This window comes from Chamaea fasciata, unplaced genomic scaffold, assembly GCF_029207755.1.
Source record: "Chamaea fasciata isolate MVZ Bird 193981 ecotype frontalis unplaced genomic scaffold, bChaFas1.0.hap1 SCAF_11, whole genome shotgun sequence".
Lineage (NCBI taxonomy): Eukaryota > Metazoa > Chordata > Aves > Passeriformes > Sylviidae > Chamaea > Chamaea fasciata.
Window position 1 is genome coordinate 751,905 of NW_027094096.1, and position 72,089 is coordinate 823,993.

General features: G+C 39.7%; 1 long non-coding RNA gene across 1 annotated transcript; it reads right to left on the reverse strand.

Moving 5' to 3' along the window:
- Window positions 1–50,765: 50,765 nt before the first annotated feature.
- On the reverse strand, window positions 50,766–52,483 carry LOC136295236 (uncharacterized). Its single transcript, XR_010722608.1, has 3 exons — window positions 52,440–52,483; window positions 51,372–51,437; window positions 50,766–51,103 (listed from the first exon to the last, which is right to left on the reverse strand). It is a non-coding gene; the product is annotated as an uncharacterized lncRNA (long non-coding RNA).
- Window positions 52,484–72,089: the final 19,606 nt, after the last annotated feature.

A 72,089-nucleotide genomic window follows, 5' to 3' on the forward strand; every position in this document is an offset into this window, starting at 1 on the left:
AGCTGACTTGATCCCCCGTCTCCTTCAGTGGCTTCTGCAACCTGTCGTGTGGGGCTCCATACGGCTGCTTTCCACTTACGGTTCATTCCCACGATGCGACAGGAACCGTCAGTGAAGAGAGCGTAGTGTGTTTCTTCTGCTGGCAGTTGGTTGTATGGAGGAGCTTCTTCAGCTCGTGTCACTTGCTCCTCTTCGTCCGTGAAACCGAAGTTTTCTCCTTCCGGCCAGTTTGTAATTATCTCCAAAATCCCAGGGCGATTTGGGTTTCCAATACGGGCACGCTGTGTGATGAGGGCAGTCCATTTGCTCCATGTGGCATCGGTGGCATGGTGCGTGGAGGGAGCCTTTCCTTTAAACATCCACCCCAGCACTGGTAGTCGGGGTGCCAAGAGGAGTTGTGCTTCTGTGCCAATCACTTCTGAGAAGGCTTGAACTCCTTCATAGGCGGCCAAGATCTCCTTCTCTGTGGGAGTGTAGTTGGCTTCAGATCCTCTGTAACTTCGACTCCAGAATCCCAGTGGTCGGCCTCGGGTCTCCCCTGGCACCTTCTGCCAAAGGCTCCAGGACAAACCGTTGTTCCCGGCTGCAGAATAAAGCACATTCTTCACATCTGGTCCCGTCCTGACTGGGCCAAGGGCTACTGCATGAGCAATCTCCTGCTTGATCTGGGCAAAGGCTTGTTGCTGTTCAGGGCCCCAGTGGAAATTGTTTTTCTTGCGGGTAACCAGGTAGAGAGGGCTCACGATCTGACTGTACTCAGGAATGTGCATCCTCCAAAAACCTATGGCTCCTAGGAAAGCTTGTGTTTCCTTTTTGCTGGTCGGTGGAGACATTGCTGTGATCTTATCAATGACCTCAGTGGGGATCTGCCGCCGTCCATCTTGCCACTTTACTCCCAGGAACTGGATCTCTCTGGCAGGTCCCTTGACTTTGCTCTTCTTGATGGCAAACCCGGCTTTCAGCAAAATCTGGATGATCCTCTCTCCTTTCTCGAACACTTCAGCTGCAGTCTTTCCCCACACAATGATGTTATCAATGTACTGTAGATGTTCCGGAGCCTCACCTTTCTCCAGTGCAGCCTGGATCAGCCCATGGCAGATGGTGGGGCTGTGTTTCCACCCCTGGGGCAGCCGGTTCCAGGTGTACTGCACGCCCCTCCAGGTGAAAGCAAACTGAGGCCTGCATTCTGCAGCCAGAGGAATGGAGAAAAATGCATTGGCAATGTCAATAGTGGCATACCACCTCGCTGCCTTGGACTCCAGCTCGTACTGAAGTTCCAGCATGTCCGGCACAGCAGCGCTCAGCGGTGGAGTCACTTCATTCAATGCACGATAGTCCACAGTCAGTCTCCATTCTCCATCAGACTTGCGCACAGGCCAGATGGGGCTGTTGAAGGGTGAGTGGGTTTTGCTGACCACCCCTTGGCTCTCCAGCTCACGGATCATCTTGTGGATGGGGATCACGGCGTCCCGATTTGTCCAATACTGCCGACGGTGCACTGTCGAGGTGGCAACAGGTACTTGTTGTTCTTCTACCTTCAGGAGTCCCACTGCAGATGGGTTCTCTGATAGTCCCGGCAAGGTGTTCAACTGCTTAATGTTCTCTGTCTCCACAGCAGCTATTCCAAAAGCCCATCTGAGTCCTTTAGGGTCTTTATAATATCCATTCCTGAGGAAGTCTATGCCCAGAATACATGGAGCCTCTGGGCCGGTCACAATCGGAAGTTTCTGCCACTCCTTCCCGGTCAGGCTCACCTCGGCTTCAACCAGAGTCAGTTCCTGTGATCCCCCCGTCACCCCGGCAATGGAAATCGGTTCTGCCCCCACATGTCCTGATGGCATTAGAGTACACTGCGACCCAGTATCTACTAAAGCTTCATATTTTTGTGGCTCTGATGTGCCAGGCCATCGAATCCACACAGTCCAAAAAACCCGATTTTCCCGTGCCTCTTCCTGGCTAGAGGCAGGGCCCCTCTAGCACTGGTTATTATTCCCTTCTTGGACATACATGGTAGAGGTTCCTTCGAGGGAATCTGACACAGCATTCCCACCTCCGTAATACCTGGCAGCTTGCTCATGGGAGGCTGAGGCTACCTTCATTCTAGTGGAACTCCCTCTGTTAGCATTTCTCTCCTTGAGCTCACGTACCCGTGCTGCCAGGACAGAAGTAGGTTTCCCATGCCACGCTCCCATGTCCTCCCCATGGTCCCGCAGATAAAACCACAGGTCAGCTCGAGGGGTGTACCCTCTCTCTCTCGCTGGGGGATGTTGGGCTCTGATTCTGGGGCCTGTGACTCGCACCGGTGCTACATGGGAACTGTTCCTTCTCATCTCCTCTCTCATTTCCCTCATCTCCTCTTTGAGTTCCTTCACCACCGCAGAGACATGAGCCTGCATTGGGCCACTGATCATACTTTCATAATTTCTGAGCTTGTTGGCAACAGAACCCACTGTCTCTCGGTTATCCTCGGCATTAATTGTTGCGATGAATGTGGCGTATTGGGATGGTCCATGAGTTGCCAGATTCCACAACATGTACCCTGTGCATTTAACCTTGTCGGGGTCATTATCATGCTGTCCGGTCCTCCCAAAAAGTACTTCCAATACTGCCACTTCTCTCAACTGTTGGATTCCTTCCTCAAGGGTCTTCCATCGCATTCTATTGTTGTGCTCTTGCATTCTGTCTCTGTGGACAAATCTCTCTCTCACACTCATTAGAAGTCGTTCCCAAAGGGGAAGGGGCCTTTGCTCTCTTACAAATACCTGATTTATACCTGAGTCCTGGGTCAAGGGTCCCAAATTCCTTGCTTCAGCACTATCCAGTTGCACACCTGTACCCATAAGGTCCCAGACTCGAAGTAGCCAGGCTGTATAAGCCTCACGTCCTCGTCGTGCAATATCTTTTTGCAGATTACGTAGACTTTCATATGTCAGGGACTCAGTGATGATCTCAACCTGTGGCTCTTCTGTGGGCTGTGAGGACCCTCCTTTCTTACCCTTAATATCAGGATCTGACGATTTCACTTTACACTTCCTTGTTTCCACAGGGGCGACTGCTGCTGGCTGTGGCTGCCCTTGTGGTTCAGCTGGAACCTGGACAGTTGTAACATCTGTGGGTTCCACTGCTGCGCTATCAGTCTCTGCCTTCTCGGGGCAGGGGGAGGGTTTTTCATGAGCTGGGGAAATGTACTCTTTCAGCATTTGGCCTATCTCTTTTACCAGAACCTCAACCCAGTCCGGGTGGGTCCTTTCTGAGGCAGGCTGTGGGGCAGAGTCAGGCTCTGGGGTATCATCCCTATTCTGTGGGGTAGGTATCAGGGTGGTTATCCAGGTCAATCTTCCCTTATCTCTGAATGCTAAACAGAATATGCCTATTAGCAGCACCAGCCATTGTATGATATCATTAGCATTCAGAGAAGATTTAAACCCTTCAAAAACTGGTGGGGCAGACCCAAAGAGATGGGTAAAGGGTTGGGAAAAAGAAACTTCCCCCGGTGTCATTTCCTCACAGTAGGTACCATTGTTAAAGTAACTCCAAAAACACACAGTTAGTGTACGATAGCCCTGAATCCATGTGCCTGCCTTCCAGAGGAAATTAAAAATCCATGAGTTCTTCACCTTATTAAGCCATAAAATAAACTGGATGACAGTCACAGTAGCCTTAGTTATAGGGCCCATGTTTAGATAAGGGCCTGCAAATGGAAGGAATACAGCCACAACCACATGCCACCCAAACCAGGCTAAGTTAGACCACATGATGCAGCCTAATGAGGTTTTTATATCCAACGCACACAAAAGAAAGTACTAGGTTAGTTAAGAACTGCTATTTCTCTTCCCTTTTCTTTTCTCAGTGCCCTCAAGCCCCACACTTGAGTGCCAAAATCTGTCTTGGTTTAGGAAGACAGGTATCTGCTAGGTAAAATTACAATCAGAGGCTCTTTGGCAAAGATTTGGGAAATAGGAATAGCAGTTCTTTACTAGTATGTAATACAAAGCAAACAAACACAAAAAAAACTCCCCCCCCACCAAACAACTACAGCATTAATGAGAAACGACAACAGTACCAAGAACCTTGAGGGCTTTGTTTCACAAAACCCAGGGCAGTTTGGTTTCGGTGTCCCTGCAGGATCCTCAGAGCACCAAGCTGGAACAGTGGAAAAGTCCCGGGCTGGTAGCTGGGATGGCAGGGTGTCCCGGCAGGCAGGGGCAGGATGTCCCGGCAGCGCAGGGGGTGCAGGGTCACGCTGCAGCAAGAGGAGCAGCGCCGAAGGAGCCGAAGGCGAGGCAGAAAAGTGGCCCAGCTTCTGCTCGGCGTGCTTTGCGGCGGCTGAGATCCTCGAGGAGCGGCCGACACGCGTCTCCCGAACGCCGGAAGCAGAAAAGCACGCAGCTGCCTCAAGCTGTGTCTTTTACCTGCGTTATCTCCCCCTTCCACCTTTTGTCCATCTCTTTGTTTCAGCCAAGCACTCTCAAGTATCCAACACCCGGTCCCCTTGGCAACCCGTGGGGAAAAAATTCCCCAGAGAAAGAAGGAACAAACCCAACCCCCAACATACATTCTTACAGAGATATACATATACATACATGGATATACATAGATACAGAATGAAACCCTACACACTGTTCTCACTTAAAATTAGGTCTCCCTGTGGTACACAACGGGTTTCTCCATCTTTCCGCATTACCCACTAAATGTAACCAGGTCCTTGAGCAAAGGCAATCCCATGGATGGGTCTGCCTTTGCCTGAGGTGGGATTAATCCAAACAGTCTTTCCTAAAAATGCCTTACATGCGTACCACAGGGACTTTGTCTCCATCCGCTGTGTTTCAGGGTTCAGACTGGGCAGGACCAGTTCAATTGATGGATCCTCGAGTGTTGACAATCCAGGAGGATTTGGCTAAGTTTATTTCCCAATTCTTTAAGGTCTGCCTGCCAAGTGCCTTCATGGCAGTCTTTAGTAGTCCATTGCACCGTTCAACTTTCCTGGCAGCTGGTGCGTGATAAGGAATGTGATATATCCATTTAATACCATGTTCTCTAGCCCAGGTTTTTATAAAGCCATTCTTGAAATGAGTCCCATAGTCCGACTCAATTCTCTCAGGGGTGCCGTGTCTCCACAGGACTTGCTTTTCAAGGCCCAAGATGGTGTTTTGGGCAGTGGCATGGGGCAGAGGGTAGGTCTCTAACCATCCAGTGGTGGCTTCCACCATGGTCAGCATGTAGCGCTTTCCTTGGTGGGTTTGGGGAAGGGTGATGTAGTCAATTTGCCCGGCTTCCCCATACCTGTACTTCAGCCATCGTCCACCATACCACAGAGGCTTCACTCGCTTGGCCTGTTTGATTGCAGCACAGGTCTCACAGTTGTGGATGACCTGTGAGATGCTGTTCATAGTAAGGACCACTCCTTGGTCCTGGGCTCATCGGTATGTCACATCTCTTCCCTGATGACCAGAGGCATCATGGGCCCAACAAGCTAGGAACAATTCTCCCTTGTGCTGCCAGTCTAGATCCACCTGTGATACTTTCACCTTGGCAGCTTTGTCCACTTGCTCATTGTTGTGATGCTCTTCATTAGCCCGGCTCTTAGGTACGTGTGCATCCACGTGTCAAACTTTTATGGTCAGCCTTTCTACTTGGGTGGCGATGTCCTGCCAAATCTCAGCGGCCCAGATGGGTTTTTCTCTCCACTGCCAGTTGGCCTTTTTCCATTGATTCAGCCATCCCCACTGAGCATTAGCTACCATCCATGAGTCAGTGTAGAGATAGAGCCTCGGCCACTTCTCTCGTTCAGCAATATCCAAAGCCAGCTGGACAGCTTTAAGCTCTGTAACCTGACTCAATCCACCTTGTCCCTCGGTAGCTTGTGCAACTCGTCGTGTGGTGCTCCACACTGCAGCTTTCCATTTCCAGTTAGCGCCTACAATTTGGCAGGAGCCATCAGTGAAGAGAGCATATTATCTTTCAGTCTCTGGTAGCTCATTATATGGTGGGGCTTCCTCGGCATGTGTTACTTGCTCTTCTTCTTCTTCAGACGATAATCCAAAGTCTCACTTTCTGGCCAATTTGTTATAATTTCCAGAATCCCAGGGCGATTTGGGTTTCCAATACGGGCACGCTGTGTAATGAGGGCAGTCCATTTGCTCCATGTGGTGTCAGTGGCGTGATGCGTGGAAGGAACCTTTCCCTTGAACATCCACCCCAGCACCGGTAGTCGGGGTGCCAAAAGCAGCTGTGTTTCAGTGCCAGTCACTTCTGAGGCGGCTTGAACTCCTTCATGGGTGGCCAAGATCTCCTTCTCTGTGGGAGTGTAGTTGGCTTCGGACCCTCTGTAACTTCTGCTCCAGAATCCCAGTGGTCGGCCTCGGGTCTCCCCAGGCACCTTCTGCCAAAGGCTCCAGGACAAACCATTGTTCCTGGCTGCAGAGTAAAGCACATTCTTCACATCTGGTCCCATTCTGACGGGGCCAAGGGCTACTGCGTGAGCAATTTCCTGCTTGATCTGAACAAAGGCTTGTTGCTGTTCAGGGCCCCAGTGGAAATCGTTCTTCTTGCGGGTAACCAGGTAGAGAGGGCTCACAATCTAACTGTACTCAGGAATGTGCATCCTCCAAAAGCCAATGGCACCTAGGAAAGCTTGGGTTTCCTTCTTGTTGGTTGGTGGGGACATGGCAGTGATCTTGTTGATTATCTCTGTGGGGATTTGGTGACGTCCATCTTGCCACTTGACTCCCAGGAACCGGATTTCTTGAGCCGGTCCCTTAACCTTACTTCATTTAATGGCAAAACCCAATTCCAGCAGAATTTGGATAATCTTCTCTCCTTTCTCAAAGACCTCCCCTGGGGTGTTCCCCCATACAATGATGTCATCGATGTACTGCAGATGCTCCGGAGCCTGACCGTTCTCCAGTGCAGCCTGGATCAGCCCATGGCAGATGGTGGGGCTGTGTTTCCACCCCTGGGGCAGTCGGTTCCAGGTGTACTGCACGCCCCTCCAGATGCAAGCGAACTGAGGCCTGCACTCTGCTGCCAAAGGAATGGAGAAGAATGCATTGGCAATATCGATGGTCGCATACCACTTTGCTGCCTTGGACTCCAGCTCGTACTGAAGCTCTAACATGTCTGGCACGGCAGCGCTCAGTGGTGGGGTGACTTCATTCAGACTGCGGTAATCCACTGTCAGTCTCCATTCTCCACTGGACTTACGCACAGGCCATATAGGGCTGTTGAAAGGTGAATGAGCCTTACTGACCACCCCTTGGCTCTCCAGTTTACGAATCATCTCATGTATGGGAGTCACAGAGTCTCTGTCAGTCAGGTATTGCTGACGGTGAACTGTTGCTGTGGCAGTTGGTACCTTTTGTTCTTCGACTCTCAGCAGTCCCACAGCAGAGGGGTCATCTGAGAGACCAGGAGAAGTATTCAACTGTCTGATGTCTTCTTCTTCCACTGCGGCTATTCCAAAAGCCCAGCGATACCCTTTTGGGTCTTTGAAATACCCATTCCTGAGATAGTCTATGCTGAGGATGCATGGGGCTTTTGGGCCAGTCGCAATGGGATGTTTTTGCCACCCGTTCCCAGTTAAACTCACTTCAGCCTCTAATGCACTCAGTTGCTGGGAGCCTCCTGTCACCCCAGAAACAGAAATGGATTCTGTTCCTACATACCTTGATGGCATCGTGGTACATCGAGCCCCAGTGTCAACCAGAGCCGTATATCTTTGTGGGTCAGATGTTCCAGGCCATTGGATCCACACAGTCCAGTAGATCCGATTGTCCCTTTCCCCTACCTGGCTAGAGGCAGGGCCCCCCTATTCCTGGTCATGGCATACATTGCTCTCTTCCTGTAAATATGTTACTGAGGTTCCTTCAAGAGGATCAGTCATATCATCATTCCTGTACCGTCTGGAGTTCTGTGCACGAGAGACCAGAGCAACATTGATTCTAGATGGGCTCTTTGTGGTAGGTTTTTCTCTTCTCAGTTCACGTACCCGGGCTGCTAAGGAGGAGGTGGGTTTTCCATCCCACTTCCTCATGTCTTCTCCATGCTCCCGAAGAAAAGACCAGAGGTTTCCTTGTGGCGTGTATCCTCTCTCCCTGGCTGGGGGGCGCCTGCTCCTAATGGCAGAGACTCTCGTTGGCTCTGGTGAGATATGGTAAATTTCTTCTTTAAGTTCTTTTTTCAGTTTCTGATGGCCTTCTTCAATCAAAATGGTGATAGAATACTTTGTGCACATCCTATACTACAACCCAGGACATTTTTAAAAAATGTATCCCAGATGGTAACAAATTATAAACTCCAAAGCTGGCATCTGTTAACAGGACCAAAATACCTTCTGCTCTTTGTCTGCACTTAGAGGTGTGAAACTGCAGTTTGAGTGGTTCAGTCCTTTTGACATCTTGGTTTACAGTGGCAGTTACGTTGGGAGCCGAGAAAGGCTGAACACCAAGGACAGCACAGCAGCTGTGCCATTTCAGCTCAGGTTTCGACTTGCAGCTCACTCCAGAAGGAATTCAGAGACCTGAGCCTTCACTCCCCAGCACAGATATGACAGAATCCCACAGTTGTTTGATTAGGATGGAGTGATTCCTCCTCATTTTCATGTGTCCTTGTAGAGCTTAACAAGCTTGGACAAACATCAGGCAGGACTCTCTGTTCTACGTAATGCAAATAAACTTAAGGGAAACACTTTAGTATAAACATACGCACATGAAATCGAAATCATTAATTTCTGTTCAATGTTACCCAAGAAATAGGTCTGCAGAATAGAAGCAAAGATGGTATTAACTTGTCAGTTTAATTCCAGGTATGTTAAAAATAAAAGAATCATCCTATTTACCCATTTGTAAGTTCAATGATAATCATAGTCTGAAGTTCCTAACAGATTTATCAAGGAAAAAAGTTGATTGCAAACACTGCTTGGTGTCTGAGTTATTTCTTTAGGTGGACCTGATTGGTTTTCTGAGCATGTTAGCAAAAACTTTGCTTTCCATTTCTCAAGAGAAAACACAGCAGAAAATGAAAACAGAAAGAAAAATGTATTACAACAAAATGAAGATATGTTCATGTGATGGACTCTGGTCTGATTTTTTGTCTGCTGCTATTTAGGTAAAAGTATAATCCCTTCTGTTTCTCCTTGTAAGAATGACTCAAAGTACTTTCCACTTTTTATGTGGAAAGGCGACTGTTTTCTTCACAAAGCTCAAGATACCTTAAAAAAAATCTGGTTAGGACAATGGAAGAATTATGATAATTCCTTTCTAGAGACAAATAAACACTAATAAATGAGAATTAAGATAAAACCCTGATCTGACATCTGATAAATTAGTCAAGCTCCAGTACCACAAATTGCAACTCTGGGGCAGTAACTTGCCTTGTTCAACACCACATTTTCTCAATATCACGTGTGTATAGCAAATCAAGCACTCCCTTAGCACAGGACGAAATGTCTCCTTGACAATAGCCAGGCTTGCACTTTGCACAAAAAGAGCTCACAAATTTATCAGCTTTTAAGCCAAAACTATTCTTGTCCCACTGAACACAAGGAACACCTTTGGTGTTCCTACCACTCTGTGGAGTTTGCTGGAACTCTTTTATAACAAAAAAGGAGTTTATTTCCACAAGGTATAACAACTTTTGTTCTCTCTAAGGCAAAAGCATTGTACCTAATAAAAGTAAAGCTATGCAAGGAGAGGGAGGATTTCAATAAAACTAAACTGGCTGCAATAAATGAGGGTAAATTTTGAGTAGTAAACATGTCCAGTGCTAAGTAGTCACAGATGTCACAGACTAGGGAGGAAAGAATCCAGCCTAAAATGAAGAGGGAAGATTATCTTCTACTGGCTAGGACTAACTATGCTAGAGACAAAATATCAGAACGTGTTCTGCTATTTGTGTTCTGCTCAAAAAATCTAAATATCTAGTTTTATATCAGCTGGATTTAGTCCCAGCCCTCCCTGAGCTCAGCCATCCAATTTTTCACCCAGTGAAGAACACGCCGGTCTAAGCCATAAGCTGACAGGTTCTCCAGGAGAATGGTGTGGGGAGCAGTCTCAAATTCGTGGTAATCATTGTCATTCATCATCATGGATCAGGAAAAGCAAGATGTTTTCCTTGCTCATTGCACTCTGGAGCATCCAGGAAGTTTGTGCTGTTAATTCCCCTCTGCCTGAATTCCACTCATTCATTATTAGTTGATGGAATTTTTCAGATCAGCCCGTGAACATAAAAAGTTCAGCACCAACTACTTTGTGTAAGAACATAGATGGAGTTTCACAAGCAACACGAAACAATGAGCTTTTTTTTTTTTTTCTCTTTGAAAGAAAATTATTTATGTCAGTTTTCATAATTTGGTCCTTTGAGATTCCAGTCATCAGCCAAACTCTTTATTAGAATTGTGTGACAACAAGATAAAAAAACTTGTGGAGTTACATAGTTTGTATGACATTTCAAGAGCATGAAGTATATGAAACACTGAAGTATCATACTGAGCCACATTTCCATTTCTAATAATCAAATAATCAGCTGCAGCCTTCTTTGAGACTGCTAATTAAAAAAGAAGAACATCAACCTATCCAAGTAATATCCAAAATACATCCAGTTTATATAGAAAGAGCTAGATCTGTGACATCTTAAAGTTTCAGTCTACTGCTTCAAGCACAACACCCCACATTTCACTGTCAATATTCTATTGCTGGCTGTGTCAGTACCACAGAAACCGTTACCTCCTGTGGGGATCCCCTGGAAAACAGCAAGTGCATCTCAGGACCTGAGATCACTGCCTGACATCCTAATTAAATGGAACAGCTTCTAGAATTTACTGTTTTAAGGGAAAAAAAAGAAAAAAGTAGGATTCAGCATAAGGCAATCTCGTGACTTAATTTTCTCAAACAACCCTTTGCATATTATAGCCTTCTTAGGCAAATGAATCTTGAAGAGGTTAAAGTTTTAAAAATTAGGGCTTTCAACCCATATCCTAAAACCAGTTATGTAGCAAATCTGTAGCACAGCAAGGTTAAGTCACGTGCTGAGGGCTGGAGATCAAACTGCAGGTTTTCCCCCATAGCTCAGTTATCCGTGAGAGGATAGAGTAGTTATTGACCACTATTTAACATTTTGTTCATTTAACATTTTTGTTCATTTTACAACTCCAGTTGTATTGGAGTAAACTTTCTTCACATGCCTCAGCTATGCAATGTTATTTCTACTCCCAAAGCTTTAATGACAGCTTAGTCTCTCTCACTGTATGATACAGTTACTTCCAACCTAAACAGCATGTCATCCTGTCCTACGGTTTCCTCTGTCAGTCCTTCCACCTCAGCATAGGAATTACACTTTGGAGCAGACTGCTCTTATAGTAAAATATTGTAGACAGTATTGAAATCAAATGATATGCACACTATCGCACTGTTATAATACAATTAATAAGCCAATTCATTTAAGAAGCCGTGTCTTTTAGCATTGCTACTTCAGTGGCAACAAGGAAAACTGTGATGATGGACCTTCAAATCCAAGAATCCAGAGTCAAATGCAATTCTCCTCTACATACTGTAGCTATCATTCAGTGCAGTGTTTGTTCTTTAACTGCTATTCTAGAAATACCTCCTTGTGTATCAGAACAGATCCCTATGGAAACCAGATATGCTACTGATAACTTTCATGCTACTTACAAATTTGCAAATTCTTTTTCCTACATAGAATTTTTTATAACTCAGACACAGAAGAGAGGGGGGGAAAGAGGTGCGATTTAAGTGATTCAATACGTTCTCCCAGCAAGGAGTACCTGCTGCAAACAAACTGCTTGCAGGTAAAATATACACTGGAGTTTGCAGTACAAGCCTTTTGGCCAACTCATATTAATTAATTTGAAGAAAAGGGTGTTCATTCCATAAAGTTTCTTAAATGGAAAGCATACTACATCTATTTGCAGAAAGTACGGTATAGCTAGTAAAGTCCACTATGTCTGTGGATCAGGAATTGAGGCAGACATGGAGCACGTTAGATAATAATTACACATTCTTTTCTGCAGCCAACAATGAACAGCAAAATAAGTTAATTATAATCATCACTATCATCACCTGATTGCCAAATGATTGCAAATGCTGCATAATTTTTCACGTACAAAAGCACTGATATATTTTCGTGCCCTACAGTAGTACAGTAATGAAAATACTTTAGGGGAAAAAATTTAAATAGTTGGTATAGCAACCTAAGCCTTTAGGCAGAAGCATTCCCTCTCTAAATCCCTGTTAAGTAATTGAATGAAGAACTGTTGACAATAGAAACTTTGTTGACCCCTGTTGTGTTACATAAAGTAGGACAGAGGACATTTAAAGAGAACCCTCTGCCTTTCTAAAAGGCCAGGGGCATGTCCAAAAGTTAAATAGGGAACAGAAAAAACAGGAATAAAGAACCTCTGTTATGGTATAGAAAGTGGGATTTCCAGTGAGAAATGCTATTCATAAGACTCAAGCATTCTTTTCCTTACTACTGATGAGAAATCTGATAGAGATAAGCCGCATGCAACAACACAAATATTTCTCTGACATTCTCTTATGATAGGTGTGGCAAGGTTTCAGTGGTGGGTAGCTACAGATGGCTTCCCTGTGTCCAGTGGAGGCAGTGCCAGCAGACTCCAGGATGGACCTGCCACTGTCCAAGGCCAAGTGTTGGTGCGAGTGCCTCTGGGAGAACAGAATCAAGGAGGAGGGGAAAATCCTACTGGGGAGAGAAGTGACAACATGTGAGTGAAGAACCAGGGGCAGTAAAGAGGAATGGGGACGAGCTGCACCAGAAGTGAGAGCAGAGATTCCATGGCAGCTGGTGGTGGAGACAGGGAGGAGCAGAGATCCACCTGCAGCTGGTGCAGGACCTGGAGCAGATGGATACCTGCATTCCTGGAGAGTTCAAGGCCAGGCTAAATGGAGCTGTGAGCAACCTGTCCTAGTGGAAGGTGTCCCTGTCCATGCAAGGGGTTTTGAATGAGATGATTTTTAAGGTCCCTATCAGCCCAAGACATTCTACCGTTCTCCTCAGAGGAGTGTGTGACCTCCATGGGAAGCCTGCACTGAGGCAGGATCAGGGGACTTGTGGAGAGAGGGCCCCGCAGTGGGACAGGAGGAGAGTATGAGGAGAATGGAGTGCCAGATGTAGGATAAACTGACTTCAAACCACCTTCCCTGTCCCTCTATACCACTCAAGGGAAGAAACTGAAAGTGAAAAGAAATTGGGAGTAAGGCTGAGCCCAGGAGAAAGGGAGGGGTGAGGGGTAGTTCTTTTAACTTGAGTGATATTGTAGTGGTTTGAAAGCAAAACAAATGAGAGGCTCCAAGTCAGAGATACAATTTAATAGGAGGAAAGGAAAGAAAGTAAAATAAAATAGATGCAATTATACAAAAGACCACTGACAGAGTCAGAATACAACCTGAGCAGGGTGATGGAAGCAGTCCAGATGAGGTGGTCTTCCTGAAGCAGTGATCCTGTAGAAAGGTCTGGTAGCTCGGGTCCTCTGGGAATCCAGTGGGTAAGCGCCCCTCTGGTGTTCAGAGTCTCAGCTTATATCCCGGCTGGAATGCTTGGTTCCTCCCTCTGGGCGGAGCATCTCACAGTGGGATGGTGAGTCATGTGATAAGGCCTGATGGGCCCATTAACAGGAGGTAGTACAGGAGGGGGTTATCTGTGAGCTGTGTAGCAAAGGTGCTGATGGGCCCATTAACAGAAGATAAGCCAGAGTGGAGGAGGCAGGGAGCACTGCCTCACCTGGTTTCAACAGTTCATGAAGATGGTGATAGAATATACTTCAACCCAGGACAGATATCTCCTGTCCCTGTGTCAGCCCATGAGCCTTTCTTATTTTCTGTCCCTCTGTTCACCTGAGGAGGGGAATGATAGAGAGGTTGGTGGGCACCTTTTTTCCAGTCAGGGTGAATGCATTAGAGGTAAGTGCAGAGCAAGCACAGGGGCAGAAAGAGGAAAAAAAAACCCATACCTGCAAAACTGTAAGTAAAATTGAATGTTTACTGTTTGTGACACAGCAGTTCCAGCCATAATTCAAGTGCAAACTTCGACTCACAGCAAAAATCTTTGTTCAAAAAGCTTTTTCACCTGTGCACTGCATGCTGGCAGGTCTATTTTCCATCCTCTCCATAGGGGAGAAGCAGGTGTGGTCTTCAGATTTTAATTGCTGATGAAGTGTTTACACTTGTTGATTTCCTTGCTGGGAAGTCTTCTTTCCGTCTTCACAAGTTCTTCTAAAACCAACTAATTTTATTTTTCTTTTACATATATGATAAAACTTCTCAGCTGTCAAGAAGGAGGAACTTCTGGAGTGAAGGAAAATCCTCACTTCCCTGATCACAGGGTGCTTTTACTTACCACAGCTTTAATTCCTTGTGCTTACCACTGCTTATTCCATAAAGCCTTTACTTTTGACTCCGCCCATTTGATTTTTATTTGCCTCTCCTCCCCTAGACAGTGGAAGTGATAAAATGAGTTTCCTTTTATTTTTTTTTTTTTGTTTTAATAGGTAGAGCCAAGTTATTTGTGCATATTTCACTTCTCAACTGGGCCTCCTAATAAACTTGTTACTGCCTGGGGCCAGGCTGGTCAGGAGAGGAGTCAGGATGTCCAGCCGAGAACCAACACAAAAATGAAAACCAGACTAAAATGTGAGGCTGGAGCTTGAGCGTAGGCTTGGGAAAGCAGGTACACCAGTCTGAAGATGAGCAAGTGCCTCGTCACTGCTGACCATGACAAAGATTTGGCATTAACAAGCACCATTCTCTTAATAGCTCTTAATTGTAATAGAATTAAAAAAACAAACAAGCAAACAAACAAACCCCCAACCCCAAACAAACAAAAAACCACAAACAAACAAACAACAACAAAAAAAACCCACCAACCCCCCCCCCAAAAAACCACCCCCAAAAAACACCCCAAAAAACCAAAACAAAAAACCTCAAAGAACTTTGGTTGGTTTGTAGGCACAGACAGTTGTTTAACTTGCAGTACAGCACCTTTTAACACAGCATGGCCCTAAATTTGAAATGTATTGGTTTGCAGCTGCTAAATTTGTTCTGGCTAACACTGCTGCATGAAATATTCCCCCTGCAGCCCCCCCACTGGGGCTAGCTCTGGAGAGGCTTTGGAGGAATATCTCCGAAGGCACAGGACAAAAGATGCAAAAGAGGCTCTTACACCCAGATTATTCCAAGGCGTTTATTCCTTGAAGGGGTCCGGGGCAGCAAGAGAGAGAACAATAAAATACAGGGGTCTTATCTAGTCTCCTATTTTGGGAGGGTCCTGGCATTCAGCCAATTAGGTATGGATATGTAGGGAGGAAATTCCAGAAGGGTTAAAAGGCGAGAGACCATTCCCCTAAAGGGTTACAACAGCTGCAGTATTTGCTTTGATCAAAGAGAAGAGAAGTTTTTCCTCTGTGTTCTGAATATCAGCACAATCACACCTCACCTTGAGGAGATGAAAACACTTACTCTGGGAATAAGCAAGTTCAAAAAGAGCCCAAGGGGATCCAAAAGTGAGCCGACCCAGCAACCAAAACACATCAGGCAAAGGACATGTGTGTGACCACCAGAATAAGGACAAAGTACACAAGGGCTGGAGAGGAATCAAGGAGAGACAGATAATACACAGCCAATACTTCCAGTCATTCTTTAAAATGCGTTTATAACTTTTTTCATGACTTTTATAAGTTCCAAACAATGACAGGACTCACTTTGTAACACTGATACATAAAGCAATAGGGCTTCATACAGCAGGAGTAAGAAATAGGTTGGAAAAGCTGATGCATTCAGACACTTATAGCAGTATTAATGCAGACTGTGGTAACAGTGTGTGGTTGTAGTTGCTTAAAATCGATGAAAAATAGACTCTCTTAAGCATCTTGTAGAGATTAATTTATTGCCTTTGAGATTTCTGCAAAGGGGAGCAAAATGCTGTGATATCTCTCTCACATGAGCATTACAAAGCCCTTGTTCTGTGGGAACTGTGTCTCAACCAAAATGAGATATTTTTTTTTAGGTTTTCTTCTAAATTGTGTAATATTAAATTTCATCTAGTCCTGTGCCTTTTCCAACATTTTTCACGTGTTCTCAAAAGAGAACAAACCAGCTGTGAATAAGTATTTTTCTATATTCCTCGAGTAAATTTTATTAGACCCCAATACTTTGAAAATATTAGGTTCATTTAAATGATTTTTTAATAATTGTTCTAGATAGCTCTTATCTGTATATTTCTGGTGCTAATTGTGTTACTATATGATCTCAGTTAAGTTTGCTAATGAAGAAATACACAAAGATATTTTAAAAAATCCTTTCCTTTGGCACTGTATACTCTCAGATTTCCCTCTGGCTTAAATAATATATTCCTCAACTACAATATTTCTCATTCCCAGTCAATCATAACAGTTGTAGTTTTTGTAGTTTACAGTAGTTACAAATAGTTCTGAAGTCAAAGACAGTTTGAATGACTATAAAATGTAGATTCATATTACATGGTCAATGGAGTGACCTCATAAATGAATCAAATTACATTCCTTGTATCTATAAGTAGGAAGTTGTAGAAGGAAATTTGTGATAATTTAGCATCCATTTCTTTATCTAGGGTAAAGGCTTCTGGCGCTCAGTATGATGTATTCCTTATCCAGCTTTAGAGCAATGAACAAGACCTAAAGCCTACCAGGGGTTTGTTGTTACTACATGCTGACCTTGACAACAAATCCCCATCCCTGATCTGGTCTGGCTTCTGCCTGTAGCATCTCTCCTTAACAGCCAAAACTCCTGCTCAGTTGTGGAGATTTGAATATCACAATTTCTGCCTTTTTTCACTAGAAGGTAGCAAAATAATTCTGCCACTAGAAACGTAAGTCAAGGGTGGCCATTTCACTACAGGCAAATAGTTGAAGGATGAACTATAAGATTCATGAAAATTATAAAAAATGAGTACTGTAAATTCTACTATTTCTTAAGCCACAGGAATTATATGAGGCAGAAGACAAAGTTGCCAAGAAAAGTAGAAAACCACAATTCACACAGAATGCAAGAAAAAGCAATATGGCCTTGAAAATGATATATGCATGAGGTGCTATTAACCTCAGTATCATACGAAAATGAAAAAGAGTGTCCAAGTATCAGCATGTGGTACACAAGACACACATTTTGGTTTTTATCTTACTCTCCCGCTTTTCCTTCCTCAAAAACCTCCACATGTATTCACAAATGTGTTGCAAAGGTCAGACAAGCATCACCAGATCCATTATTTCTAATGATCAAATTCAAAAGCCTTTCAATTCCCCAAAATTAAATTGTCCTGGGTTGAAGTAGATTCTATCACCATCTTCATGAACTGTTGAAACCAGGTGAGGCAGTGCTCCCTGCCTCCTCCACTCTGGCTTATCTTCTGTTAATGGGCCCATCAGCACCTTTGCTACACAGCTCACAGATAACCCCCTCCTGGACTACCTCCTGTTAATGGGCCCATCAGGCCTTATCACATGCCTCACCATCCCACTGTGAGATGCTCCGCCCAGAGGGAGGAACCAAGCATTCCAGCCGGGGTATAAGCTGAGACTCTGAACACCAGAGGGGCACTTACCCACTGGATTCCCAGAGGTCCCGAGCTACCAGACCTTTCTACAGGATCACTGCTTCAGGAAGACCACCTCATCTGGACTGCTTCCATCACCCTGCTCAGGTTGTATTCTGACTCTGTCAGTGGTCTTTTGTATAATTGCATCTATTTTATTTTACTTTCTTTCCTTTCCTCCTATTAAATTGTATCTCTGACTTGGAGCCTCTCATTTGTTTTGCTTTCAAACCACTACATAAATATGCACAGTAAAAAAAGCATTACCATTGCTTAAGCTGGAAAGACAAAGGGAATAAATAACATCCATTAACTGTTCAGGTTATACTATGGAAAGCTATTAACAACAAAAATTTAGTACTTCTGCATGAAAAATTCAGTTGACACAAAAGCCTATAACCATTCCAAAGAACCTATTATGGCCCATCATGTAAATGGTTACACATAATGACACAGCCATTATGGCCTGTAGGGCTCTGGATCAGTGAATTAAAATTTCTCTGGGCAAAACAGACTTTGAGCAAACAGGCTCGAAGGAGTTGTTACAATAAACCTGTCTAATCAACTCCCAATTACACATTAACCCACTAACCTAAGTTGAATTCTTCAATTTTGGGAAATTCAGTGAGTTACAGTACAGAAACCAACATTAAAAGTCAGTGTTCTTGAATATGTACAATATAGATTTCACTGTCCTTTACTGTTTCAAGAAAAAGAGTAAGTTGTTTCAGATGTAAGTTGCAGATGACTCTTAGAGGCTGGATTTCCTTTTTTCCCTATCAAGTAGGGAATTTAGATGGGAATGGAAACAAGGTCACTACCAGCTCTTTTAAATTGGATGTCTGTGTCTTAACTTCAGCACAGAACAAATTAATTTGGGGAAAATCACATAATATGAATACTGGCCATGAAATCATGGACCTCCTAATACCTTCCTTAAGGCAAACAATATAATTTAGACATATTTATTAATAATAAATGATTTTTCTATTACAACTTCCATTTCTGAAACTCTACTTTAGCTTCGCTGCAAGGTAGTGATATTCTGCTCACTTTGTGGATGGCAAATGTGGCAAAACAAGATTTCAGCTTTGCTGCCCTTTTGTTTGGACTAACTCTGAGAGTACCAAGTTCTTTGTCTTGTGCTAGTCAATGAGATATTAGTGATGCTTCAGTTAATGTTCAGTTCATGCCAAGATCTCTGTGCAGCCTTTCCTTGACAACATACTTTTCTTTCAACCAAGTCTCTAGATAGGAATAAAGGCTATTAAAAGAAGTTTGCATTTTCAAACCTATTAAACAGTTACAGCATTGTCTGATGTTGAGAAGCGTATTTTGAAATATTTAGAGGGACCTGATCATCACACCTGCATTCTAAAACTTTTGCTAGATTTTTGCAGAAATCTTAATGTCAGCTTCCTATATAGTAAAGTCCAATTGTTCTTCCAATACTCATGGTTTTTAAAACCCCTTCCCCAGACAGCAACGTTTTCCACTTTTTTCAAGGACATGTGAGTTTTTGTTGGTGATCTGTAGCTCCCCAGATACTCACCATCTGGTGTCCCTTTTAGTTTATTTCTCTGTAGATGGGTAAGACTGCGATTTGGAACAGGTGGATAAAATCTCTATGCAGCCGCTGGCCATCCATGGGAATGGCAGCCTTCTGTACTCAGCAGTGCCCAAGAGATGCCATTTGTGTGCACAGCTCTGTGCAACAGCCAGACCTAGCTCCCAACTCCCACTTCACGTGAGCTGTGACTCATGACTGATATGGGGCAACATTTTATCAATATCACTGAGAGATCAGAATCACTCCAAAGCCACAAGCTTTAGCATTTTTGTTAATTATTGTGTGGCTGCTGGAAGCCTGCATTTCTTTTTGAACAAATTACATTTCAAACATCTCTATCTCGGCTCTTTGCTCTTTTTCTCCAGGGTTGCCTCTTTATTTTTGTGGGAGAATAAAAAGATGTGTTCTTTGTATGCACTAGGCAGGCACTGAACTGAGCACAGTCGAATCCCCTGGTGACTGGATGTCTACAGCCTGATTGACTGCACTCCTCCTTTCAATAAGCAGGTAAGGAAAAGAATGGAACAATTTTCCTTTTCTACTTGCTTGCTGCTCAGTTGCAGCAATGGATGGGGAGGCAGCACCATACCTCACTCCAAGCAGACCTTTCTCTGCATGCCCAGAAACTGAAAATTTGAGATGCTTATAAATAAGTAAATACCTGCCTGTATTTAATGCAATGTGATATTTGCATAATTACTTTTGAAGGTAATGAGTATAACAGAAGCCAAACCACAGAAAGTTGAATATTTTTAGAGCACCATGTGCCAGCAAATAAACACAGAACTCTTCTATCAAATTACAGAGAAGTTTAGAACCAACATAATTTATTTAGGGAACAATAAGCATCTATTTGTGCTGGGCAGGTGGCCAAGGTGCACAAATGAAAGACACATACATAATCAAATATTAGATGAGCCATCATTTCATTTCCCACCACTTGTCTCTTGGAATATCTGTAACCAACCCTACTGAACAAAACAATACAGAATAAAGGCTGTCAAACTAACTGCTTCAAAGCCAAGAAAATGGGCTGAAGTAAATAATGAAAATTTGAAAGAAAACATTCTGAGATGGTGATTCCTCTCTTTGTTAAATGATGAAATCAAGACCAACTACAACAATTGTTTTAAGTCACAGCATTTTAAGTAAATAAAGGAGAACAACAAATACATAAAACCTACCTGTTAAAACTGTTCTGTTTTAGACTGTGATGCTATAGTCTAATGCTGCTGAGAAATATATTCTAAAAACTAGGTGATTCTGCAAACATAATTAGAAGAGAGAACAAAAACGAGAAAACAAAAAATAAAGTGGTTTGAACAATGTCTCTTTTTTTAAAAATGCAAAATCACAACTTTTAGTCTCCCTAATATGTCCTAAGTTAAAAGCATTTGGATAATGTAGTTTGAAAATATAAGCAGAACTCAAATAAATAGAAAAAATGGAGTAGATATTAGCAAGAAAATTTTTAAAAAATACATGAAACGTGTCAATAAATGTAAGGTTTTGGCTATTTGCTCCTGCCATAGAAAACAGAATCAGATGTGGAACTGGAACAAAATTGAGAATGGTAAAGTCTAGATAGTAAAAGACAAATAAAATTACTGGAGATCAGGGAGGATTAATTTACACAGAGAAATTAAACATGAACTTCTCTGTTGTGTTATGGAAAACCTCAATCTCTCACTAACATTTCCAGGAAAGTTAATGTATGTAAGAGAACAAAGTTCTCAATATCCATCCAAGTGACAGCTAAGCAAGGATAAAGTAACAGCCTGCCTGAAAAGTGTAAACATCTGAGAGCAGGGAGAAAACTTCACAGGTACCATGACACGACAGTGTTCAGAAATTACTGCTTTCACTTAAACAGCTGGTCTTGTACAAAATTTAAATCCACAGTGAATATGTCGCAAATTTTTTTCAGGGGCAAAACTGGTTCCAGTGCTGTCCAATACTAGGGAGAGTGCACAGGACAACAATCACCTGTCTCATCCAGTAAAGAACATTTTGGCTTCAAGAGGAGAAGGAGAACTTTATCTTTAAAAGGACATTTACTAGCATGTGCATGTCACAGGAATGTCACCTACCAGCTCAAAAGCTCTTGTTCCAGCCTCAACAAGAAAAATGACCAGAATAGTTTGACCAGCCCAACTACCACACCAATATAGACCACCAGCTTAAATACCCAGAAAATAATTTTGCTTCTGTTTCCTGGCATGAGTTCTTTCTCATAAAATGGGAATATTTTGCTTTCTTGGCTGCACAGAATTTGTATTTCAATAATTTCATTATTTTGCTAGATACAAAGTGCTTGAAAAATTCATAGGCAAATTTGGTACCCTCCCCTGCATTTCTTTTCCATCCATAGGTTAAATAACACTTCAGAGAGAAATCTCAATTGTCAAGAGGTCTTACAGTCAGGCATCAATATTTTTAATAGAGTTCATTGCAATTTTCCCCTCTTCTTCACAATAATAACGAAGACAGACTATAAATTCTAGGAGTTTGGTCTGCAAATAAAAACCTTCTGGATGTGCCCTTGCATTTTTTAATGTGTTACTTACCATGAGATTTTTGCATTGCTTGTTTTTAGCAGGTCATGGCAGGAAACAAATCATAGTAAAACTAAGATCAAGCCATTAATTCTACTGTAACTCAAATGAAATACGAATATCTCACAAGACTCATAAGCTGAAGGGGAGAAGGTTTCATCTTTTTTTATTAATTCAAAAAAGACCCTCAAAGCTTGCGTTCTCAAAAATGTTTGGACACATCAGTTACTTCCCTAGGATTACCTCACCCCAGCAAACACTCTGAGCAGAAATGAATTTGTATTTTCTGTCAATTTCATCCTTTGAAATGATCAGCTTTTCATTAGAAAGCCTGCACAGAAAGTAATATTTCTTCATTTTAATGTTACTAAATATATACCTGGTTTGCACAGACAGCTCTGTACGGGTTAATTCTTGTTCTCCCAGCAGTTTATCTGAAGGTGAAAACTCAGAGTGAGGTGATAAGAAAACCTAACCATTCAGAAACACAACTTTTCAAAGCAATTTTTGAATGTCATGAGACAATACAAACTAACAATGCAGAACCCAGTGCTCCAAGAACTCCTCTTAGGCTAAAGAAGCACTGTAATTTTGTCATGGATTCCCAGCACTCTGGACTCAGTGCACAACTGGTGAGCTGGACGGTCACATTCAGGCAGTGTTAACACCTCCCAGTGACCTGGATGATTCCAGAATGTAACAACAGTGAGGTGGGATGAAAACTCTGCCCAGTGTCCTACCCACAGTCTTCAAAAGGGAACACCAGCAGCATGTAGGAATAGGGATATTTTCTAAGCTTTCAGAAAGTGTGGCTTAAGGGTTTTGTCATCCACAGAGAGCCTCTTGGTATCCGACAGCTCACGAGTGTTTTCTTTGAATTTGTGTGCTGCCCTTTTGAGATCCTGACAATTTTTGCCTGTATTATAAACCCTGTGCCAGGAGTTTCATCCTCTTCAGCAGTAAAATCAAACATGAACTTAGAAGTTCATTATACCCACCTGATATTTAAAATTTCTTTCTACCAGATAGAGCCTCTTTCGTTGCCTAACTTCTTTATGAATGTCTACAACCATGGAAAAAAATATTTCCAATGAGTAACCCAAATGGAACTAAAATGAGACATATGTAAAGGGACTTTCTAACAGAACTGCCAAATAAATGTAGGTGAATCTTGTTATAAACTTATCAGGATAATATTTAGAAATTTGAAATGGAAAACGAAATAATCACTGTAAGATCTAAGTTTTTCCATTATTTCCCACTGTTGATAAATATATGTTCCTGGGTGATCTTTTAAAATAATAGCTCTTGCATAACTTTCTTTTGGGCAGTTACACTTTCCTAATTTTTCCAAGATTTATTCAGAAGTAGACAAGTGGTCAAGAAAATGCTTTAGATAATTCTTTTGAAAACTCTGCAGTACAAGTTATCTCTACCTCCTACATTAAAAAAAAATCATTTTAGGGAATTATATTTATCATTTTTGTTCTAACTGGTGGAAATCTATCTGAAGAATAAATCATGGGGCAATGTCTCTGAATCAAGCTGAATCGAGTTCTGCATTGTCTGCACATCCATGAACTGACCCTAAAGGAGACTGTGGTAGGAGTTTAAAAGTTTAGAGTTTAGAAGGAGACCTTCACATTGTGGAGAAATTTGGTAAAAATGTTGGTGATTTTATCTTGTACAGATCTTTTCTCATCAAGTTAGCCAGTGAATTTCTTACTGAGGAATGAATTTCTAGTGAGCCCTCATTCAAGTCCCAGTTTTGCTATAAAACTAGAAATCAAATCATCAAAAGTTTATCCAGCCAAACATCCATTTGACTCAGTTAAACACATTAAAAGTAAATAAAACAATAAAAAAGCCCTCTCAGCTGAATTTATTCTCAATTAAACACAGCAGACCCAACTATGGTGTGCATCTCAGGAAACTTCAGGGCTGCAGAAAGCATCAGATTAGATTACTGTGTATCATCCACAAACTCACCAGGAATTTTGCTCAGCTAAAGGCATGTTTTATGTTCCACATGGAGTTTTTTTAGAGGGTAAATCAGAAAATTCTGCTCACAGTTTTGTTATTTGTTTGTCCTTTCTTAAAGCACTTCTTTTCCCTAAGAATAAATGTATTTGACAAACAGAGGCACCTGTGGTATTTAACGCAGCACTTGAAAATGCTCTTGTGAGGACATTACAGGGCTTTTGTGTCCTGAGCACCACAGGATTTAGGGCCTTTGAGACACACAGCTCTTAGAGACACCCCATTAATATGGCCTTGAAAGTGAGCTAATAAAACAGTCTATTCAATGGGTTATTTTAAACGCAGTGTGGTGTTAATGCAATAATTAACATTTTATTAACCTCAGAAATGACAGTTTTCTTGTGTCTGTCCAGACCAGAGTGCTCTGAAACCACTTGGAACCTGTTGGAGGATAGAGACAACCAACACATTAACACTGGAAAACCATGAGCTCATCTACTCAGCCAAGGGCAAGTTTACTCACTCCTTATTTCCCAAACACAGTCAGGGAGCAGGAGGGCAGAAAGACCAGAAAAAACAGACTCCTGCTATTACAGCTGGATTCCATGGTGTGTAGCCTCTGTAGTGTTGCAGTGTCCTTTTCACAGTGTGGAAGAAGATATGGATGATGACCATTCTTTCGCACATACCAGAAAGTCTCACAATTCATGATCTCAGCACTGCAGAAAGAATTAATTTTTGCCGAGCTTTACAGTCCAAATACAGACAAATAAGAAGGTTTCTGCATCGTTCATTGTCTCTATCTGCACAAAGACCAGAGCTAATCTGAGTCTCTAAAAATTGGTGAAGATACATTGCCTTTGAATATACAACTTGTATATTCAAAGTTTCACTCACACCTATTTGTCAAATTCAATACATCAGGGAAACCACCCTATCATGCATCTTTTATATTGTGATGGTATTGTTACAGAATCACATTTCCATTATTTCAATTTCCTTCCCTGGATAGATGGAGCAGTAAAGCTGAGGACACTTCCTCAGTGTTGCAGTGAAAAGCATTTTCAGGATAGACCTTGAGCAATCTTAACCACTACTTATCTGATCAAAACCTCACAAGTAAGCTTTGCACAAAAAGCAAGAGAGAACAAAAGATAAAGCGTAAAACATTCATTTCATCATCAGAAAAAAGCAAATCCTAGCCAGCTGTATTATTAGTCCATTTTCAAATGCAAACCTTGGTACACAACAAAGAACGATGATTCTTGCTTCAAAGATTTTTTTCTCACCTCCTGCCAATGTAACACTTGGCAGCATGACATTGATTAGAGAAACGGAAAGTGCCAGAGATATTAAAAGGGAATGGCTGACAATGTCATAGTAATTGAAAACTAATTATATTTATCTAGCAAATAATGACTACATGTTCAATGTTTAATTTTTAAAAAAGGAAGGGAAGGGAAAACCCACCCTTCATTTTTGTTTTCATAAAGCCTAATTATACCCTTATAAATATATATATGTGTATATATTTATATAGACAGATATAGATATATTCTCCTGTGTCTTAGTTTGAAAGACATGTGTCTGCTAGGTAAGGCAGGAGCCTCCCTTGGAATGGAGAATGTAAAACTCCTCCCTCCAAATTATAATAATTTTGAAATTTAGGGGCTATCAGGTAAATATATGGGGATAGGAATAACAGTTCTTTACTAGTATGCATAACAAGGCAAACAAACAGCAATAACTACAGCATTAATAATAAACAGAAACAGGAACCCAGTAACAGCTTCCCTGAGCGTGGCACTTTCCCCTTTGGTGCAGTCCCGGGCACAGCCAGCAGGGGCGCTGGTGGCTCCCGGTGGGCGGGGCAGGTGCGATGATCCCCCTGCGGCTGCAGGGGGCGCTGTGGGGCGGGCTCGGGGAGCACGCGGGAATGGTGGCTTTGTTCGAGACGGGGAAGGGATGGAAGGGATGGATCAGGAACTCTGGAGCTGTGGCTGAAGACTCGGGAGCTGTTAGCAGGCAGGGGGAGGAGGCCACAGAGTAGCATACAACTTACAGAACAGTGCCAAAGAAACAGTGGGGACAGGACAACAGCGACCCAGCTCCCAAAAGGGCAAAGACGGGCAGGCTTAGGATCCCTGGACGCCCGAGAAAATGGTGACAGGCCCCTCTTTTAGTGAGGTAGGCAATAGCAAGGTCTCAGTTCAGTGGCTGCTCCCAGGAGCAGAGGCTCACCCCACAGCAGAAGAAACAATAACTGAGCTGGGCTCTCGCAGCAGTGAGTTCCCTTTCCCAAGCAGCAGCTCTGCTATCCTCCAAAGGCTGAAAGTCGAGAGTGAGAGAGCTAGAGGCCCCCCTCCATGCAGTCTCAAGCGCCCAGCAATAAGTGCTTCTTAGCAACTCAGTGACAAAAAATTCCACAGGTAACAAGAAAAGAAAAGGAAAGAAAAACCCAACCCCCAACATCCTGACTACTTGATTTAGTCTTCTCTTCCTCAGGCTCCTAATTGGGGTCCTCTCCTTCAGGTTCCTCCTGAGCACAATATGAACTGACTTCTCTGGACTAGGTTCTGCACAGCACAGGGCACACGAAAAGCAGATGTTCCAATATCAGCAATGTGTTGTTCTTTTTACTGTAATTCCACTTATCATAGGGTCAGTATGTGTTACCCAGGGCAGGTATGAATTTACAAAAACCCTGTGTCTTTCTTTTCAAGAGGCAGGTATAACCTACTTTCATTTCTTTGTACTTTTAAAGGTAAGTAACTTCAGCTAGAAAATCTCCCTGAAAGCACATTGCTCGGCTCAGTTTCACTGGCTAGCCAGGCTTCATAAAGAGTATATTTTAATAGGCTACCATCTGCAACCTTCTCATTATAGCCTCTTCTCCAGGATGTGTGATATGTGACAACTTTGTTAAATGCATATAGGACTAATCTTCCATGCAACATTATTTCAGTGTGTCACACACTGGAATTCAAATTATGCTATTCCTCTCTCAAAAAAAAATTACCATGACTTCAAGAAGGAAAGTAATTCTGAGAGTTAGGATGTATTACTGTGTAACCTAAGTTTAAATTAAACCCAAAATAATTCTGTGGCATCGGGAATGCCCAGAGGAAGGAGGATATAGGAATAGAAATTTCTATGCACTTGAAACTTCTCTGACAAATCTTGCTCACCATTACAAGGGACTAGGAGGAAAATGTTTCAATTCTCTTCTTTCTCCTACAGCTACTGAGAATGGGGATGTCCATCAATATGTAACATCACAAAATGGATTGGAAGGACCTTAAAGCCCATCTCATTCAAATCCCCTGCCATCGGCAGGGACACCTTCCACTGTCCCAGGCCGCTCAGAGCTCCATCCAATCTGGCCTTGAGCACTCCCAGCAATGGGGCAGCCTCAGATTCTCTGGATGCTATGTGTCAGGCCTTTACCACCTTCACAGGCAACAATTTCTTCTTAAAATCTAATGTGAAACATCTGTCATGTTAAAGCCATCACCTTTTGTCCTGTGTCTCTAGGCTTCCTGTTAGATAACCCTGTCACAGGTATTGACCTAGGACCTTCAAATCCATTTCACAACATTTCATTCCTTGAAATTACACTTGAGTTTCTGGTAGGCTTTTCCTTTTCAGCTTATAGTATACATATTCCCCAAGAGTTTAAAAAAAAAAAATTCTTTAATAGCTCTGTCTCCTTCATTCATAGATACAAATTAAATTTGCACTGCCTTGCAAGCATGAAGGTTTCATTGCAGAAACATCACCTGGTCAATAACCAAGCACAGAGAATCTGATGAAGGTAGGTGCTATGGATGAACATGTTGAAAACAGTTTTACAGAAGGAAAAAAGGAAGAGTTAAGGTCGCTATAGCTCTTTGCACTGACATTCAATTTCCTCATTCTGTTTGGCTATGCAGCTCTCAAAGTGCAATAGGGAGATAAAAACAGGATTTATGTTGTGAGACTTGAAGTTAAAGCCAAGGACCATACTAAGCCAAAATTCTGAAGCAAATTTAAAGATCTTGTACAAAGAAAACAAAAAATATATTAAAAAAGTAAAAACTACAGCCGGCCAGAAGGGTACTTAACCAAACAAATAAGCCACTCTGGGAACACATTTTTAACATTATCTGGATGTTTCTATCTGCAATGTACTAACTGAGAGTTGGGCAAAACTCTTTCCTTTAGAAGCTCTTCCCCACTGCATGCAGTAAAGTCCATTTACAGCAGCACGGGCATGAGCTCAGTTTCCCCTGAGAAGACAACAGGTCGTAGTTTAGGAAAGTGCCTATCCTTGCAGATCAACGAATAGTAGCAATTTGATTATCCTCACAAGCTGCAATGGAAATTAACACTTAGAAACATGTGCAATAAAATTTCATTACCCTCTCCCATTATCATCAGTTCTCAAAAAAGATCTTTTACAAGGAACTGCAAAAGAATTTTCCACTCAAAGTCACATTACCACTCTCAGGGAGAAAAAGAAATGGACATAAAATTTCACCATGCCCAAATTATCTTTGCATTCTAAATTAGAACAGTTCCTTGAGAAGTTTCTAGGCAAAAGCCACAGTTGTGATTAGTCCAAAGATAAAACTTGCTCATACCACCCAAATATAGACAATGCTGCTAGCAAAGGTTAGAGCCAGGTGCATAGAAAATAAAAGGAAAACCACATATATTTATTTATTTTCTATTTTCTTATATTTCATAATTGTTTTGTCTTTCTTTCAACAGCTATTAAACTATTAGGACACCTAGGCCCTGATGGGTGCAGCTCCAAATCCTGTATCCTGGCACATGGCCTCTAGGAGCAAAGAATCCTAATACCCAAATCTTCCTTCTGGTTCTATTCATATTCAAACCTTTACCTTACTGATTTTCTTAAAACCTTAGTATAGGTTAAATTTTAACTCTCTAAGTAGATCAATTTCCTACCTGGAAAGGTATTATTTCATGTACCTGTCAAGAATAAGTCTTTTCCTCTCCAGACAAGGAACAAGACCCTGTTATCAGTTTATCTGCTCTTAATTTCCTTGTGTGAAAAAAGTGATAATCTGGTAAAAATGTTAATTTTTTCTGAAGAAGTCCAAGTTTCAGATGAAGGAATTTTTGGACGAGGAAAGTACATTGTTATTTAAACATAGAAGGGATTTTTGTGTGATGTTAAACACCAGTCGGATTGGACATGGTAACAATAAGTAAGATATTTTGTGTGAGTAAAGGAGATCTTACTTTTAGTTCAAGAGTATCATAATACTGAGTTAAGAGTTCCCGTTCAAAATCAGTCAGAATCAGTATTTGAAAATGGATACAACTAATAGAATTACATTAGTCCTCCGATTGTTTAATTAAAAAAAAAAGGTTTGTCAGAGATGCAGATATGAAAAGATTTCCTGTCCAAAAATTCTGAGTTAAGGTTCTGTCTTGAGATCAGATAAAATTCGAGAAAGAGGAAGCAATTTAAACACCTCTTTTAGCACCAAGAAAGATATTCACAAACTCTAAATCCTGAAAGACTCATAGGAGCCAGTGATTATTATAGCTGTGTCATCTGGCTAGCACTGTAACAGAGCGTACAAAATACGTTTCCACTTTTTTAGGTAGAATGAATGGGCAAGGAGACCTGCTCCTTTTTAATGCCTTTATTGAGGTCAGCTCTTGGTGGGGGCCCGAGGGGTTGCACAAACCACGGCTGCTAAAGGAGAAGGTGTTCAGCTTTGCCTCAAGGCAGAGCTGGAGCTTCCATCCTTGCCAGAGTCCCTGGGAGGACCCCAGATTGTTGGAAGGTCTAAGGTAGTCATGCAGAGACGGTGCTGTTCAACTCACAGTGACAAGACATGAAGTCCCAGCAGGTAGTCCGATGCTTTTCTCTGCTCACTGATGTATTTGGACTCCGGTCTGGGCAATGGCTCGCTTACTCTCAGAGTTTTTAGACATCAGTTTCACTTCCTCTGGGTGCTAAGGCCCATGGGAGTTCTCCTCTTTTGCATGCCAGTTGGTGTCATGGGTTGCCATGCCGGGAGCAGCAGGGGCAATACCACGGGGAGGATACAATTTCAAAGAAAGGGGTCCGAGGTAAGTAGCATTTAACAGAGAAAGCATTTAGGAAAGGCATTTGCAATTACAATAACAATAGGTATGTGGTAAACGGTATTTAACAGAGAAGGCCTTACAATAGGTACAAGGTAAATAGTATTTAACCAAGAAGGCACTTTACAGTAACAACACTCAACGGAGCTCAGGAACTTGTGTTTTATTTCTTACATTAGGCATCAGGTTTTCCTTTATAAGATTTCAGTGGGATCCTTAAATTGCCAAACATCTCAATTTAATTACACATAGTACTGATTTAAAACTTGGTAAGGTTTCAGTGCACAGCTGCAATGTCTATTTTTTATCTAGGGGGATGAAAGTGGTCTTTCTCACAACTCATGTACTAACACACCTGTCAACAAATAATTGTCATGAAAAACAGGCATGGCTTTGATGCTTAAATCATGTCATCCTTTACCTATCATGTCCTAGATTAAACTCAAAGCCTGATTACACTTGTGATCATTAAGTCCAGCCCAGCTAAAAAATTGTCACTGTCTTCTGGCTTGCATCTCCACAGGCAGCTATTTTCTTTAGGCAGAATGACTCTGAAATGATGAGGGAAAGCATTCCAGACATCACAGAGCCATCCCATCAGCTATTGCAGACAAGCACATCGCATAATTCTGAGCACAATAAAATCCATCCTAACACCGAAAGGCCCCTCTGCCCCTGTGAATAGCTGCTCTAGATCCTAATTCCATTCATAGTTCTTCATAATTTCCACCATAAATTTGTTCAGGGACACTGTAGACTCATTTTTTGTTATGCCAGCATTGTCCATCATCTGCAATAGCTCTTCCAACCTCCATGGTGTTCATCCCTCAAGTTTTTATAGAAAACAAGAAGATCTGCTCTCAACACTTGTTTTTTAGCTTGGCAAATATTAATTTTTAACACAAAGGTAACACAGATTCCTTCCCTGCCCCTTTCTGCTGTTCTTGGAGAGGGCAAGAGAAAGCAAAGTATTTTCAATGGCTACCTGTGTTTATAGGACACTTTCCTGAAATCTTTCCATCTGGGAGCAAACCTGATTCTTCAAAGGACCAAATAAAACATGCCATATGTCATGGGAACATCTATGCACACCCAAAACCTCCTCTGCAGTCATTAAGAACAGGTTGTTTGCCGAGGTGTCTCTGCTGCCCTAGATTGAAAATGTCGATTATCGCATTTGTATTTCAGTATGAGCAAGGCTATGCTTTCAGAAGAGATTATGCAAGCACAGGGAAAGTCATTAGGATGGATATTGCCATTGGTTGTTCAGACCACTTAGTCACACTTCCCTGCTTTAAGCTAGGAATTCTTTATCATAATGTCCTCGACAAACTAAATGTAATACACAGCGTTTCTCATTTTAAGAAGCAAGCTTTTTCTGCCAAGTATTTATCTTTGGTTGAACTGTTTTTGTTAATACTGAGTCTACAGATGAATCAGCTTGTATTGAGGGGGATAATATATAATTTGAAACTGAAGCTACGGTCATTTTGAGTCTTTAGAGGAATATTTTCTTCTGGAATACTAAGGCTTTCAGGATTCTACTCCTACAAGAGTCTTCCAAATTAATTGGCAGGTCATATTTTTCATTTCACTGTTTTCTAAACAGAAATGGTTTTGCATTGTGTAAATGTATGTTTTAACCCCTTTTAATTGTTTAAATCAGTATATAAAATTAATTAAACCTTGAGTCCAATTGGCTCATTTATGTAGTATAGAAATGACACTGATCTTTCTGAAGAATTATGTTGCTGGCTAACTATTACAGACGCACGAGAGTATTTGAAATTAACTCTGTTTATATGTCAAAATTAGCATTTGCTACTTATATATATACTCCTTTCGGTTTTCTTTGCCAATTCAGTTTTGTGCATTTTTCTTTCCAAACTGCCCCACTCTGTAAGATGCTATTAGTATGGTTATCTATCATAATACTTTTTTCTCTTTTGTTTGTTTGGTTTTTTGTTTTGTTTTGTTTTGTTTATTTGTTTGGAGTTTTTTTGTTTTCTCAGATTTTTCAGTGGCAAAAAAGATGTGTTAGAACTGCAACAGGCCTAATAATATTTAGATAGAAAAAATATTTAGACTTTTTTTTTTTAAATAGTGCTAAACTGAAGACACATTAGCACATGAGAAACAAGTCATAATTTACTGGATCTAATTCAAAGTCAGGTGGGAATTCCACTGAAAGGTTCCCATTGCCTTATAAATAGGCTTTCAATCAGGTCCATGGACAGCACATTATGTATTAAGACCCTTCATGACTTATTCAGTCAGTGCTACTCATGAAGATAACAGGTGTTCCTGGCTTGGTTCATTTTTTTGCTGCTGCTTTTACTCCTTTATGTGAAAACTGTAAAATTTTCCTGTATGTTTCCTGTGCAACTGCTCAGCTATATATGCTCTGCATTAATTTGAAATTTATCATTAAAAAAGTCTTTGCAGCTACTTCAAAGTGAAGAACCATCATAAACATTATCAGAAAATTTAAAAGTAAGATTAATTACTACAGTTAAGACATCACATATGACCCTACCAATATTAATTCCTGATTCTATTCAAAGACCTCACCTGCAGCAATTTCAAGGGTCACAACCCGCCATTAATTTAAAATGTCTCCCTTTCCAGAGTGATTTATCTTTCTCCCACTCAGGATTCTGATGTTCTTGTAAAATTTTTCATAATTTTTGCAGTTGTAGCTATTGTCTTTTAGTTAATTCACTAACAACTGTGTTCTCTTTTCACAGTAACAGGCTGCTCCAGCAGTCTTCAATAAACTTCATTTATTCAAATTAAGAGGTGAAGCTCTGGATAGGAAAGGTGAATTTGGGTCTCAGACAACTGCTTAGAAAGTTTTTATTAATTTGCCCAAATATTTGATTCAAATACTCTATAAAGAATGGCATAGGTCACTGACACTTATTTGTATTATGTTTGGCTTTGTTTGCATAACTCAGTAATATCCTAATTTCAACCTTAGCACTGCTGCTTTGATAATAAAATACTTTCATGTATAATTTAGGCCTGACCTTGGTTTTGCCTCAGACAAACGATGCATGTTTTATAAAAATAGGACATAATCTTGCCCTGCTATATTGATGAAGTGATCAAAATTCCTAATGGATCAAGCAGCCCATTACATAATTTTTATTGCTCAAGTCTGATTAAGTGATAATTGCAGTTGATGTAGGTTTTATACCACAAAACAAACAGTTCATCACACCAGAAAATGATGAGGCTGTGGACTGGACAATCAATCGATCCATGCAGCATTTATGTCATAGTTTATAATACCACTGATACTATTTTCCATTAGAAAACACCACTTAAGCTGTCATTTTTTTAACCCTTTCCTGCAAATTGTTGTAGATAAGAGTATTTACAGAGTCAGTCATGCTGCATTACTTTCTTCTTTCCAAATACCATTGAAACCCAGCAGTTCATAAGGCCACTGAATGCCCAGGCAGATGCCTTTGAGTGTTCTTTGAGCACATGCTGAAACATCAGACAGCTTTACACCGCTTTTTGTGAACCTTGGACAATATTGTGGAGTGGGATTTTTTAATATTGACTCTCAATGTAAGTGGGTAAAATAAGAAAACAAATTTCAGTTACTTCCCTTTTGTTTTCATTGGCAAAAAGTGCTCCTTCAAAGTCAGCATATGGATGGTGTCAGGAATACGATTATGCCTTCTCTCCTGACTACAGAAATGGTACCAATAAAGCCCTACAAAAGGCAGCTATAAAACTGTCGCCTCTATCTTGTTTTAATATTCCTCTAAGTAACAAAAGTTCTGCACATGAAAGTTCTTTCCCCTCACTCAGAGATTGTTCTGAGCTGGTGCAGCATGCCAGTGCTGTGTGAGCCTTCTGTAAAATGGGAGTTACAAAAAGTGAACTCTTAAATAACTTGTCAGCACCTCTCCTCTTCTTATTTCCCTGCAGTTTGATCATAACCACAGATCCAGGCCACTCTTCTGAGTCCATGTTTGCAATCATAAGTGACTAAATTTAGGATGTTAGGCAATTAAAGAAAAGGAGGCAAAAGGGGGAATGGATGTTAAATAAGTGATTGTGTAAGACAAAATGGAATTTTCAAACAATAATTAACCACCATCATATTTAATTTACCTGTTTTATACAATCACCTCATCTAGAATAGTCTTTGCATATGATGATTTGTGCTGTCAGTGTCTCAAAGCTTCCATTCCCTCTGAAACATTAGGATCAATGGAATGGGGCTGAACCAGCTGAGAATTGACCCCAAGAACTTTTCAAGTAGCTATTTTTCTCCAAAAAAAGTAAACACAATTTCAGGATCTCATTGATTCTCAGAATGTTGGTAATACTGCTTGGCTGCAGATGAGGCACTATTATTGTGTTGTTTAAAGCATGGACTGCGTGTCTGAATCCACTAATATCAGGCAATAACAAAAGCTGCTCTCAAAGCAGGCTTTTACCCAGAGAAACTAGATTTTCGAAGATAAATGTACATTCCTGCTGAATTTTGGGAGCAACTAGAGCTGCTTGCAGGATAGTGAAAATCTCAAGAGAGATTGTTATAGAACAGACAAGAAAACCAAAAGCAGTAACTGAGCTAGAGGAACAGAAATTACTTATTCTGCATCCTGGGCCTATTCATTCAGTAATGAGTCTGGTTGCTTTTTAACTTTTTAAATAGTTTTTAATTTTTTTTTCTCTGTGTTTAACTCTATATAACTTATCTCCAGATCCACTGTTCCCACATGGGCTGCAAAATACTTCCAGATTTATCCATGGTCCGTGTTAAACCGGTTCAGCTGCACAATCTTTGCTTTAGAAAAGTTATATCTATGTAAGCAAATGATTCCAAGCGTCTTGCACATTTCAAGCAAACAACAAACAGGACACACTGCTGTGGATGCCTGGCTAGTGCCAGGACAGGTATAGGGGGTGCTGCTTGTTAGACTACAGTTTACAATCTTCTTTTCAAATAATCTCAAGAGTCCCTAACTTTCTTTGAGGTCAGCACACTCACTACTTATCTATAAGTAAAGTTGGGATAAAAAACCCCAAATAAGCTTATCAGTAAAACTCCTGGAAATAAGCATTGGCCTGTTTTCTCTTCTGGGAAGAAACTTCCTCTACAGCATTCAAGGGATGGACTAATCCATTATAAACTCTTGTAAAGTGCCACATTATGTAGTCTTGATTATTGGATTATTATTTCTGGACTCAAGATTTAAGAGAATTAGATATCCTTCTAGATATGGTGAAGTAACAAATTTTAATGCATTTCCAATGCAAAATGGCTTTTTCCAAGCCATTTGATTCGGCTGACCCTTGCTGGACAGGAGCCTTTGCTAAAAAGCAAATGCCCCCAGTTTGAACAATTCTGTAGTTTCCTTTGTCGCCTATTCTCTCACATCAATAAGGGTTTAGATCATGTTATAACCCTTAAGTCACTACACTAAAACCAGTCCATTTTCTGATGCAATTTCACAGTAATTTCACTGCCTCAAAAGGCTGCTGCTCCTCCATTGGAAGCCTGCCCTATTGATTTTGTTTTGAATGCAAAGATAGATGAAAGTAAGATTTTTTTGTCAATCAAAGAAGGCAGTTCAATCTGAATATATTTTTACATGCATTATATATATATACTTTGTTATAATTGATACATATAATATATTATGATACATTGTTGGAGTCCAGGGGATTTCTCTGGGTGCCCTGGGAGGCCACAGACCTCAGCAGAGAGGTTTGGAACTTGAGCAGGAGGGTCTTGCATCTTTACAGGGGGGTCCTGGGGCTGTACAAGGGGGTTGTAGTAGACCCTGGCACAGAGCCCAGGAGGACACAGCCTTTGACTTCAGCCCAGGGGAATGGCTTCCAACATTGAGAGAAGAATTACAAACCACAAAGGTGTTAAAACAGTAGTTTAGCTTAGCACAGGGTGAAAAATTATGTAGTTTTGGGTTTTATAGAACGTAGGTGCAAGAGGACAAGATGGAGGATTTAGGGTGGTGCCCTGGGTTCTTCCTTCTTCTCCCTGGCCTCCATCTTCTGGTGATGGTGACACAAAGTAGTTTAAGGAGATTGAGTCAGAGTACAATTGACCCCTTTAGTATAGGCGATAGGCATTGGAACATAATTGTAAATAAATGATACGTAATTTTCTGTATAAAGAGGCTGTGACGTTCCACCATGGAGGGAGTTGTCCTGTATCTGAGCAGCAGAACAGACCTCGGCCGGGCACAGAGAACATTGTAAGATAAGAAACAATAAACAATGCGAGAAATCAAGAAAAACAGGACCTTGAAGACTGCATTTCATTCTCGCGTCTGGCTCAGGGCTTTCAGAGGGCAAAAGACTTTTAGCCACCTGAATCTTGGGTGAGAGAACTGAACCCAAGAATACATGATATATATAATGTATGCATATGATTATGTACACAATTCCTGTTAACACAGGGACAGCCATTAACAAAGGGGCATTCACTATGACCTTTATTCCAAATGGAGAACACATTCCTCTCTGCTACGTATTTTTGTCCCTATCACTGCCTTTTCCTGTGACCTTTGTCTCACTTAACCTTAGATACTTTTCCTTCTTCCTCACTGCTTTCCCCTCTTCCAAATCTTCTATAACTTTCAGTTAGAAAACCGATAAGAGTTCAATATCAATTACTGCTGCATGGCAAAACTTCAGTTCTAAGTTTAGAACTGAAGAGATGTAAGAACTTTCAGGATAAGGTATTTTTCATTATCACAGTCTTTGCCTGAAGATACATAACAAATGTGCTTGACAAACCAAGTATGAAATTGCTACAGGCAAGGGGCATTAACAAATTGGCAAATCTGGTACCTTAGGGAAGTAACCAAGATGAAGTTGCCTATCTGAAACTGCTGTTCTGTCACTGTCTAAATATACACTTTCTTCAAGTGCTGCAGGGTGTAAACTGAAAGTAACTTGCTGAGAGGGTGCTGACTGAATACTCTGAAGGAGACTTCATTTGCAATGTCTGAGTAGTATGTTGGCATGTACCAGTGATATATTCCGGGAACTCTTCTTGGGGTTTAGGAAGGGTATTTGTCAAGCCTGTATCGTGGTGCTGTGTGGAGTATTTTGTCAAACTCACTGGTATCTGATGTAACTGGAACTATTTTATAAGGCCCAGGACACTGAACTATAAATTGTCTGTTGCTGCACAACCCACATGGCCTTCTCCTGCCTAAACTGACCAGTTTCTGTGCTTATTTTCCTTATAAAGGACATTTTGAGACTGATATAAGATTGATATGCAAAGTACTGAGGCAAAAATACATTTTCATATCAATATAAAAAACTTGTCCACCTGGTAAGAAATGGCTTAATGTGCAAGAGTTTTAAGAAAGATGAAACAAAGTCCTAAGCATTCTAACTAGAATTTTGGTGAGCAGTTAATTGTGCTTACAGCTATGTATGGTGATCACCTTTAGTTCTAAAAAGACTTAAATAAATACTTTACTACTACTGCTGGTGGTATTAGCAAGGAATGTGGCTTCTGTCTGTGATGCAGCAACAAAGCTGACAGGAGATACACAGCTACTCATTTTCAGAGATTCCTGGGAGACGAGAGTGACCGGCTGCTCGGTTCTGCAGCATTAGTGGAAATTTGCAACTTCAGATTGCAGTGTTAATGTTACAGACTTATAACAGCAGAAGAATTTACACTGCTGAAGTGAGAGAATAGATAGTTTCCAGGACTTGGTGTGAATTAACAGTTAAAGAAACAGAAGATGCATTTCCAGAGAAAGGCGAGAGCCACTGTATTAAAACTTTCAGACAAAGTTAGGCACAGCTGAGTAAACAGGCAATAGTAAACACTACTAAAACATGAAAAGAGAAGCATATCAAAGAGGGTTGTAAAAGTGCAATTTTTGTAAGTAATAAATGGTTCAGTGGGAAGCCAGGCAGCAGCAATCTTTCAGCACTTGAGCTTATGGTCATTTGTGACTTTAGCTGTATAACCTCGTTGTTTGCAGCATTTTGATTCTTTTGGAACTTACACAAAATGTCCTCATTAGGCCTTAGCAATACAGTTTTTCACTTCCTAATTTGACTGCTACTCAGTAAGACAAAAGCTCTTCCAAAAGACACTAAACCCAGGATATTTACAAAACAGACCTTCAGAGATTAAAGACAAAGTTTCTCAAAGATCATGGCTATCATGTTTTAAAAGTTATGTTGCAGATAATGAAGTCCACTTCAAAACAGAAGTTACCGACTTCTTTCTAGCAAGGGATGTCAACCATTAATTGGAATTTACAACTCCTGAACTCTGCTCTCACCTATTCTGCAGAAAACTTGAACAGATTCCACTGCAGTGGGATTTTCCCTCAGTTAAATCAGTGCCACCGAGAATACTGGCAGGAGACAGAGTCCCCTGCAAAGACTCCTCTTACTCAGGTACCCTGTGCTCAAGGCCTTTCAGCTGCCATTTTAACCCAGGAATAATAGGCTGAACATTATTAAGTCTTTGAACAAAATCATTATGACAAAAAATTGCACTACACATTGTATTACTTCCTTCTTTAACCAGACAGAGCTCTTATAGCAGAGGAATTCAAAGGGCCAAAATAACAAAACAGAAGAAAACTTTCATATGACATTATCCTTCCTCCCAGAAGTATAATTTATGGCACCTTTGGAGTACTTCGTATTGTAACGTGTTGCCAGTGCCAATCCCAAAGCTTTTCTAATTTTAGATGCCTCAAAAAATCTGTTAATAGAATAATATTGCTTCCACATTGTTTTCACTTTGTCAGAAGCCAAGCCAGGTTATGTTGCTTAGCCTTGACTCACCTCTACATGATGCCAAAGCTCAGCACCTGGTCTCATTGGAGTGGTCAATAACAGACCTTAACAGAGCCGGCCTGTTCGTAACACCATAATAGGGACTATTTCAATTCCTACTGCGAAAAGGATTCGTCACTGAAGCATCAAATATACAGCATTGATGTGTTCTAATGGAACTTGGGGAAAGGAAAATTAATTAATGAATTTACTCTGCACCATAAAGTAACTGCTTTTGTCTGAGACAACAGCATACTGATACAAAAGTACAAGCAAAGCCTATCATGAGAGCAAGAGACCAAGAGAGTAAACATTCAGAACTAGGGTAGAAAACAAACATGTGAAAAATATGTTGCCTTTTTTTTTAATGACTTCTACATCTGTTTAAGCAGTTCTTTATTAAAATCATGATCACAACCCAACAGTTTCAGTAATCATCAAATGATCTTGTAGAGCTCTGAATTTTAGAGAGTTCTGACTATTCCATTCACTGAAAAATAATCAGACTTCAGCATGCCTCAGATTGCCCACAAATTAAGGCGATAATAATCCTCAATGTGTTAGTAGAAGAAAATAATTTTCAACGTGTATCTGTGGAGGGTTTGATGAAAATCAAAAGGAGCATCTGCTACTCTCTGTGTTTATTGTATACCATTAATTAGCAACCCCAGTGCCCTTACTGGATAAATACTGACATAAGAAAAAATAGCAGCATATTTTGCCTTGTGAGTGGCAGTTATAGTAAAGTAGTTAATTAAATCATTATAGTTCTGTCTCCTATGTCATAAAAACTAGAATCTTACCTGGACATAGGAAAACACTTACTGAATAATGTATTTATTCTGGATAAATCAATTTCAAATGTTTAGCAAACATTTGAAACTCTGCAAACTCATATTTTCTCTTCATTGTGTTGTAATTGCAGAAATGAATCTAAGAATGGTGATTACATGTTCCTCTAACTCTCTGACCTTTTTCCTCTGCCCTGATGGACAGCATATTTGGTAGAAACATCTGTTTGGAATTTTGTTGTCCAGCTTATATGAAACCTGTTTGGGATGTATATCTAGACCATTTAGGTGTTTGGGGATTTTGGATGGAACATCTAAAACTTAAAGACCCACTTTTAAGACCAGATATACGTATGGCAGCAGTATCTGATATACCGTATTTCATAAGATGTAGAGATCGGCCTCATCCAATGGAAAGGGTTGATTGCACTCACAGCGAGAATTTGTGGCAGCTGCAGCAAATGACTCATTCCCTCAGTGGATTCTGTTTAAACTCACTTCCAAGTGTGCATCCATATTTCGTAATAGAATGGGATCATAAACCCTTTTTTTCCCAGAAATACTTAGTACCTTTAGTGATATTAAAGCATCAGTTCAGTGCTTACCCACACAAGCAAGGACACGTGGCTTTCTGAGAAGGCTATCAAGGGATTTACTATTTCACCACTCTCAGAGAATTCACGATGTCCACATCACTACCAATGGCAGTTTAACTCATGCTTGAAGCACTCTCATATTCTTGGCAGAGAAGCAAACAAAAAATATAAAACAAACATGCAAGTTTTAGGCTTTTCTTAGGAAAAAAAAAATTTCTTTTGATTATAAGCTAAGCATAATCAGCTTGTTCATTGAGAGTTGTGCATTTAGTTAATTTCTACAGTTGGCACTGTTTGAGTGGACCAATTACAGTGCCTTTCATCAAAGTGGTTAAAAAATTAATAATAAGCCAAAAAAGCCAATGCTAAATAAGTAATGAGTGTGTAACAAGGCATAAATAATAAACTATTTAAATTGACACAAATGAGATGGACAAGATAGACTGTTCAGCACTGCAACCCTGCCCATGACCCTATAAACAATGCAGATTATTTGCATCTAGCAAATAGCGCTAAGGAATAAAGCTCTCTGAACATGTAGCATCAAAGCAGCAGTATCCCACAATCTTACTGTAGGGCCAAAGACTGGCAACAGGATTTACATCTTTAACCTTGCATAAACAGAGCATAACGTTTTCCAGCAACCTTTGGTGGGAAGTCACATAGAAACTGATGCATAGCTGAAAAATAAAATTTCTCCTTGAGCTGGTCAAGCAATCTATATTAAGCTATATTTGAGTTCAGTTCATATCATATATACAAATATTGATCAGCAGTTGAAATACTGGTTGGCAAATGTAGAAATTACATTTAAAGTGCCAGAAGTGCCAGAAAAAGCCCAAATAAGATCTTCATTATTTTAAGTACTTCAACAGATGCAGCAGAAGGAAGAAGACAAAGGCCAGTGTCACTTATTTGAAATTACTCCAGGATTCAATCACAAGGAATTTGAAGAAGCTTTATGAAGCTGCATAAGACCTTCAGATAATCCTATTTATTTACATCAGTGAAACCCTTGACTGGTGAAGATGGAAATGCAATGGACTAAAATGCAGCTCAACCCTCTCCAGTCCCTTAACAATCAGTAAACAGCAGATGAAAATATGGGAAAAAATGCAGGTAATGAATACTAATATGCCCATTACTGACAAACCTTGGCCTGCTTTCTCTGTTGTATCAACAGATGGCTTATTTGAAAACCAGTTTTTTGTCTTTATTAAAATATGTCTTTTTACTGAACTTCAAGTACTTGAAGGAAGCATTACCAGTTTTGAAAGACTTATTTAGAATAGGAAGACCTTCAACACAGTCAGAAAATGTAATAATTTAGGCACACCGGTAATCAGGAGAAGTCTGGTCCGAGCTTCTGTTCTGTAGTTCAATATTTTGAGAGAGAAGTGCTAATTTTATGTTTAAAAAGTAAAAACTTCTATTTTGCCTGTGATTGAACTGAGAACAGGTCTCACCAAGAGCAATAATATTTTTCCACCAAATTCCATTTCTATTGAAATTATCAATGGCATATAGCTGGATCAACGTTATTTTGCTGCCAGCCTTCCAAATCAACATTCCCTGGTAAAGATAGCATACAAATATTAGTATTTTATTCTATTTGTCTACATACTTTCATTTAATTTCACTATTCATATTTTATATTTTCACTCTTTTCTTTTTATCGCTAGAAAGTCAATTTTAGGTATTTCCCATGTTAATAAACGGATATGCTACATTTTCTATTACCAAAAAAAAGAATATAATCTTTTTCCTGATGATTTGGACCCCAAATGAAAGACAAAAACCTGTGGAAAGCATAGTATCAAGTTGGTACCAAAAGCAGATGAAACACTGGTATATGATGGATGAAAAAAGCTCAGTTTTTAAGAGTCATTTAGAACAGTCATGCAACTTATCAAAAGCTTGGCTTTGGGAGAAAGCAGCAGATGCTTTTATCTAAGAAACAGCCAAACTGATCAAATGAATACAACTATTCATAGACATAACAGGCTGAAGAAGGAAACAATATCTGTGCTGAAGAAGGAAACAAGATCTGTGAAGAAACTATAATGGGCCAGAGGTCAGAGCTCATGTCAGCTGCCCTGCAGCAGCACCTTCACTGTACTGTTCTTCAGTGCTGCTGTTCTCAATTTCCATTTATTTTGACTTGCAAGAAACCAGGTGGTGCCAAAAGAAATGGCACTTTTCTCACTATTTCTTTGCTGTTTTTTCTTCTAAGCAGTGATGCTTTAGCTGTGCAACAACCCCATTTTTTTCTCTACAAAATACCTGTGGGTAAAGCATCTTCAGCCACAATAGCACAACAGAGTAGGGCAAGATGCTTAAGATATCATATAGTTGAACTACGGCAGACCAGCAGCTTTTGAGTCAGCCCATGAAAAGCTCTCAGAATAAAGCACATTTTCTCCTTGACCTTTACCTGCTGCTGGGCTCTGACTCACAAGACTGTTTTCTCTCGTGGTGAACATTTGTTAAACCTCAGCCTCATTTATCATGAATTCTCACACAGACCTTTCACAGAGAAGAGCTAAATGGCAAAAATGAATCAGTCTTTTTGACTAGACACCTGGGCAGACATTACAACAATGACACCTGAGGTGGATCCCTGCTGTTATTTGGCTTTAAACATGTTCCTCTTTCATCATCTTGTCATAAACAGAGTATCTGCCTGGCAATTTGCAGAAAGTGCCACTAAAAAGAAAGATTGGAAAAGTTGCTTAAATACTGAAGAGAAAAAACTTAACATAAATTTCCAGTAGTTTGTCACTGTCACAAAAAACTGTGATAAGAATAAATGATATAAAAGCATAGGAAAAAAAGAAGCTGTTTATATACTTTAGTAGTTCACAGAGTGTAGTCTGTGATAATCCTTTCCCAGCTGGCTGCCCAAAAGGGCAGACTTTTATCTTTATTTCTAAGTACTAAGTCATGGATATAAGAGGCAAAGTTGCAGTGTTTTCCAAAAATCACTTTCCCAAATAGCATCAGAAACAGGGACAGAAAACAAAATGTAGATAGTCTGCTATCCGGGCTTAGTACTGAAGCAGAAATAGGGAATTCTGTTCTGTGAAATATTCACCTTCTCAGAGAATGAAGCACTCAAAAAGGAGGTTTCAATAACTTTTTCCCTCATCAGCAGGAGCATACAAGGCCTCTATCATGCTAGAGGACAATTATAACATTCAGAGTTTTAAAAGCTCTAGCCTTGCTCCAATATTCTTGCTTGATTCAAGTGTAACCCACCAAACCACGGCATCATTTCCTCTAGTGAGGCTGGTCTTACACCTACACTGCTCCCACCAACTGTGCCTGAGCTCACGATAGCACAGAGGCAGAGCTGCACAAAAGCCTTGTGACAGTGCCACTGGATCCTCAGTGCCACCAGCCTCACTCCACAGATTCTTTTTATCATCCCACGTTCAAGCTGATGTAGCTACAGCCTCTATCATCCTCAGTGCATTAAACCCAAGCCTAACAACTTCCCAAGCCATGTTTTCCTACCAGTTCCTTAAGACTGGGATAGATTAACTATAAAACAAATTGTCAAATATGCCATAGCCTGGACTAGAACAGGCTTTTGCAGGCTGGAAATGTGAAAGGCACTGTCCACAAGTCAGACTTGGAGCTTCTTTTGAAGTGAACAGAGAAAGCTGGGCTGAGCCATGTGAAAGGCCTGTTTTGGGCCGCTGGAGGAAGCAGGGAAGATCAACCTCAGGAGACAGATATTTCCCTTCAGGGTCTGGGAAAGAATAGGCACCTAAAGTTGAGTGAAATACATCCACCATTTGCAGAATCTAAAATTTTTGGGTTTGAACCCTAACATGCTGTGTGCTTAATCTGGGCAGTTCAATTTTTATTTTATTTTAATAACTTTTTAGTTTAAGTGTAGCTACAAAACAATGGGTTTAATTAGGAGAATTAAGAGCGTAAAGCAGTATTTTAGGGACAGTTCTCAAATGGAAATGAAGAGCAGAATTCATCAGTAGATTAGTAAAGTCAAACTCTCTGTTTAGTTTTAAAAATAACATATGTAACAAGGCTTCCCTACTCTTTCACACAGCTCCCACACTACACATCCTGCTCCCTTTGAGTTCCCTTGTTTTGTGATTGAAGTTGTGATCATCAGTAAAAATAGTCTTCCTCTTTTATTTCTATGGAGGTTTTGGGAGTTTTGCATGAAAAAAGCCTTGTTTTAAGTTGAATGCCATTAGATGCAGCCTTCCACACTGAATTTAGAGCCTAAATTTATAATTTATAGAAGTGATCAGCTACATGACATTCCATTATATTGCATACCTAAATTGGATCCTTTCCTATTATAACCCACACTTTCTAGTACTGAAATTGCCTTCATGATGACTTGCACTGATTTACTGGTATGTTATTTACACCACTTATGACACCACTAAATTTGGCTCAAGCAAAGTTCCTGCAAGTGGGAGCATGCTGTGCTACAGATAGATTTGCTGGGCTGGACCAGATGGCAACACTCTGTTTTGCTATTGTGCTGTTATGTATGTGCGTGTGTGTGTTTGTGTGTGCAAGTGACAAGACAAGAAAGCAAAACTAAAAAATCCTCACAAGAGAAAGGTGGGGAACCACTGTGAAGCAGGAGGCACAGTTAGAAGGAAGATTAGCTCTATTACTGTGTTTAGGTATCTCCTTTTAGTTAAGGGGATCTTCTTTCCTACAAAAACTCCTTAGAGCCATGTTGGTGGGTTTGATCCCCCTAAGGGCCATTCGCTTGAGACTTGGACTCAATGATCCTTGTGTGTCCTTCCAACTCAAAATATTCTGTGATTCATTTATTGAAACTTCAATAGAAGTAGAGTTAGTTTATTCAGGCAATGTGAATAATGGCTATTAGGCAAATTCTATCTTTCACTGAATAATTGTGGGAAGGAGAGTAGACACCACTGGCTTAGATTTGCTGGTTGTGATTCCTAGAGGTGGGCTTTGCATACCCAGTAAAATGTTGAGAACTTGCTTTTTTGTGACACAAAGTATGAAAACTCAGTGACATAACTCTTATCTGAAATTGTCAACATCTGAAAGAATGAAGAAAAAAAATTCACATTTAAATCAGAAGATAAATTGAGTACTCTCTCTTCACCTTTTTCACTGAAGTAGCACAGCTATTCTTGTCAGATAAAAAGATTTCCTCTACCTGAAGTTACAATTCCTAATGTATATGTGTGCTTCCAATATCCAAAGTTAATTAAAAGCAGGTATAAACAACTTAGTATATCATTTAGTGCAAATTCAGGCAAAGTTGAGCCAGTTTGGAACTTAACAAAAAGAGGTGCTGTTGAATTCCACTGCTGAAGTCACAGAGCTTTTTCTTTCATGGGGATGTCTATATTTTTCATGACTGAAAAAGACTGAAAATCTTTGAACAAAAATATTCTGTTGAGAGAAAGAGAGATCCATTTCCCTCATGTCACTCTCACAAACCTAAAATTCATTGCTAGGTCTCCAGTGTCAGTTGGAGAACTTAAGTGCAGATCTCTGTAGAAGGTGAGCTCTTTTTTTTCTGAGAATGCAGTATCCAGACAGATATGGTTTAGGGAATTTATTTTGGCATATTTATAATAGGAGTGCTCATTAATGGTTGTGGCACATCAGGTGAATTCTTTGAGCACATCTTCTAATTTAGTTTTATCTGAGAGCAAACCAGCTGACAGGCTCTGAAACAGAAGCAGCTGAGATAATGAGGATATTCTCTTCAAAAGCAAGAATCCCAATCCAAATTAAAGTCAGATTCATGTACACCACCCATCCCTAATTTAGGCATCAAAGGCAAGCATCATCAAAAGTGAACATACTGAGTTTTAAGCTGAATTCTTAGCTAGAGGGGTGGCCAGAAGAATGAACAATCAACTCTTTTTAATGTATGATTCTTATTCCAAATGGCTACAACCCTCAGCATTCTCTTCCTTGCCCTTTCTCAAATACTGTCCTTTTAGATGCAGTGATCCTTTACTAAATATTCAGACCCATTCTGCAATTTCTTACATTTTATCTGTAATCTCACTAGGACTTGAGTTTGAAAGTGCTGCTTCCAGTTTGCTGGTGCAATTAAGACTTAAAATTGACACATTAACTTCAGGAAATATCCCTGGAAAATATATAAGCATTTAGTTAATTTTCTTTTTATCCTAAGGATTTAGGGTCTCATTGATAGAGAATTCCCTTTTTATTTCATAACTGTAGCTCATGAAATGTGTTTTCTAAGCCGGACAAAGTCATGGTTGCTTTCTAAACAGTAATTGGCAACAGTAACCAAGTTTTTCTACTATCACTCTTATTTCTTTATACTTTGGGAGGTGATCTCACTGTTTGGAGCTGCGGTGGCTCCCAAAGTATATTCATATTTCATTGCAGCCAGCAGCTGAATTTTCACATCCTCTGTGTGGCACAGTTATTCTGTGATTTCCCCCCTCCCCTCTGCAATCTAAGCGATTGCTTGCTACTTGCACTAAAAAACTCAGGGAGCTCAGGGAGGGGTGGAGGCTTTGGGGTGGGGGTTTAAAATAAAATAAACTGTAATTATATTCTTAGGAGCTGTGTTATTGAATCAGGGCCTAATTAATGCAATCAGAAGTTCAATATGGAAATAAAAATGCCACCACACTTCTTCAACTATTCTGCAGTACTTCCCATAGTCCTGGCTAAAAGGAAAGGTTTACCCAAACCTCACCAGGAGAAGCAATTTCATTGCTTCTGCACCATATGCAGCCCCTGTAACTTGCAATCAAAGCAACACACAAGCAGGTCACTGCATGTGTTTGAGTGCTCTGCAAACACCACCCTAAATTCTGCTTTCATCTGCAGGGTTTCATGCAGTTATTAGCATTATCTATTCAAATCAGCCCAGTTCATGGTCTGGTCAGTCAATGAATGTGCCTTGTAAAAGCAGAGAGAATTCCTTGTACAAAACCAAAGAAGATGGTATGATCACTGGTAATAAGATTTGAAAATTTATTCAGTTCCTTTGTGTGCTGAAATTAGTTTTCTCAGAAGAGAAAGTAAATCCTTTGGTGGGGAATCATCCTTTGGTGACTCACAGGTACCCTCTACAAGACTTTTGAAAGGGAGAAAAGATATCGTGGAAAAGTTAACCAGGTCATTTCAGTTGTGTTAAAAGGACCACCTTTAAATTATCTGTGCTTCTATTGACACATTACACTTAAATTATTATCAGGCCAGAGCTATGCTGCAAATATAAGTTAACAGAGAAACTCCACTCATACAATTCAACCACCAGTTTTGGGTTTTTTTCCTCATCCAACAAGGCTGACTAAAAAGCATCTATGATGAATAAGAAAACAATGGCTTAACCTTTATAGGCAGGGGAAGAACTATACACCAGAAAATATCTAGGAAGAGGCACTGTGGCCTCCCGTGCCTGTGCACAGAGACAGAGAATAGTTTGGGGGTTTAATGCCTACATTTCTAATTTGGAGTACTGGCTGAGCCTACATTATTTATCATTATTATTTGGTACTGATGCTGATATACAGAAACATAAGGAGAAAAGATTTTAAAAACCTTATAAAAATATAGCTATGGGGAGATAAAATCCTTTTTAGCAGTGTGGAAGATTTTTTGCTCTCTCCTTCCAAACTACCCTAAACTAAGATGCTGAGATATAATATTTTCAACAGAAGAAATGGCAGAGGGGCTCTATACATAACAAGAATTATGTAAGATATGATTCATAGACATCAGAGGTAAAAAATGTTATAAAAAAAACTAATGTAGGGTGATATAAGGTGAGTAAAGATGATCTATATGAAGTACTTACTCGTCTGACAGCAGTGTCTAGTTGTATAATAATAATAATGATTGTCACAATCATCTCTTCAGTTACAAACAGCAGCATTATTTAGAAGGATTGTTCTCATCTACTTTTAGATGCTATGAACTATCAGAAGTATAAATATGAAACTGGATGGTAATTTGGATAAGAAGGTAGCAAGTAAAGATGGAGCACTCTATTACAGTGTACTCAAAGATGGAAGAGGTAGATCAGCAGTGAGAAGGCCAAAAGACAAAGGGTGTAAAAGTGGTACCTGATCCTGTAATTAAATGAAGGCTTCCAGATGTCATTCCAAGACAACTCATTAAAAAGAGCACTGCTTAACTCAGATAAAATTGAGTCTATGCAGTCCAGAAAACTGAAGTAACAAAAAAAACCTAGGAAAAAAAAGCACTGCTAAGTACACTTATGATTTTCAAAACAAACAAAAAAAAGTAGATACATATATAACTTCCGCTTAAATAAACCCCATTTCCATACTATGACGTTCCTTGAAAAAAGGTGTTACCAGAAGTTCTTGGTCCGCTCAAATGCTTATTTTGGTTTTGTTCTTTAGAAATTTCAAACAAAACATTCAGAATATCTCAGTCAACCTTGAACCAAACACAGTAATTTTTTCAATGACTGTTTTCTCCAAGTTATAAACTGTGGCAGTCTGACATTTGTACTCCACCTCTTTGTTTTCTGTGAACAATGCCCAAGCATTCATAGAATGCAAGATTCCAGGAAAGGTATGGCAGGGCATACATATTTTAAACAGAATTTTGAAAATTGTTTTGCTCTCATCTAAAATAAAAAATCAGTACATTTCCTTGTTCTCCACAGAAGGGTTCACACAGGCTGCATCAGAGCCAGAGGCATGAAAGATATACCATTTGTTAAAGCAGAGCAGGCTGTGTGAGAACAGATCCAGGTAGTGGCAGCTACCACCAAGCTCTACCAGAATTTCCAGCCCTGTTTTCTTAATGAAAGTAGACTTATACCATCACATCATCTGTTCATCTTTCACACTGTCATGCATTCCTAATTTACTGGCCAATTCACAAACTTTGAAAGAGATCTCAAAGGCAGAAAGAATTTTGGCAGGTTTGAGGTTTGGGACTGCTTTTTTGGGTGAGGGAGTGATGTTGGTTTTCAGTTTGGGGGTGGGGATTTTTGAGTTTTCTGAGAATGTCCATCTGGATAAAGGGAAGGAAAGTGGAGTGTAAATGGAGCTGTTGGATTGTATTTGCTTGCTGGGCTGTGAGTGCATGCATGGCCCTGGCCAAGGCCAGCTGCTCCTGCCCAGGGAACCAAGTGGGACCTGGAGAGGAGCAGAGCATCACAGGAGCTTCAGGACATGTCCTGGAGAATGTCCTGGGGAAGTTGAAAAGGATGGACAACACAGAAATTTAACAGAGTGACTTACAAAGTAATGAAGCTGCTTCCATAGGCATGTAAGATAAATTCTCAGAAAACCAAGCTTCATTAGTTCTGTTGCTTACAAAAGAATATTTTAAACTTAGCTATCACTGTGGAACACTTTAATTGCAGCTAATTAGGAAGTTCTGGCAGAATTCTGATAAAACCTTTTTTCAGACACCACTGATGAATGGCAAGCAGTTTGGGGCACTACAGGCACCAGAAGCAGCAATGAAAAAGAAGCATTTGCGGTACTTAAACAATATTACATTATTAAATTCAAAACCCAAGCACTTGCAGTGATTAAACATGTTTGAATGGTGAATACACTTCAGACATCTCAATCAATTAATAGGTATTTCTTCATTAAAAAATGCATTTCTCCTTCTGGAACACTGTCTGGATTATAAAAATACAGAAACACAAAGGTTATTGAACTGATCCTGTCAGAGGTCTGTCCTCCTCACAGCCTCTTTAGACAGAGGTTATATGGGGAGATCCAGAGCATGACTTCCCAGTAAGTGAAGTCTGTGTGTGCTTCCCCCCTTGTACTTTTCAGAGCTGGTTTGGAGTCTGACAGTCACAGAACCATGGAATAATTTATGTTGTGAATGACCTTTAAGACTGATTCCAATCATTACCCCTGCAGTGCCAACCCCACCACTAAACCATATCCCCAAAAATCACATCCAGGTGTGTTTTAAATCCCTTCAGAGACGGTGACTTCATTTGCCCTGGGCAGCCTGTTCCAAAGCTTGAATTCCCTTTCAGTGAAGAAATTTTCCCTAACATCCAATCTAAACCTCTTCTGGTGCAACCTACATTATGAATGGGTGGGAGGGTATTTTTATTGAGTTCCAGTACCAATAAAAATGCATTGAGTATTTTCCAAATATCATCCAAAACAACTTACTTCTTTGAAATCTTCTTTTAAATGACAAATGAAGAAATAAGGCCCAAGGAAATAGCAGTGAGAATAAGAGTGGAGTTTGAAAATGGATTGTCTAAGACATACTAGGATGAGGTACTCAGAAATAGAAAAACGCGGAGTCCATAACTGGAATTGTGCCTGATTGAATGAGAGGATTCTGCTAAGCCCAGACGAATAATATTGTTGTTACCAACTTTATGCTTTCTAATTTCTACATTTACCATTACTTTCCCAGCTCAGTTTTGCTACAAACTTGTTTCCTAGTAATGAGAGAGACTGCTGCAAAGAGACTATCTTGGGGTACTAAATACAGAAAATGTGCAATACAGAAAATGTGCAGCAGAGGTCAGCTAGAAATGTCTATTGCAGTGTTTCTTTAAGACACAGAATTAAGAAGAGTGTTGAGACAACTTATTACAGAGTGGGGGGAAGATATCTTCACATAGTATTCAGAGATCATGAGATTCTTTTCCCAAACTAAAAACCATTTTTATTTTCCTTAAATAGCAGTTTTCACTCCATTAGTGTCAGTGCAACACTAATCAGTAGCAACTTGCAAACAAAATGCCAAATTTCCCCTGTGTAACCAGCAGTACAGCAATGAAGAAACACCAGAGTGAGGATGATAGACTTTTGTTTAAATGATTGTTCATAACTTGCAGGAAAATTAGGTTCTTTTACTCATAAAATGGCATCATTACTGATGCCTAAGATGGTAGGAAAGAGACAGAATTTATTTTTCACTCTTTTTTTCCTATTACAGACTGGCTCTACAAAAATTAAATGTCCTTGTTCCCAGAGGAAAATAGAAAAATTCCAGCTGGTTTTTTTTTTTTTCACTCCATTCAATGCTCTTGGCCATCTACAGCATCAGCTGCTCTGGCAGACAAGAATTTTCTTCTCTGTGCTTGTAAATCAGTCACTGATTGAACAAACAAATCATGGGGGGGAAAAAAAATATTTTGATCTATTAATTTTTATTAGAAAGCATAACTTATCTCTAAACTCTACAAACTGAAGTGGCAGCAACTGTCTATAAAGATAAAATATCCAGAAAGTTAATTTATACCAAAAAAAAAATTTAAAATATTTAAGAAATGGAAAGTACATTTAAATATGCGTTACAAGATCTCAGGTTCCAATTGGTAATGGGTGGTATATTATCCACTAAAAATCAAATGCACACTTACTTTCATCTGGATAAGCAGCTGCACGCTCATTTCCCATAACAAGATTCTCACTTTCATTTTCTTCTGCTGTTAGAAAAATAGTGAATGATGGATGTAGTAGAAGAAAAGAGATTTTCAGAAGTTTGGATTCAGGAGCACAAATCACAGCAGCAAAGAGATCTATGAGCCAACTGACTGAGATTCTTGAAAAACTCCTTTGTTTATGTGGAGCAATATCTCTCATTTTGATTTTATTGTTGCTGTTTCATCTTGGAAGACAATTCTTTCAAAAGCTTGAATAGTTTTGCAAAGGCATATTGTCAAACGCTAGATAAAGGTTTTCCAGGTACATTTCTGCTACTCACAAACCTTGTAAGAACAGCTTTCTAAACTTTTAGTGGATCCAAGTGGAAGGAAATCACACAAAATTAAAAATTTAGCAATTTACGGGGAAAATTCAGGGAATGGATTCTTATTTACAGGCTGTTTTCTTAGGCCCTCAGTCCAGATGCCAGAGTCCTTGACTTTCAAATAGTACAGCCATTGAAACTCTACACAGGCAAAACTGTAAAAGTTTTAAACTGAAAATTTAAGGCACTACATCCTGAAATGTAAATATGTAGCACTCCTTTACTTCCGTTGCCAGCTTGCTTGGTTGGTTTGTCTCCTACCATGACCCTAGTCTAGCCCAGGAGAAATCAAATCACAAGGGAATGCAAAAATAGCCTCTAGGCAAGTGCAGAAAGATATAGATTTCATTTAAAATTGCATCATTATCTCCTATGTTCAAGCTAATTTTTTGTAGCTCTGCAAATCCTGAGAATTTCGTATCAGACCTAGCACTGTGGCATACTCTGCCAGTGAGCACTTATGAATCTTTCACCTCTACCATCCTGTCATCAGTTAATTTTGCCATGCACACTGCCACTCTGTATACAGAAAAAATGTTTTCACATGGAAGGTAAAATAGTAAAAGCTTATCTTCTAGGGAATCAAAAAATCCAGTATTCCAATCTGTCTTCTAACTGAGAGGGCATTTGATACCTTTCTTCTTACTGGTGCTCATACTTAAAAGCTACATTCTTTTACCACATCGTATTGAAGTCTTGGCAATAAGGAACTCCTGAGAGTTGATTGCAGGTGTGCACTGAATTGAGGACAACTTGTCCTCTCAAATATCTTAACAACTTTTCCCAGCACCTGAGGTTTCAAGAGAAGTGCCTGTACAGCTTGGTCTTATTAGCTCTGTTTGAGCATGAGGCTGGACTAAAAGTCCTTGGTGGTACCTTCCAGAACAGATTATTCTATAATTCTAAACCAGAGCATATTTTATAGCAAAAACACTAGCACTGATAAAAATGTGTAATAAGCAAAAATGAAATCTTCATCCCAAGATCTAAATATGTATTCAGGAAAAGAGACCTGTAAATCAGCAGCAGCATCTGATGAAGCCTACTTATATTGCAGCTTGTTCTTATGAGTGAAATTAATCACAATTTTTACTGGAAGGTGTGTGTGAGCCACACTTAAGGCTTAGAGCCTTATGGTCCCTCTCCAATTTCTCTTTCTGAGAATGAGGATACCTCAGCCCATTCTTCATTCCTGTATCAATAACAAACCTGTTGTATGGTTTTGGTTAAGCTTTCTCTAATACAACTCAGAAACTGCAGTCAGGGCAGTGAGACAGTAACAGTATCCAAATAAATATTAATTCCTTATAAATCTTAAAGCAGCTTTTCCATGTATATCTCACACATTTAGGAGGAGAAGCCTCACAGTGTCTGCACAGTTCACCCAACAGCTGAAAGTGCAGAGCACACCAGTGCCTCAGACTCTAAGGCAGTGGCAGTATTGTGATGCAGCACTTGAGGACATCATTCCAGCTCTGTGGAAAGCCCTTCCTTGAAGCCTGGACTGGCTCAACACATTCTTTACTTACCAAACACTGCTTGTATCACAATACCATCTGTTAAGTGAAATAATCTCCATAGAAGGGGGATTTACCTTCCAAGAACCTAAGTGTCAGCTTAAGCTGTTTAATATCCTGCTTGAACTAAATCTGGCTAAAGCACTTCTACACTTGAAACATTTTGCTTGTATCATGAAGGACAATACCTCACATTCCCTTCTTCATCTCACTTTTAATCTAGAAAAGGCTTCTAAATTCCCATTAAAAATTTGGAGCCCAAATTAAAATAATCATACTCCATTTCCCTTTAATATCTACATAGAATTGTATTAGCTTGTGTTCCTAAAGCAGAAAATGTAAAAACAACTGATCCTCAAGAGATTTGAGTTCATAGGGAATTTTCTTACTACTCTTTGAAATTGTGCTATTAATAAAAATAAAACTGTGGCAAACACGAAATTATTCAGAACTGGACCCCGTTCACCGAAACTCATGTTTCTGATGTCTGCAGAGAATTTCTAGGCAAACCAATAAGCTACAAATGCAGAGTCCCTTAAGACCTTGCTTTGGATTCATGGACAGTAAGTCACTGAGAAATGTTTTGACGGAAATATTTCAGGTTTTACAAAACAGTATTTTCTGATGATTTTTCTTTTTAGAATTTTTTATCCAAATGGAAACTTTTTTTTCCTAAATATTTTACCTACCCATTTTGCAACTAAAATATGCTGATCCATTTTTCTCCATATATATGACATTAGATTGTAATACCCTTCTCTAAGTCCACAAAAAAATCACTTATTAGATATTAGGCCTTTAAAAACAGGTATTTTGGCAATATTGCAAGAATCTGCTGGTTTTATAGTACGTAGGAGAATACAGAACTATATGGGAAATTTGTCTCACACTTCAATATGGATATTGATGCTAACAGATTTAATCATAGGCAAATTTTTGTTCAATGTTGACTAAGTTTTGGCAGCCCAGTAGAAAATAAACAGCACCTTTATGACACCAACTGAGCAGCAAATACAATTATTGTAAGAGTTAAAGTTTAAATGTTGCTTGGGAAGAAAAGAAAGCAATCAAAGCTAATTTATGAAGGAGAGGTAAAATTTCAAGTAAGTGGAAGCACCGACACATACCTCTGTTTTAAGAAAATGTATATTTGGCTAGAAACAGTATATTCTGTAACATTAACTTCCCTCTGCTGACTTATGGTAGGGAAGTGCTGCTGTAAAAGGGGCCACACCAAATTTAAAAGGAAACATGAGTATGGATAGATTTATTAAATGATGGAAAGTCATCAGCATTACCATTTGCCAGTGTTGTAGGCATAGGAGTCAGGGGGATTTGATGCACATATAACTACACATTACCATTTTTATTTTCTTCTTCAGCAAGTTGCCAGTTTTGTGAAAAGAGAAATTAGTGTCAGCTTCCATCCAGCAAAGACAGATTCTTTGTCTGCTGTCTTATAAAAGTGTCACCATTAGGCCCTTCCAGATCTGTCTCCTTGTTTCATTAGATTTGACACACATTCTTCTCTGAAATCAGAGGTTAAAAGGGTTCAAAATCCAGCAATTCCTTCCCCCTCCCCACCTCATTCTTGATTGCTGCCTTGAACCTACAGACAGCTGAAGGCTCTCTCAAAGTGCTGCTGTTGTCCCTCTTGCTCCTTGGAACAAATGAACCCCAGCTGCACTTCTACATCATGCTGCTGTCACAGGCACATGCTTCCAAACTACTAAATGAACTGTATCTGACTTGGCAGCTATGTTTTCTAGCATCAGTGTCCTGGCAACAGCTACAGGATGCCCTAAAGCTTCACAGACTATTTACCTTAGATAGTATAATAGTTTAATTCACATGTAGATTGTTGCTTGTTGCTCTTCCCAAAGAAAGAGCCAACAAGACTGTGGTTGTAGGTTGTTGGCCTCAAACACGACCCCCATTTTATGGTGCACTCTTCAGTGTTGGAACAGTTTTACTTCCCTGGGGAAACATTCAGGTTTTTTACCAGTCCAGTAACATAAAAGTCATAAAAAACACATGTTGATAAATGTAAAAGGGAAAATAGCACAAAATTAACGTGAAAGTTTTAGTACCTGGCTAAAAAGGCTTGACCTTTAAAATTCAGTAACAGAATAGACATTCAAGGTGGCCTTGAAGTAGGCAGGAGTATGAAGTAGAGGTATTCAGCAGACTTGCTCTCAAGAAATTTGTGGATGTATTTGAGCCTACAGCTCTGTATTAATTAAAATTTGGGCTCACCTAATTAGTAGTATACTTTGAAGGCAAGAGGATACTAAGTTTTGACCATGAGATATGTGCATCTGCCAAAAGGTTGAACAGTGCCTGACTTATTTTGAAATGACAGATCTCTCATTTAATGCAAGGAAAGCAAGTTTGGAATTCTGCTGGCAGAGAAGCAGTAGGAAGAAATGGAGCAACTGAGAGTGCCAGAGCAATTAATTTGACCTACAGTCCACTCTCACAACCTGCAGGTGTAGAAATAGTATTTGTGCAGAGGGTTACAGAAGAGCACTGAGAGATGGGGAGGGAAATAGTGATAAAGAGCAGCATGGAGAGATATGGATGGAAAGAAAGATTTCCTATGGCAATGTAATTATGTTCCATGTGTGCTGAATCCCATTTCAGGAAGAAAAAAAGTCGTAGATTTTACTCTGGAATTTTTTCACTCTGGAAGTGGCAATATTTCTGGATGCATTCATAGCTGTAGCTTAGAATAGATGCATTCTCAGGTGCTAAGGCATTGCTACAGTAATTTCACAAGATTCTTTCCCCATTGCTGCCCCCATGAAGAAGAGGCAGTGATAGCACTTTGAGGTCTGGCATGACATCCCAAGATTCCACCTCCTACTTTTCCTAGATGAGCTGAGTCTTACCTGGGTTTGGGTTTACAGTGTTCTCCAACCTGTAGCAATAATTCCTTTGCCACCTTTCAAAAGAATTGGTATGTGTCCATCTGAAGGCATGACTACTGCTTGAGTAATGTCTTTTGAATAGAAGAGTCCTTAAATAAAAAACCAAACACATATATGGTTCCCAAATCTAGTCTTGTCCTATTCCTTGCTTTCTTTTTCTTAATACATTGTCTTTTATCATGATCCAATTCACGTGCCCCCCTACCTGGGCTTATCTTTTGCATAATTTGGGACTCGTATCAAGTGTCCACTCACACAAGCCAGCAATTTTTGTAGGTGCCCCCATATATGCTTTTCTGAAACCATAAACCCATCACAACCCTCCTGCTTCAGACCACCTTCAGCCTAGTGTCATTACAAGAATCAATTTGCACAGAGGATCTGTGTAGGATTATGTTAATCCTTAAATCTCTGCATTATCAGTTACAATGAGAGCTGCAAGCTGGAAAGACGTTTTTTAAACAGATTTTTGGTGAAGACAGGTGGATCTGGCTTAGCATTTCTTGCACTGATTTGGCTCAGTCATTCCTATCCCTCCAAAGAGCATAAATTTTGCTGTTTTGGACCTCTGATTGCAGAGAGCTGGGTATGAACTTTGGGAAAAAATTCCCAGGTCAAAAAGCCAAAAGAAATGATGAAAGGATAAGGGGAAAAAGTGTATAAGAATGCTCTGAAAGATGAAGTTAGACACTCCACTATGACCTATTAAAGGATCAAGCATGTAATTTACAGTTTGCAGTTGTTATAGTAGTTATTTATATATTTACTTCACTGCTTGCATTTCACTTCTTACACTGCAGTACTGTGGGCCATGACCACTGTATGTAAAAGACAAAATTAAGGAAAATTCCTTCCTTAAACAAGTTACCTTGAAATGTCTGAAGAAAGACATCTGCTTAATTAAGTTTTGCCCAGCTCTTTTCCTTCCTGCCCTCTCATGGATGTCTAAATTTTTAAAATTTCTAAGTAATTGAAGGATAGACTCAATCCCTCAATTTAGGGTCCATTCCTATTAGCTGGTCCCCCTCCAAGGGTTATGTCTACTAAATACCATTTAGGGCAATTCTACAATAGGTTTTTTTGTGGTCTGCAAGGTAAGATACTACAGATAAAACCCAGACTCCCTCCCCTTCTGCTGTTGTGCATGGTTGTCAGAGTTTATAACAAATTCATAAGGGAACTCAGCACTAACAAACTGTGAGTCCATGTTTATATGTGTGTTTCCATCTGCATAGGGTGAAAAAGCAATTTATATGTGAAAGATAAACTGACTTGGCATTGTACACAGAAATATTTTCAGCTTGTCTGCCTGAAAATGCATCTTAAGTAATACAATTCATTCTGAGTGATTGATTATGGGAATCCTACTCATAAATCCTGAGCCTGACATTCTAAAATCAGATTTTTCTTTTAATTTTCAAGCAGTAAAAGGACTTCTCCATCTTGACATGATTTGTATATTTTTTTTTCTGAGTGGTTTTTTCCTTGAACTAACTAAACAGGCCAAAACCTCTGGCTGGAAAGACTCATTATAAAATATCATCCTCTATTTGTGGCATGCATACTTTCATATTTGTCTTAAAGGAAACACATAAAAATAGTTAATTTAAACATAATAGGTTGATTCCTTTAAGATCCTCGTTCCTGTCAAGGAATGCATTCATTTATTTCCAGCTGCATACAAAAGGTGCTATATAATACATAACTGAGTGAATATGGGACTGTGGAGACCTTCTTAGCTTCCAGTAGTCCTTATCAACTTGAGTAAGAAAATTACTGATTTAACTTTTCATAAACAGCCCATGTGAAAAGATTAGTTCTGGCCTGACCTGTTCCCATAGGATGTATCTCAGTGCAGAGTAATTTTCACCCTCTATGCAAGTCTGAGGAAAACTTCACAGTTTATGTAGATTTGGAGGTGTTTTTTTTTTTCTCTACAGATATCACACTGTTACTGTCCATAGATCCATTCTGAAAAAATACATAGAGGATGACTTCAGCTATATGGGTACAGACTGACATCAATTGAGAGTGTACCCATGAGTAAACTACATGGACTTCTAGAATTCCCTGAGCATCTGTTATTGTTACAGAAGTCTTTAATCACACACTTTACTGGAGCCAAGTAAGTTACATAAAATAATAAATCCCTTCCTACCCAGAGCAGAAAAAACTTGCCTCAAGAAGTACTTTAAGAAACTTTGCACATATAGGTCACAATGTTATTAACACGGAAAGCAAAGTGCTGTGACACTGAAGGCTGAATCCACATTTTCAAAATAAAATTGATTTTACAGAGGTTTATAATTTGGCCACGAAAAACTCCTTTGGGCTGAATTTCTGCTACGGAGACTTAGCTCAAACACCGATTCTCTCTGAAAGTCAAAGACCTGGTTCAGACATTAAGGAGTTTAGTAAAAATAACAGTAATAACACATTTCTCAACTGAAATTTATAAAAAAATCTGTTGCAACAGGTGGGCAACTGATTAAATTGTCAGCATGTCATTTTTCCAGACTCATTCTCAGATAATCAATTCCATGCACATTTATGCAAACTGAGCTCTTGACTGGGAAAACACAGGGCTCATGGGCCCGGCACACGGTGTGATTTTTATAATCATACACTAAAAAATGCAGCATTTTTAGAAGCCTGTCTGTATTTCTAGTGGCTATAAGTCATATCTATCAACCTTGCAACCAAAGAACCTGAATTTTAAAAACTTTCAAGTGTATAAAACTTGCACGATCACAGAAATCTGCTGCAGGCACACTCTTCAGTCCAAAACAGTCTAAATTTTGAAGCAAACCTGAAAGAACAGTGCTCTAACTAGACAACTGGCATAATGTTTTCTGCATTTTTGGTTGTGAGTTTGGAAGGAAATGGCTTTTTCCTTTTTTTTTTTTCCTGCCAGTCTTGGTATTATTCCTGTGGGGTATAGAGAAAAGCAAGGATTCCAAACCACATTCACAGTCAGTGCAAAATGCTCCAGCTGAGCCTCCTTCTAGACATACAGAACCCTCTCTCCATCTATAGAATCAAACTAGAGAGCTGAAGATTTCCTCTTACAGACTGACACACACAGAGTATTCTATTACTTGAGACCTCATTAATTTTAGGACAACGCAAAGGTAGAAATTCCTAATATATTTTTTTGTACAAAATTTGTCCCATCATAAACTGGACCACAGGCTTGATGGTCTTAAATGGCAGAAAAGACACTTTGACTTTTTTTTTCAAAACAGAAAAAATGTTGTCAACAGCACTGTTTTTCTTGAGTGTGAGGTACATGAATGCTATGAAACTGCATCTTTTAGGTTGCCTGCAAGGTAATTCCAGCTCGTTACAGAGGAACTAATTTAGTTTCAGTAAAATAAAAGAAGAATTCTTCTTGGAAGGAAGTTGTACATTAAGGATATAAAGGACTGGATTCTACCCACATGAAAGAGATTGAAGTGTGTATTTAAGGGCAGTGTGGGACTATTTGGTTGGTCAGAGCAAGTAGAGAATTTCTGGTTTTAAGATTCACCTAGGCTTTCTCTCCAGTAGTCATTTATCAGCAAACTGTCATACCTTTTTGCTTCATCAGTCAATTTTTTCAATTTCACACCTGTGAAATAATTTAATCTTCCAAACCACTGCAAATGAAACAGAACCTAAAGCCCAGACTTGAAATTGCTGTGATGCTGTACAATTATTAGAAAACCTCTTTGCCATTAAGCTTTTGCTCATTGTTGAACTAAAAACCCCTCCAACCTGTTAAAAAATAGTCTATTAGTATAATTTTGTATCTACTCATTGTTGCTTCTTCTTTTACATGACCTTTTACAGGAACAGAAACAGATTCTTGTGAACTTAAATTTAGTGAGCTATTTAAACTAGATAGAATATTTCTTACAAAATTACCCTCTAAAGTAAGTGTCAGGGATCAGACAGAAAATAAAACAGACCTTGTAATGAAACCTGAGGCAATGGACCTCAGGCTATTTTCATTACCTTCACTGCCTGAACATCCAACCTCCCTGAAACTTTTTTATCTAACACTCAGATACGTTACCCTGAAATAGAAGCACCAGTTTTGCTGTTCATAGAATAAACTCCTGGATATCTTTATCAGCAAATTATTTGTAAATGAAAACAGACCAGGATATGAAAGGCCTGAAGGGCCAAAATTAAGTAAAAAATGCCTAATTCTTTATTCCAGTGAGAACAGAAATTCCTTGCCGGTGTCCTGGCTTCTAACTTTGGCTCCCTATGCTGTCTTAGCTTGAAATCCAATTAATTTTAAGCAAAAAACCACTAAGCAGTCCTTGAAATCCAGAAAAACTTCCTCCACTCCATTATTCTTCCTGTTTTATAGCTATCAATAGTATTTTCATGCACTTTATGAATTTTAATTTGATTTCATAACATGAGGAATAAATTTTTGTCCTTTGGCTAATCTCTCAAAGATCCAGTAGCTTTCGTGGACATCCATAACTAATATTTCTAAATCAGGAAAAAATATTACCTAAGCCACTTAACTCTCACACAGTGCCCCTGCAAATAACAGTTATTTGTAGCAGATTTGGACTATAATTGAATCACCCAGACTGGGCCTCATCCTGAGGCCTGTAGGTTGTTAGTGGTGCAGGTGGAAATTCAGTGCTAAGGGTGTGGCGCAGTTAGAATTATAACTTAAGGTGTTAGCAAGGGTCAGAGAGGTTTTATAGTAGCTAGCAAGTACAGTAATTGGTATGGACACAGTAGTTGCCTTAAGAGTTTATTAAACAATAAGTGTTTGCATTCTTCCCTGTTCTGTATGCCAATGAGAATACACCTGTAACTGTGAACTATGTAGAGTGTATAAAATCTGCCATCTTAGGTGAAATAAACGGAGAACGTAGCATTGATCATATTGATTGGACCTGCATTTTGCTCTTGCCCAAACTCCCCAATTTTTTTAGGGTCACCTTGCAATTGTTATTTATTCAGGACGTCACTGACTAAAGCAAAGCTCTGTTTATTCCTAAAGCAGTCTTTAATCTTCTGGGTTTGCAACTCCAAAAATTGCTGAGCTGCCACAGAGCATCCAGACTGGTTTCTCTCACTCTGGCAGCTATTATTGCCTATGAGAAATGTTGTCAGACATAAGCATCCCTATTCCCTCACCACAGTCACTTCACAGAGCATGTGCATCCCATCACTTGATTATTTCATGGACAATCTGGGGGTTCCTGTTGTTGATATGGGCATAATGTGGCACCAAACTCAGGTCAACACGATGTTGAAAAGTGTAATGATTGTTTTCTGAGAATTGTTACATTCTCTGGGGACTCCTTTCCCTAATTTAAATAGATTACACATTTTTTAGAGCTTCTCAAAGGCAGAAAACTGTTATTGTGTCATTATAACATATCCGTGCATAAACATTAAATTAAAAACTAGATGGATGTAGTTCATGTTCCTGTTATCTCCGATGATGCATTCTCTGTTGCTATCAGGATGCCATCAGCCGGAGTGCTGGTGGCACCCTGTGGCTGGAGAGATGAGCCTGGCAGCTGCCTGCTGCTCCCGCTGCTGCTCAACCCTCACAGTTCCCCTGGCACTCACAGTGCTGCTGGGAACTACCAGATACAGCACAAAAATGAAACTCAGAGTTTCATTACATACTTATATGTCAAATATTCTACTTATTTAACTTGATTTCCGAGAACAAGTAGGATAGAATGGAGTCCAAGAAATCCTGAGGTAATGGGAATGCAGGCCTTGAAGAAACTCTGCAGGGATCAGGAGGTGCTCCAAGCCTCATCACCCACCTGAGCATGCCACTGCACCCTGCCTGGCACTGCCAGACTGAGCTGTAGCCCAAAGCCATCCCGAATATTTCTAAAACACCAAAGATTATTCATCCTGGTGCCTCAAAGGTTATTCATACCAGTGTGGGTGGCAGTGAGCTGGCAGCAGGGCTGCCCCGAGCTGTACACAGATGGCTCCAGCCAGCTCCTATGCAGCATCAGAGCAGAGCAAAGCAACCCTGGGAAAAGCATTCCATGATTCTTGGACAGAAGGAAGCAGAAATGCAACTGAACTCATTTTAATGCTGTCTTTAAAGCTGCGTGAATTAATAAGTCCCAGAATTTTTACTCTGCCCTCCTCTCAACAACTGAATCAAGGTGCAGTTTTCTGCTTCTGGAACAGAAGGTCACAACTCAACATTGAGATCTGAATACCTTCCTATGATCATTCAGCCTCAAGCTGTTAGAAAAAAGCTACATGACAAGAATTTAAAACTGCAGAAGTATGGGGACATTAAGGATAAACTAATACCTACTTTGGAACTAAAGGAAGAGTAGATCATAAAAAGAAAATGGCTTTTTAACTCTACAGAACAACAGGAACCACTCTTCTGTAGCTTGAGCATCCATTTAACATGAGAAACAAAAGCCATAAATCAAGGAGGACATCTTTCCTCTCTTTTGGAGGGGATTTGGAATTCTAGTGACAATGACCATTGAGTTTATATACCAGCTAAGTCCCTTGATAATTAAATGAATTACTACACGCACTAAATCCACCCAGTAACTGCCCAGCCAACATATTTTTTTCCCAGCTATAGGTAAATTAAAGACCAGCAGATCCTCTCCGCAGGACACAGAACAAAGAAAGAGGGACAAATTTCTCATTTGGAAAATGAGAAATGGAAGTGACATTGTGTAAGAAAAAACAGTGTTTTTAGGAAAAAGCAGAATAATCTTGCCTGCCTCAGCCTTTTAGATAATTTTCATGTCATTTTTCTTTCAGATTTTGCTTGTGCCTTTTACTAATGCTTTCTGTGTTGTCTATACTTGACCATATTGTTTTTCATATTACACATAATTATATATATATATTTATTTTTTAGAACAATTTTGCATTGCTCAGCTATAGAATCAGTGGATTTATTGTTGTGATTTGATTTTTCCTCTCTGTTCTTAAACAGTTTTACCTTTTCCCACAACATGGTTACCACTTCCCTGGATCACTGCCACAGCCAGCCTGTGCTTCCTCTTTCCAGAAGAACAGAACCTCTTTCTTGCCATGTGATGGGGTCATATCCTTTAAAATATGCTTGAATTCAGCCTTTTCTGTGTGAAAAGCTATAACCTTGCCAAGTATCACATGAGTGGAATTTGGGAAAAAGCTGTTTCGCAACAGAATTCCCATCTGCCAAAGTTTCAACAAGTATGAAAGAGGATCTAACTGATGTCACCTTATATCTGAGAAAGTAGGTGCACTATTAGGGAAGTGTTTTCACATAGGAGTTAGACACTAGCAATTTATAGTGTGATGTTTTTCACAGACAAAAAGTTCCATACGTGGTTTCAAAAAATTTGTCTGAATATTATTTCTCAGCTATAAAATACATGGCTGAGAAATTTTGCAAATGTGAATGTAAGACAGGAATATCAGGTTTGTGTAAATATTGCATCTAGTAGCACTTGTTCTTTTATTATTTCTGGAAGCATAAGGTTATTTGCAAATAATGAGATAGTAAATATGTTGCAAAATAAAATGTTGCTGAGAGTTCATAAATGTTGCATTTTGCAATTTCTGCTACTACTACTTAAAGATCAATTTTCTAGCTGATACTTCTGCATTACTGTTGACCATACTGGAAAGATGCAATGGAGATTTCAGCAGCAACTATGCCACTCATTGGTAGGACATTAGAACAGCCAAACATGGAAAAATCCCACAGAAGAGGAAAACCCAGACCAATATTCATCAGCAGGGTCCTATACTCATATTTGCAAATCAATGACTGTTTTTGAAGTGTGACCATTTGATTTTCTCCCTTGCTTTAACCTTTACATTAGGATATTGCAAGGAAATGAGCTATTTTTCTCAGTATAAATCCCAGAAGTCTTTACAAATTTTATTATGCATGTGAGCTGAGAGGAATGTCTGAATTTGGAAGAGATCCCTCATGTAGGAGTCTGAATAAAAACCCAAAATGCATTCACACACACAAATGACTAATCCCTTGAGTTCATTGCTCTTGCTCACACAGAGTAATTGAAAGAGAACTTTAGAAAAAAGGGAATTTGGAGGAGATGGAAAGGAATGATGTTTCTGTGTTGGTTTGGTTCAGCACAATAAACCTGAGCTCCTGGTTAGTGCTGTTTTCTATGAAAGTTATCAAAACTATGAATGCAGTCACCAACATCCTGACTGCAAAAGCTCTCAAGCTGATTTGCAGACTTTACCTATTTTGGCGTCTTGAGCACCAGCCAGTGCTCTCCTGGAATAAGTAATTTGGTTTGTAAAGGCCCAGTGAAATCTGAGACCACATCACCAAACTGCCAGATAGCCTGAGTAAGAGAGCAAAGGCTTTTCCAACAGGTCAATTTTGGAGTCATTACTCTTGCTCTTCCTACCTCATCTGTAGTTCTGGTGCATACCCAAGAAAACATTTTATCCACAATTTCTTCTGTGTTTTTTACCATTTCAACAAATGAGAAACTTCTCATAACAGCAGAGGCAATCAGTAGAAAAATTTCCCAATTATTTTAACCAGTTCCTCATAGTCTGTTCTCTATTTGCTTGAAAGCTGGGGTGTTTATTTGCAATCTTGAACAGCAGACATTTTTTATTTGCTAAAATACTGATTCATGAAACTCCACTATACAATCATAAGTGTTGAAATGCATCCTAGAAAATTCTTAGCTATCTATGCAGTGATTACGTTTCCCACAGTCATAAAATTACTTCTAAAATGTGGTATTTCCAATACAACAACAAAAATCTATCAACTCTAGGTGGATCTAAGTGGATGAGCTGGAATGAACTAGATTCCCGATGAACCTCAATAAACCATTTTTCACACTAATCTTTGCCCTTACTCCCCTGACTAGTTTCTTCCAGCATCAGATGCAGTGTGTATGTCCTTTCCTGGTTGTAAGTGCCAGCAGATCTACACAGAGAATTGTGCTTCAGTGGTGTTCACTTAGCTCACAGTCCAGGCAGCTGCTGCTCTTCTGCACAAACACCTTCCTGAGAAAACTCTATTCTGTCTAATCTTGAAAAGAGACGGTGATAAAGTTTGTTAACCAAGAGCTGATATTGGAGATCTGCCTCTCCACAGGAACTGAGAATACAACTGTCCCTGGTAGTTTTAAAGATAGCATACAAATAATCTATTGACTATTTCTGTAATTTCCCCAACAAGAGCACGTTTGTACAACCCTGGAATCTCACCTTAATGGCTACTGTTAAAAAACTTTAAAGCTCTGCTTTTAACTGATGAAGTGCAATGGTAATACAAATAAAACACTGTGGTTGGAATAACAGGCCCGCTGCTTGAACTACACTCTGCATCCCAGGAACCTACCTTTTTATTTGCCATTTTACTTGTCTCCCATTCAAATTTGCCTATCTACCCTTTCCATTCCAGGACTAGTTGGGTTTTTTTTTGAATAACCTAGTACCAGAAATGTTGATGTATCCCTGACACACCAGGAACAGGTGCAAGAAACAAGGTTTGCCAAAAGACCTTATATCGGCACTGCAAACATGCAATACCAAAAGAAATTAGCTGCAGAGACAATGAGATTTGCATTGCCATAGGTTAGTATAACTGAAAATAAACTGAGTGAAAAAGCCATGGTAAGCCGAAGTCGCAGGGGAACCCCGAAATAATGAAGGGAGTTGGCGGAGAAAATGCACATCCAATCAATATGATTACTGCTACGTTTCTCCTTTATTCTGTGCAAGATGGCAGGTTTTATACACTCTTTATAGTTTACATTTTCAGATACATTCTCATTGGTACATGGCACAGGGAAGAATGCAAACACTCGTTTAATAAATTGTTTAAGGTAGCTACTATGTCCACACCAATTACTATACTTGTTAACTACTATGAAACCCTTTTGCCCTTGCTAACACCTTAAATAAACTTACTAACTGCGACACACACTTGGCACTAATTTCTATCTGCATCACAACCTTCACAGGCCTCAGGATGAGGCCCAGTCTGGATGATTCAATTTTAGTCCATATCTGCTACAGTGAGCTTACAAAGTGAACTAAATCTCACGATCCATAGAAGGGGCAAAAAACACAAATCCTGTGATCTCTGACAAATGATACACAGGCTAAAATTCTTTGCTTACTCTTGAATATAACGATAAAGGAAATTTAACAGTCATGTGACTCTGCAGCTTGTGCCTGTTTCCCAGTAGGACACTGAAAGTTAAAAATGCCTGTCACTGCAAAGCAGGCAGTGCATGCACTGTGCTGTCACTCTTCAGAAGGCAGACTTGGGACTTGTGTGTTGCTGTGTGCTGTGAAGACCCCAGGCTGAAATATCTGCTCTATTCCCCATTTCCAAGAGATTACAGCTCTATTTTAATGGACAAAACACCAGTTTAGGAGGTATGGCTGATCCCAGATCATTCTCCTGTCCAAACCTCACTTCTGTGACAGGCCGTTGGTTTGGTGCATGGACTGCTTCTCATGGATGCTCATCTCACCAGAATAGGCCATTCACAAAGGACATCAAAGTTTTGGTCACATGCAGAGGTTTTATGAAGCATCCACAGACTGCACTGGTGGACAGATGTCACTTAAGGTGGTATCCTACAGTCTGGTCAGATGCGGTTAATTTAATTTTTAAACAGGAAATCAGTACTTTAAAAAGCACTGAGTTTTAGTTTATGAGGTTATATAAGCTAATAAATTTAGCCCATTGCTGAGAAATGGAATGTGAATTAATTTCTAATTAATTTCCCTTTACACAGCATACGTCATGTTCATTGGTCACTGTCCAATTTAATAAATGCTTATCAATTTACAGGAATATTTTGTGATTGCAATCCCAGAAACACCTGCCTGAACTATGTCAATAAATCCCTTGGCATTTCATCCTAACACAGGTGTCTTGAAAGCCAACTTCTCTTACAGCCATTTGCAGTTTTATTGACAATTGGCTATTTGCCGTGTTAAAGAGACTGAATAAAAGCACAATTACACAAAACTGTTAAAAAAACCAAACAAACAAACAACAAAAGAGGTTCTTCTGCATTTCAAAAGGTGGTGTGCATAAAACAGTCAGTTAAAAAAAAATAAAACCATACATCAACCTTTTGTATATTTCTCAAAATAAAATTATGGTTCTAGACACTAAACCTAGGTATTTCAAGCAAAAAGTATAGTATAAAACCACAATAAAGATATTTCAGGAGTTTTTTACTGATTTACTTATTTTTAGATTGTCAGTTACCAAGTGACAATTATTCTTCCAAACACATTGACATGTTGACCATACATACAAAGTAGGCTTTTTCCATGTATCTCATTAAAAAAATAAAAGAAAAAAGAAAGAAGTAAAAAAGAAAAAAGATTTAAAAGAGAGACTTCTGTTAAATGATAGATTCTTCCAGGACTAGTATTGTAAAAAAGGATTTAACGAGGTCGATCTCAATGCAGTTTATTTAGAGAGAAGCATTAGAAAGCATCAGCACTGAAGATATCATATATTTCACTTATCTCTCATAGCCCAAAGCATTAGTCTTGATGCATTTTGGAATCTTTTTAGAGCATGTTTTCACCAGAACTTACAGAAAAAACAACAGCAACAACCAAAATAATAGAGAGAGAAATAAAGAAAAAAAGAAAGACAGTGTCTAATGGGATGTAAGAGCGTTTGACCTGCTGGTGAAGCATTGACTTTTTTTGTCAGTGTTTTCACCTTTACATGACCAATAATAAACAGAATGTTTGAAGGTTTGAAAGCAAAGCAAATGAGAGGCTCCAAGTCAGAGACACAATTTAATGGGAGGAAAGGAAAGAAAATAAAATAAAATAGATGCAATAATACAAAAGATCACTGACAGAGTCAGAATACAAGCTGAGCAGAGTGATGGAAGCAGTCCAGATGAGGTGGTCTTCCTGAAGCAGTGATCCTGTAGAAAGGCCTGGTAGCTCTGGTCCTCTGGGAAGCCAGCGGGTAAGGGCCCCCTGTACTGTCCCAAACCCCAGATTATATCCAGGAGAGAATGCTTGGTTCTTCCCTCTGGGCGGAGCATCTCACAATGGGATGATGAGTCATGCAGGGGGTCCTTGATGGCCCCTTAAACAGAGACAACTCCCGGAGGGAGTTATCTATGAGTTATGGGCAAGGCATCTGATGGGCCATTAACAGAAGATAATGGCCCAGAGGGAGGGGGTCTGGGAAAACAGTGCCCCACCTGGATTCAACAGTTCATGAAGATGGTGATAGAATACTTTGTGCACATCCTGTACTACAACCCAGGACACAGAAGTAAAGCTTTGTGCCATCCTTGATAACATTATTTAGTTTCCTAAAGAGAAATACTAAAATTATCAAAATAAGATCTTGATACCAGCAACCAACTGATTTATTAAAATACTCTTTGAAACTCAAATTGCAGTTTATGAGTCAGCTGAAGTAGACTGGGAGGTGAATCTGACAGCATATATCAGAAAGGCTGCAGAGTAGGACTGCTATCAAAGACCTACTTGATTTAGGATTCCTCTCTCTTGAATCACTCTGGTGTATATGTTCAGGATTTATTAGTTCACATCTAAAATTCACAATACAAAAGTGATAAGGAAATAGTCTTCACAACTGTTCATCCACCAGCTCCATTTTTCTGGCAGTGCAGTTACAGAGCAAGGACCCAGACCTTCCTCATCTGTTAATTCTGCACTGTTGTTCCAGGAAAATAACACATTGCTGTATAGAAGTTCTACTCATGCACATATTCATACTTACTACTGTAAAAGTTCATTTTAATTTTGTTTAATTCCTACCAGTGACCTCTGTTAGCCTTCATCAGGTTTTCCAGTTGCTTTTCTAATGTAGAATATATGCTATGATTGTGAACTTGCTCATGCCAGTTTTGTTTCCGAAGTCAAGTTAGATTTTCTAAGAACTGTCTCCCATGGCATTTTTTTGCTTCCATCAACTTATCCATCATCTATGCTTTGCTGTATGCAGTGGACAAGCTGCTAACTTCAAGTTTGATAATTTTTAGTTTGTTTCAGTTTGTTCCTTTGATGCACCCTGAATTTAAAACTGTTTCAACATGCTTTGGTTTTATTATTTGTTAACAATTCCTGTCATGCATAATGAAAAAAATTAACATGATGTTGATCTAATGGGTTTTTTCTCCCTTTACTTGGACTCCCAAATGTATTTTCGTTTCCATGTTTGTGAAAATGAAACATAATGCATAACTTTTATTATTATAAACGTCTACCCTGTGGTCCAATATTAAATTCTGTTTTGGAAAACATGGGCATTGCTGAGGTAAACAACAATATCAAGTACAGGCTACAGTAGAAGATTTTGAAATTACTGGGTTGATATTCACTAAAGTATTGGGATGAAAGAGCTAATTTAGATTAAATAAGGACTGGTCATGAATAAACCATAGGATCCATAACCTTAAACAGAAGCTGGTCCATTTATTTTCTTTCAATTTCTTTCCCTTCACTACCCAACATCAAAATCTTTGAAAAGTTAGAATTTTAAACCCAAGGGTAATAATAAAACCAACATTCTCACAGGAACCCAGATGAAATCTGGGATAAATGTCCGGCTCTTCTACATAACTGTAGTACTTTCCTGCTCAGAAATTTTAGGAGGGTTATCTTTACCTATGAACCAAAGGACATATTACCTATTTAAAAATAGATGAGGAACAGAGAATAAAATAGTAACTTGCTCCAAGTTCAATAGAAGGAAGGGAAAACCAAAACACAGGCTATCTGATAACTATTTAAGACTGTAGAATAAAAGATGACTCTTCCTAGTGAGCCCGCAAAAGATTAGAAGTTTCTGATACAGTTCATCTGGGGAAAATTTCCAACACATTTTTCATCTGCTTAATTCCATTTAAGATAAACATCCAGATTTCTGAGAACTTACCGAAACCAAATTGAAATCCTGGATGCTCATTCATTATTACCAAGTACCATATGTCTTAATTTTATTTTTGGAATTGTCTTTGGCAGTAACACTCTTTCTGAAGCTCTGTGGCAAAGACTCAAATTTGGTGGTTCTGAAAAGAGATTTCATGGGGGTACACTGTACTGAAGATCCTGAGTAGAATGTATAATACTGTGCAGCTTCTGCCTTGGCTTTGCACAGAGGCTGTTTTGGTGACCCATTGGTCACTAAGAATAAGCGGAAATGTGAATAGATGAACAAAAAAATCTTTGCTGTGACTCCCACACAAAGGTAGAAGTAAAGAAGCTTGATAGACAAATCCAATAATGTAATTTCCTCTTGTTGAAGAATTTCTTTTACCATTTTCTTCCAGAAGTTGGCTCATTTTCCTTTTTAAACTCTATGCTTTTCTACTGTCATAAAAAATACATACTGCATATTTCTCTCAGGTTCACATCTAAAAGGCACATTTCTGTGCTAGGACAGTTCCATCATTTACCACTCTCTGCCTTGAGTGACCAGAGAAATTTGCATAGCCTGGAGGCCACGGCCATTCTCCTCAGTCACCACAGCACCTCTCACATGGACCTTCTCCATTTTTTCATCCACTTAACTCAGGCTACTTCAAAGCACTTCATTTTGTATACTTGTGTCCTGGGTTCTAGTAGCGTAGGATGTGCACAAAGTATTCTATCACCATCTTCATGAACTGTTGAATCCAAGTGAGGCAGTGCTTTTCACAGGCCCCCTCCCTCAGGGCTATCTTCTGTCAATGGCCCATCAAATGGCTTGCCCATAACTCATAGATAACCCCCTCTGGGAGCTATCTCTGTGTAATGGGCCATCAAGGACCCCCGGTATGACTCGTCATCCCATTGTGAGATGCTCCGCCCAGAGGGAAGAATCAAGCATTCTCACCTGGATATAATCTGGGATTTGGACAGTACAAGGGGTCCTAACACACTGGCTTCCCAGAGGTCGAGAGCTACCAGACCTTTCTACGGGATCGCTACTTCAGGAAGACCACCTCATCTGGACTGCTTCCATCACCCTGCTCAGGTTGTATTCTGACTCTGTTGGTGGTATCTTGTATGATTGCATTTGTTTTATTTTACTTTTTTTTTTTCATTTCTTCCGATAAATTGTATTTCTGACTTGGGGCCTCTCACTTGTTTTGCTTTCAAACCAATACAACTTGTATCACAGGGACTTAAAAGCAGCTCTATTTAGGGAACACATGTTTTTAGTCATGTATGATAATGTGAAAATGATCTAGTTCACTTATTTATCCTACATGAGACACCTCTCAGAGCACACAAGTGCCACTCTACCCTATTGCTGCTATGGGTAGGGTTTGTTTTTTTTTTTTTCACTTAAGCCATAGTTGAAGCTGAAGTTTTATGGAAAAACTTTCCTTCTAACATAAATAAGTTGAGCTCTTTTGAAAATCCACCCGGAGCTTCGCTGTGCTGTCAGACCCCCTAAGCTCTTTGGAAAATTCTCTCTGCTCCAAAACATGCCTGCAATATTACCTTGAGCACAGGAAGGAGGCTCCCTACATAGCTGTAATGAAATTACAGCAACAGCAAACCGGGCAGTTTCAGCTTCAGCTGTAGCACCACACAGGTGAGGTTCTGCTAGGAGCCGCTGCACAGTACTGCATGAAAATACACCATAGTGCTGTCCATGGCACTTCACTGCATGAAAATACATCACAGTGGTCTGTTCTGGGAAAACGCATCTCCGAATGTGGCAACATTTTGGTTAATTATGGTAGTGTTGCTAGCTCTCTGGCAAAATGTTCCATCCCATTTACTGCAGTTTAGATTTCTCCAGTAACAATTTAGAAGAAAACCTGCTATTTCTTATGTTACAGAGTAAGTTTAAAAAATTATCGCCTACTGCCTGAACCTTAAGCTTTGATTAAAGACTACTTTTTCTTT